This window comes from Copadichromis virginalis, linkage group LG17, assembly GCF_057382275.1.
Source record: "Copadichromis virginalis isolate Kocher_CV1m ecotype Utaka linkage group LG17, C_Virginalis_male_GT1.1, whole genome shotgun sequence".
Lineage (NCBI taxonomy): Eukaryota > Metazoa > Chordata > Actinopteri > Cichliformes > Cichlidae > Copadichromis > Copadichromis virginalis.
The window spans coordinates 35,133,854-35,205,942 of record NC_140634.1 but is presented as its reverse complement, the minus strand read 5'-3'; the positions used below and the strand labels follow the sequence as shown (position 1 = coordinate 35,205,942).

The 72,089-nt window shown below is 40.1% G+C and overlaps 1 protein-coding gene and 1 long non-coding RNA gene across 2 annotated transcripts; one reads left to right on the top strand and one right to left on the bottom strand.

Moving 5' to 3' along the window:
* Nucleotides 1-40,943: 40,943 nt before the first annotated feature.
* On the top strand, nucleotides 40,944-48,511 carry LOC146689822 (uncharacterized). Its single transcript, XR_014915992.1, has 2 exons — nucleotides 40,944-41,297; nucleotides 41,427-48,511. It is a non-coding gene; the product is annotated as an uncharacterized LOC146689822 (long non-coding RNA).
* Nucleotides 48,512-57,433: 8,922 nt separating this feature from the next.
* il17rel (interleukin 17 receptor E-like) lies at nucleotides 57,434-69,813 on the bottom strand. Its single transcript, XM_085436966.1, has 18 exons — nucleotides 69,521-69,813; nucleotides 68,191-68,218; nucleotides 66,450-66,599; nucleotides 64,595-64,701; nucleotides 63,714-63,828; nucleotides 63,338-63,382; nucleotides 62,791-62,930; nucleotides 62,313-62,384; nucleotides 62,164-62,218; nucleotides 61,885-62,048; nucleotides 61,176-61,220; nucleotides 60,052-60,109; nucleotides 59,722-59,867; nucleotides 59,095-59,154; nucleotides 58,948-59,005; nucleotides 58,383-58,490; nucleotides 57,922-57,978; nucleotides 57,434-57,825 (listed from the first exon to the last, which is right to left on the bottom strand). The coding sequence occupies exons 1-18, from the start codon at nucleotides 69,620-69,622 to the stop codon at nucleotides 57,704-57,706; spliced, it is 1,632 nt and encodes a 543-aa protein (XP_085293092.1). The 5' UTR covers nucleotides 69,623-69,813; the 3' UTR covers nucleotides 57,434-57,703.
* Between the last annotated feature and the right edge of the window lie 2,276 nt (nucleotides 69,814-72,089).

Sequence of the window (72,089 nt, the reverse complement as noted above, 5' to 3'; positions counted from 1 at the left end):
AATTTTCCATTGAGCTTAATGTTTGGTTAGCGCAACATGTTAATATAAATTGCTAATCACTCCATGTCAATATAAGATGCTAGATAGATAGCAAACATGTTACATTTTAAATTATTGTTGGTACTGTTGGCTCTATTCATGGTTGAAAAACAGTTCCAAAATGAAACCTGTATGTAAACGTTTTAGCGAGAGAACGTTTGATTTTGTATGGTTTGTATTAATTTAATGTGTTGTGTTTTTCTCTGCTTGTGTTCTATGTAACAGATGTTAAAGCTGAGCACATCTATAATTATTATTAGAATTAAAGTTTATATTCAATTGTGTTCATTTTATATTAAATAAATTTACTTTTCTGCTCTGAGCACATCTTACATCCTGTTCTTTTTCACTTTTACAGAAGTAATAAATTTAAACTAGTAGTTTAAAAACTGGAGGGGGGGAGGGGGGGAGAGATATGGCAGCTTTTACTCACGTTTTTGTCCCATTTTCTACTCTCCTCCTTTAAAAAAAATGGGGAAAGTAGTATTCTTCCAACACAGACCTTGTTTTGTTTTGTTTTTTCTTGCAGTGGAAGAAGATTATGGAAAGAGTGAAATTCAAGAGAAAAAAATTGGGAAACCCCAAACGCTCCAGCATGTGAAAGAGTTGAAGGAAAATTACCAGCAGCAATGCCCCTGGTATATGAGCAGAGCTGTGACAAACATGGTCCTGTTCTTTTTTCTTTTTTTTTGTTTAAATTAAAATACATGTTTATTCTTTGAACACAGCCTAAAACCTTTAATAGCTGGCTAGATGACAACCGAAAGCTGTTTTGCATCTTTAAGCTAAACAGAATGAGTGGTATCCACTTTTTAATGTGGCTTTCCAACTGCAAGAGGGGTGGATAAGCACATTTCCTAAACTACCAAACTAAAACAAAATAAGACATGAATGCTGGGACAGCACAGGTGGTTTAAGCTGCACTGAATGCAGCTGTGACTTGTCTGGTACAAAGAGAACAGCAGGAGAAGAAAAAGGGAACACACACAGAGTGACAGAGTGTACGCACTCACAATTTCCTCGAATGTTGTGTTTTCTTTCCATGTAGAAGTGAAAACACGGTGCAATGATCATGCAAGCATTTGAGAATGTGTGTGCATGTGCGTTTTTAGCTGTGTTTGCTGGCTCTTCTCCTACTGTGTGGTAAATATTTCTTCGGGAGAATCATCCCGGTCTGTTCCCAGAACAACCACCCAGCCTTCAGCCAGAATTATTTATTATTAATTCCACGAGTATGAGCTTCTCATCTTCCATTCGCCTCCCTGCTTACAGTAAGCAGCTGAAGTGCCATAGTGTGCATGAGAGAGGGAGAAATAGAGGCAGAGGGAAAGAGAACAAAAGCAGAGAGAATCAACATGTGACAAGCGAAACTCTGTCCACGCAGAAGAGTCAGGTGATGCCAAGGTCAGATCAAAACAATAACAGGAGTGCAAGCACGTGAATTGTCTCCCCCACACACAAGCTCCCCCCCCTCACGACCTTTTTCTCAAAAATACGCTGTACGCTTGTGCAGCTGTCAAAAGTTGGCTTTTTGCAGCACTCGCTGCTTTTGTTTTCTTACACAACAGTCTCTTTCTCCCTGATCACAAGCCAAAACATCAACTTACGTTGTCAGTATATCAGCAGTCATTTGACGAGTTGGGTAGCCTTTTGGGGGAGTTCGTAACAGCAGATTTTAAAAATGAATCTTACTGTGAGACATTTCCTCCTCAAAAAAAAAAAGGGGGGGGGGGGGGGGTATGAATATATGTTATAAATATATATTGATTAGTGTGTAACTGCATCATCAAACAAATTGAAACATCTTGAATACAGTGGCTGAGATGGACATCACTTTCTAGCCTAGTCGCTTTTTTTTCTGTGGCTTGAGTCCGGCCACATATGTGTCAAACACTAACGTTGGAGGAGAGGAGAAGGTGTTTAATTCACGTCTGCTCGTTCAGTCTCAAGATATAAAGGATCATAGTGTAGTATCATCTGAGAAGGCCTCCCGAAAATGAAAGAAAAGCAACAAAGCCACTAGCATTAGGATAAAACCTTTCCCTCCTCACCTCAACCCTCATCTCCTGAATTTAAATCAGGGCACTAACACATTAAAACGTGTATATGTATTTCCAATATTGTCGGAAGTACTTATTGTCAGCAGTAGGGATGGGTATCGTTTAGGTTTTATCCGATACCGGTGCCAAATCGGTACTTTTGAAACGGTGCCGGTGCTCAAACCGGTGCTTAAAGAATGGAGAAAACACAAAATTGGTCCAAACACCTCTCATGTTCAGCTGGTTTTTGTAAAAAGATAACAATGTTAGCCTTTTCTGCAGCTATAGGGCATATATGGTATCACTCTTGGCTGGAAGCAGTGCTTAAACAATGGAAAAAACACAAACTTTATCCAAAAACCTCTCATGTTTAGCCGTTTCCCTCTTTTTCTTTGGTCATTTTAGCCTTTTTTGGCCAGGGTGAAGGGAGTATCTGCCATCAAACCAGAAGACAGCCGCATGTAGCTATGATGATGTTTGCTAGTTCACCTTACCTGCATTAATGTAATAACGTGGTTAGCCTACTCAACGTAAATTACACACGAACAACATTAAGCTACTCACGCAGAGAAGAACGGCTGCTGCTGCCATCATCATCCGTCATCATTTCTGCTACACTGGCAGGGCTAGGGGCCAGGACTCTATTCTTCGTGTTTTTGGGGATGTTGCTAACTCCGGGTCTGATAACAGGCACCACACCCGCGGTAGATGCGCTCGGTGTGAGGTCTCGCAGCAAGCTATCAAATACAGCGCATTTCTTGGCTTTTAAAAAAAAAACGCTATGCCTCGCCAGGTGTTTCATCGGATTCGAGGTGTTACCTCTTTTGACAGTATCACAGTATCAGCTTAAAGCACTTGTTGCAGGCTGCTGAGTTTGCATATTTTGCTGTGAAGTACAGCCAGACTTTTGACCGCTTCGCCTTGGGCATTTTTAATCTGTAGCTCTGCTCTAAAAGAACGTACGTACCTTGACCCGCCTACTATCCTCAGAAACGTAAAATGATTGGCTAGAAGTGTATCACAGCTCAGGAAAAAAAAGCACCGAAATAAAGCACCGAAATGTGCGCTGCTTTTCGGTCTGGTTACTACCGTTTATGTCAGAACCGGTGCCGGACACTGGTACCCATCCCTAGTCAGCAGATTAGAGATGCAGCCCTCCCATGTCTGGACAGCTTACGAACCAAATGACAACAGCTGGTTATAAGCTAACATTATACCAGCTAACCTTAGGCTCAAATGTTCGAAAAACATTTCACAATTTTACTTATAAGTGTAGACCTTAAAATACAAAATCTTTGCCAGAAGAATAGAAAATTAGAAAAAAAATCACTCCTTTTGTAATACATGATGATCAAACAGGTTTTATCAAGGGTAGACACTCAGCCAATAATACACGCAGACTAATAAATATAAAATTGCTCTATTAAAAAAATGGAAACCACAGTAGTCTCTTTAGATGCAAAGGTTGTGTTAGAAAAAATGAACTTACTTCACAAAGCTTCAACCTACAGATCATTACTGGACAGGGCTGCCCGCTTTCCCCCCTCGCTTTTGGCTATTTTTAATCAAGGCACTAGTGACAGCAACCCGACAAAATATAGAAATATCAAAGGAGTTCAAACAGAAACTAAACACCATAAGATAAGCCTATATGCTGATGATGTATTACCTTTCTTCAGAAACTTAAAAACCTCGCTCATGAAGATGATCACACTTATAGAAAAGTTCTCATCAGCAACAATACATTTCTTGAATATCAGCAACTTACACACTGAAACATATGGGGGTCTTGGGGGCAGTGAGGGGTTGGATGAGGACTACTGCTCAGTAATACTCATTCTGTACACTTTATACGCTCACAGATACCTACCCAACATAGCGCATTCAACACTAAGTAGGAGGAGGGGCATCTTCCTACACCCCTGTTTCACACACCTGGGGGTCTTCCTGTGTCTCTGTGTGTTATTAGCAGTGTTAGGACGCGTTATTAAGTAACGCGTTACAGTAACTACGTTATTATTGTGGTAACAAGCACGGTAACTAGTTATTATGCCAAAATCAGGAACGCGTTACTCGTTACTAGGATTTAGATAGGGTCGTTACTCGTTACTTCGTGTGGTGGCTATCGCGGAGCTTCCACAGATTCAGTAACATTAGCAAGTGGTGGAGGCCAGCATGTGGATGAGGGAAAAGGGACGCAGAAGGAAAAGAGACCCGAGGCGGCCGCTGGTCCAAGTGTGAACTGAACTTCAGGTAAGAAGTTATGACCTGCAGTCTCTCTAGGTCAGATATAAACCAAGTTTAGGTGGAGTTTATTTTCGTTATTCTGACTTTTTCCATACTGCGTGCTAGCTAGCATGACGGAGTTTCTATACAGCTGGGTGGGTGCTATGTTACTGATGTTGAACTTTATTTTGTTCATAAGTTATTAGAGTTGCCAACCGTCCCGTCTGGTATTCAGAGAAAATATTACGCGTTTCTTATTGAGGTGAAAAGGAACAGTTTGTCCCGTAATTCAGCTACAATGAAAAAGGCACAAAGCTCTTTCTTTTTCTCTCTCTCACACTCATACGCACGCACACACACACACACACCATAAGCAGATTGTAGATTTATGTATCTGTGCCTTTTTAAATTTTTGTGTTCCCGGTGTTTGTTTTTCTTACAGGTACGGCAGTTTGCGATATATTATGCATTTCTAGTTGTACACTAGAAAACAACCTCCAACAACTCACCTCAGTATGGCTGTCATTCAGAAGTAAACTTAACTGACTCACTGACTTGTGTTGGGCTCCTTTCACGTGGTTACAGCCTCCTGCAGCGGAATTAAACAGTAGATTCTCAGCCAACACTCACTACAGATGAATGGCAGCCCACAACAATGACAGTTGTTTGTTCTACGGTAGCCAACATTGGTAATATAATGCACTTGAATTGGGACGGGTAAGAAAGCAGAATTCAGTTTACTACAGTGTGCAATCTACTGACATCTATGGGTGAGAATTTACACACGGTAACTTTAACAGCCCAGCCCGAAATCATTAGGACCTGTCATGGTCCTGGGTCATTTTGACTCATCGTTCTTAGTTTTCTTGTTTTTTGTATTTTATCCCATGGTTCCTAGGTTGTTCAGTTTAGTTTTTTAGATTCCCCTCGTGTCCTTACCCCCTGTGTCCCCCTCCGTGTATCTGTGAGTTCCCATGCCTCGTTTCTCCTCCTTGTGTTTAATTCCATGTTTTCCCCTGCCCGTCTGTCTGTGCTCTCCCTGTGTTCTCTCTCCCCTTCCTGTCCGCGTCTCTGTGTACTTCCTGTTTTACTTTGATAGTCTCCCATCAGTGTACGTCACGTTGTGTTTGCTCCTGCCCTGTCTTGTTGCAATTATCAGTATCAGCTGTGTTCCCCGTGTGCTCCCACGTCGCCCGTTATCCTTCTGGGTATTTATGTCTGCGTCTCCCTCAGTTCTGTTTCGCATCCTCCCTTTTAGCTGTGTGACCTTCCTCGTGTCTTCCTTGTGAGTTTAGTATTCCCAGTTTAGCTTCATACTGTTGTTTGTATCGCCTTTTTCCCATTCTGTTAATAAAGCTATATTTCGAGTTAAGCCCCCGTTCTGGTGAGTTTGCATTTGGGTCCTTCTCCTGCCTACACACAGCGTTTCATGACAAGGACCAATCATCTACCTATAAACAAAATATTTTGAATGGGACATGAAAAGAATAAATGACACTAACAGTCTTACAAAAGTGCAAAATGAAAGGCAGTTCTCTCTTTTTCATGAGCTATAGAATTTATGTTGACAGTTGAAATATTGATAAATCAGTTGCAATTCACGCTGTTCTATGAAAATAACATTCCTGCCTGCGTTTCTGAATGTCTAGTAAAATATCAATCTTGTTCACAGTCTCTGATGTGAGAATGAGCTACATCATCAAATTTACAGGTGGCAAAAGCAACTTAATGTGTTGAAAGACATCAAAAGCCTAAACCAAATGGGGCTAAGGGGAGCTATTACAGCCCAGTGTGCTGCTTAAGGTTATTTATTTCTTGTTTCTTTTTTCATGTAGGGATGTGCATATTAACCCCTTTTATTACTTGTCTTGTTGAAATTGTTCTTTTTTTTGAAAACCTCTTCCTGCTCTCACAAACCCCATGTCACCTTTTTGATTATAGATAATTTTTTATTTTGATTTAGTTTTATTTAGTTGTATTATATATATAATGAGCAATTTACTTTATTTAGCTCTGTGTGTTTTGCAAAGGAGCAACTTCAAATAAAAAGGATAGTATATTTCATAGTATTTTAAAATGTTTTTATAGTGTTTTTATTCTGTGTGGATTTGTCATTACACACTACACTGATTTTACTGTAACTTGACCTGTAATTTTTCACCCATTTACTCTCACAGCATCTCAAAGACTTCCCATTTTAAAACACTGGCTGAATAGTGGCAGGTACTGATCTACCTGAAATCAACTGAATGTGGCTTTTGAGTCCTACAGTTCCAGAATGTCTTTGATACAATGAATCCTTAAAAATGTAGTTAAAACTTATAATTCACAACCATCAGCAGTATTCGACAAGGGCCACTTGTTTTCTTGCATCATCTGTCAGATTTTCACAAAAACTAAATATCCTTATCAAGTGAATAGAGTGAAGCTCTCATGTGCTCTTTGTCCAAAAACTTAATTTTATCTGCCTTCCATACCCCTGGTTGGATCTTAAGAAATCACCCACTTCTAATAGGATTATGAAGATGCCAGCCCTACCGCAGATCAGTCCTGAGAGGAATGAAATGGCTTTGGCTTATCCCTGAACTAAGACAAAGGCTACAGATGGCTCCTTTTGCTGCTGGTGAACGGTACTGAAGAGAGAGAATCACTGAATGTATGAACACTCACACTGTGTTCATCCCTTTTCCTTGAGAGCTTGGGGGCATTGGTGGACTTTGCCATTCAAGACTGGAAAACCCCACAATAAAAACTTGGGCCTAATTCAAAGAAAATCTTGATAAACGGAAACCGCAACAACTCTCCAAACACTCAACCAGTAAATCTGCAGACTAACAAAAACACAAGTGGTACAATGACTAAACGCTTAATCTTTAACTGATTTTCAGCCATCACAGCAAACATCTGGGAAGGAACAAAGGGGAAAGCCAACTGACTTGTTTTGCGGTCATCATCTGACACCATAAAAAATGTGAGTTAATGACAGGAAAGATTTTCAGAATGGCACATTTCTACCAAGCTTGAAAGTCAATATTCGCTACTGCCACCTTTATTCTTCAGCTCAGCCTGAACTCTTTTATGCAAACTTTCTTTAAGTCGTTTTTAGGAATAGTTCTCCAGGACGTTCAAAGCTCTTCTTGGATGTTGGCTGTTTTGTGGGCCATTAACTGACAAGGTGATCCCAGACTGCTTTAATAATATCCAGGCTCTGAGGAGGTCGATCCATGACTTATAGTGTTCTGGTATGCTTGTATTGCACTGCCAGTTTGTTTGGGGTCATTGCCATGTTCAAAGATGTGAACTTCAGATGTTACTGCACAGTTGATCCAAATATGATGTTGCCCAACAACACAGCATCCCAAAACCATGGCAGAGCCTCCACCATGTTTTATAGGTGGCTGTAGCAACTCACTCATCTCACCTGACCTCCTCCATGCATTTTTATGACAATCTGAACCAAAAATATTTAAGAGACTTACTTGAACATATATATATGAATATATGTTGTATTTACTGTAGACCTATGCAATTGTTCTTATTGGGAGGATGGTTTTTTCTTCTTCATCATATAGTAATCACACTGGATTATCACCTCTTCTGCAGATGTGAAGGACACAGTGTTCCCTTTCATCGTAGTCTGCCGCTGATGATTTAAATCAAGCATTCCTCTAGTAAGGCTGCAATTAATTGGCAAAAGCGAGAACTTCATCCAAGTGCCAAAGCCAGGTTTTATTAAATGCTAAATTGATGAATCACAGGTTGGTGAAACAAGACTTGAATCAATAACTCCCGCTTTTCGTAGCCTATACTCTCCTCTGTTGGCCGAGAACATGCCTCTGTAGTATAACACTCAGTCCGTGACCTTTTATCTGAGGACAATGTCCCCTGCAGCTGATTTCCATATAATTCCAGACTCCCTTTAGCCTCGTGGGAGGAGGAGGGGGGAGGGTTTTAATTTCACCCTCCTCACCAAAAATCACTGCTCTATTCCTGTTATCTCACCCCCTGGTCAGTGCAGAGAACATAGCCCACTCACATGTACATACACACACCTTCTCGGTCAAATCTCCTCAGATCAGAGTGACATAATGCAACATGAGCAGGAAGACAGATGCAGCTGGAGTGACCTGCAGAAACCTTTTAATAGCTTTTCATTGCTTGACTTTTCTTTTTTATCCTTTAAATCCACTTAGAATGGAACATAGGGCTGCTGTAAATGACTGGCTGTCTCGGCCTGAGTTGGAAAAGGGCAGCCTTTGGAGCCACAGGAGTGTGATTGGAGTGTTTAAGAGAAATCAGTGGAGGAAGGGAAGGAATAATTTGCATTTCCCCTCAAGTGACTCTGGCAGTAACAAGCTGACGAACAGCAAAAAAAAAAAAAAAGAAGAAGAAGAAGAAGATGAAAGGTTTAAACATAGTTATAGGTAAGCTGCACTTACAGGTAACTGCTAGGAAACCTACCAATTTATTTCCATTTATCTCTCCACATGTATTCTGTGTAAGTGCAAACTATCAAAGCTTCTGTGGGAAAAATCACAAGAAAAGTAGTGTACAAGATAAGTGATAGTTTTAGCCGGTCACTACCAGGTGATTTTTTTTTTTTATGACTAAAATGGATAGCAAGTGATGTATGCCATTGTGCTCTTTCACTGCTCACTGATGTGTCAGGCTCATCAAAAAGTGCCTTTTAAATGCAGTGATGTAGAAGCTTTTTTCTAATTGAACATCAATTTGGCTAATTTCATTTACCTTTCATCTACATCCTTCTGCTAATCTACTCAAAAGCATCCTCACTTTATCCTGATTACCTTTGCCGTATTTATTTTGTCTGACGCACACGTGCAGAGACTGCCACGTTACTTCTACCCTCACTTACACAACTGTGTGCTGTGTGGATTTTTTGTTCTATTGTAAACTTTTTCACCAATGTTGCCGTGATAACAGAAACTATTTCTGACAACAGAGAAGCACTCAACTGGAAACGTCTTAATGACAAATGACAGCTTAAGCGATGGCAGTAAATACCTATGAGCATATGCCATGCCATTAGGTCTTGTGCTGCCGCCACTGGATGTCATAAAGCTGCCATAGTGTGACAAAAGGAGCCAGCAGCTGAAAATGGCCATTGTCTGCAAGCATTCAATGGTCATACCACACCCTTTGGAGCATTAAACGCTTTAAACAAGATGGGCAGTCTAGAAGTTTGTTTAACCACTCGCAAACAACAGCAAATCTGAGATGTGTGAATGTATGAATTAATGCACAAGAACACAACCACACATACACGACTCAAAGCATTTAGGCATGTACACATGGTCAGGAGCACTTGCTGAAGTTATGCATTGTATAAATGGTTCAGGTGTCCAGTGGTGGTGTACTGCTTCTAGGACAACACAGCATGCCATAAAGGTCAAATAATCTAAAGCTGGTTTCGCTGTACTTAAATGGCCTCCACAGTCGCCAGATCTCAGTAGAGCACATTTTGGATGTGCTGGAACAGGAGATGGAGACGGAAGGGGACAAATCTCTATGTCAATATGAACCAAAATCTCTTGGGAATGTTTCCAACTTGCTGTTCAATCTATGTCATGAAGAATTAAGGCAGTTGTGAACGCAAAAGGGGGTCCAACCCATTGCTAGCAATATGTACTTAATGTATTTTTTCATTTTTGTCCATGGATTTTATTGATATTGTCATAGCATTCAGATTTTCAGTGTGTATACATGTATTTAAATAGAGGGTGGAATGCTCATTAGCCTCTTATTTTTGTGACTAATTATAAAATAATCTAAAGGAATATAATAGAAAAAAACAGATGAATATTTTGAATTCCTCATTAAGAAAGATGATACTTCACAGATTATTATTCATGTACCCATGCTATCTTTTCTTTCTCAAGTCCTGTTGTATTTCCTGCAACTCTGCCAAATATATACTGTTGGATTTGGGGCTCTAAGCTAGTTACATACAGCTCTAGGAATAGCCCTGAGCTATACATACATTTTTATTAGCAAGAGGAAAAACAATCTATAATACATTTAAAGGATCTAGCCATGTATAGAAGTGTGTGTTACAGTGTGTGTTATACCCCAAATAACTTGGCTGAGAATGCCGAGGCAGCGCCACCTGGATTTGTATGGTAATGCCTTTGGCCCCAAGCCAAAGTGGACCCTACAGTTGAGTTATTCCACAAGAGCACATACACACACACACACACACACACACACACCATACACTCCGAGAAAATAGGGATGCCCTTTTACTTCTTTTGGATGGAAAAAGAAATACATTTCAATTAGTGGCCCAGTCCAAGTACACCACTGTAAACACTGTGCATGCGAGTGTGTACGTGTGTGTGGTGTCTATGTGTGTGTGGAAAGGGGTGGTGGGGGGCTTGTGAATAGGCCCATAGAGTCGCTAACCACAGGCTGGCCATTACACCTAGTTACAGTCACCGCTGGATCGACAAGGAGACAGACAGTCTGCAGCACTGACAGAACTCTACTGTGTGTGTGTGTGTGTGTGTGTGTGTGTGTGTGTGTGTGTGTGTGTGTGTGTCTTATATCAGGTAGGGGATCCCCTGAGTTACCCCTGTCAGAACTACCACACGGTTAATAGAAGACGTAAACTGTCAAACAGGGAACAAGGGAGAAAAAAGAGCTTTTCTCTTCCAGCAGAAAGAGTCCTCTGTAACCTGGAGCTGGTCGGACTGCTCGTCTGTCTCTCTGTCTGCGTCGCCGTCACTGGTGAAAGACGTATTCAGATGATTTACTTGAGAAAAAGCAGCAATACAAGGATGTTACGAATTGAATCAAATGGGTTAAAAAGTGCTAAGGTTCTTGATTAAAACTATGTTCTTCATCTAATTTGTAAATTGGACTGCATTTTCATGTTTACTGTAAAAAAGAAAAAAGAAAAGCTTGTAGTTTTTGACCAGATGTATTGGTAATTTCATGGCTTTTCAGGCTTCTCTCTTTGAGGGTTACCAAGGTAGATCAGCTGCTTCCATCTCACCCTATCCCTAGCATCCTTCTCTGTCACACTCTGCTTGTCCTAAAAATCCAAGTGCCAGCCAGGAGTTGAACCCAGAGTCGTATGATTCGTAGTAAGATGCGTTAACCGTTGTGCCAATGGCCTTGGCTTAATGACAGAATTATAAATTGAAAAACAGACAAAAAAGACCGTGCTATAAACCCTTTCTGAAAACATTTCCTGAAAAGTGCATTTCTCTTTACAGCTCTCTCAGTACTCGGCTTCCTCCCACACCCCACAGACATGCTTGTTAGGTTAATTGGTGATTCTAAACGGTCATATGTGTGAATTTCTCTTTGTGTCAGCTCTGTGACGGACTGGCAACCTGTCCACGGTGCACCCAGCCCCTTGCTAGCATATGGAACCGTCACGGTTGTTCGGTGATTATGCGTAGAGCTTATGCACAGCTTTACTGAATGTTGTAACTGTTTACTCACCAGAGCTCAGGGGCACAAACAACCAGTCTGTAGGCCACTCTTGCTTATCAACCAATCAGTATTCAACCTATGCAAAACGTCATAAACGTGTTTTGTTTTGCTTTTGCAAAAGTCTGTCTTCCTCTGTATAAGCGTGCCTTTTTCTATGTTTACACACTGTGCCATTATACTGGCTTCGCCTTCAGTCTGTCTTACTTTCTGTCTCCCTCTCAGCTGATGCACAGTATTACTATTCTCCATCCTGGCTTTTACACACACCCCTCCCCCCTCTATTTATACACAGTGTTACTGTTCCCTCTCTTGGCTCTTTTTAAGAGTCTCTCACTCTTGGACGCAGCCTTAAATGGAAAGTCTATACATGCTGTCTGTTTGTGTGGCCCAAAGAACTCCATTCAACAGCTGAGCATTTATAATGGTTTGTTTATGTCTTAAAGGGCTTTCCACAGTAACCCCACTGTCATGTGTGGAGTCTGGTTGAAGCAGTAGCCCGGCACACACACTTCACACACACGCTTGTGCTTGAGAGCATCGGGGATATGGATTTAATTAGTCTTATTATTCTAATCATAGGCTGTACATGACAGGCCATGCCACTGGGAGGGGATGAAGGGAGAGATGGAGAGGAGGAGGGAAAGCAAAGTAAGTGTGGAGGGGGGGCAAGGTGGAAAATACTGCTTTTTCCACTGATTGGGAGGACGGTGAGGTTATTACTGGTTGTTTTGAAGCCTTGAAATTCTATGCTAGTTCCATCCTTCCGGGAAAGGCTTAAATTTAATAAACTGCTCGCCCACTGAAGCGCTCCTCATGTGCTTCTGTTTGATCGCTGTCAGAGCGCGGCCGGCTCAGTTAGGTTTTATGTCAGCGTGCGCATGTGAGCGAGTATTTACCAAGGCTTCTTTTTTCCCCAGTTTGGCTCACATCAGTGGCTTATGCAAAGGGTTATGTGAGAGTATTTAAAAACTGAGATGTTGTGATTGATGTCTGTCGAGCCTCTTTGCACCTGTCTCTGGCATCACTGGTGGAGCTGGCAGCTTGATGAAGTGGTGCTCTCTGACACAGACACTTGCATGCACGCTCTTGGATGAGGATGCGTGGGTGTGTAGGGACCTCCTCCTTGCTCTGCTGTTAATTGCCCCCACTCCGTTACCCACTGAGCCGCCATGGAGGGGGTGGGCAGGGAGAACGGGTTGAGGAGAGAAAAAGAGGAGAGGAGTGGCGGCATCACAGTCAGCCATCTGCTCTGACTCCTGACCATGCTCAACCCCACCCCACCCCTAACACCACCACCACACAGAGCCCCACCCTTCTCCCCTCGCTGCACATCACAACCTCTCCCGCCTTTTTCAGGCTTGCTGAGGGTTGATTCCTTTATTCCACAGTGAAAATAAAGCCAGGTGTGTGTGTGTTGCGACTTTCATAGAACAAGGGACCGGCCCCTTTACTGCATCCGCACAGTGTGCAACCACAAATGGTGCACACGTGCCTCTGCATGATTATTGGAGAAACCCAGCTGTGAAATATACCAGTCCACAGTGTGCAAAAAAACAACAAAAAACAGGCAAATACTTAAAACAGTCACATGTTCTTTACACAGCTCGTCTATTTATGTGTGCTGTGTGTGTAAGGTGGGTGGATAAGGGCTGACTCACACAACACTCACACTGAGTTTGAATTGGCGCACCGAGTGAATTAAAGGATGGGAGAAAAAAAATCACTGTTGCCACAAAAGACACAGCAAAGAGGAATGGAGAAAAGGAAAGGAGGCGATAGGGAGAGAAGGCTGGGAAGGGGAGGGGCTGAAAGAAACACAGGCAGGATCCTCGGTGAGAGTGGTAACAAGTGTCTGGCTCTTTGTGTCTTGATGTATTGTTCCTGTAGCAGATGGAGACAGCCTGTCGTGACTTGTGATTGACAACTAGATGAATTGTGGATCTGCTTTAAAATTAGGTAGCTGTGTGTGTGTGTCTCAGTGTGTACATGCACGCATGTATGTTCCATTACAGGGCAGCCATTCATTCATTATTGACATGAGGTTGCCACTGTGAGGTGAGCTGGTTTTCAAACACAGAATTTCAGCTGAATAGGTGATAATGCAATAAAAAAAGTCACTTTTTTACTGTCTTATTGCTTTAAATGTCTAGAGTGAAATATCCCTTTAGATTTGGCCATAAAACCATTCCACCGAGACATCACATCACCACTGAGTTTGGTGATTCCACAGAATTTTTCTCTTGGGCTACTATACAGCATTTTTCCTGCAGCAGGACATTTTGAGTTGTAGGCTTTCAAAAGGGTCTTATGGTCCTGTTACTTCCATACACACACAAAAAAAAAAAAAAAAAGTTGTGGCAAGGACCACAAAGACTCAAGGAATAGAGCTGGCATGAAAATAGACTACTGATTTACTGAGAGTCCTACATAAATGGAGGAGCTGGCATGAAGGTGGGTTGCAAAGTGGCTTGCAGATGAACAGAAACTGTGGGCTGACCACAGCAGTTGAAAATGTTACACCAGGTATGTGATTTTCTGTGGATGCATAGAAGCAGAGCCATCAGCCAACATGCGCTGGCACCAACATGACCTTATTTACCAGGACTACGATTGACCTTGATGTGGTTACACATTTTACTATGTGTAACCACATCATCATCATTTAACCCTGGAGAACCCATGGGGTCAGATCCGACCCCATTGGTTTACTAGGGAACCCATGGGGTCAAATTTGACCCCATGGGTTCTCCAGGGTTAAAAACAGAAATAATGTGCAAAAGAGATGGTTATTTGTGTACACACATATATATATATACACATGCATAAATAAAGAAATAATTTTGTTTCCCCCAAATAGGAAGTTATTAATTAAATGTACAGGATTAGCAGAAAGGCATTCAAATAATATTTATGTGTACAATATGTGCCTAATATCTATATAGAACAGGAATGTCATTATTTTTCATTTTGACAATTTAGGATGGCAAAATTCAAACACAGCATGAGAAAATGTAATCTAAAGCTTAATTTCTAATGTATATGTTCAGCTTTTCCAAAAATGCCACCTCAGCACCTCTCAGCTGAAGTTGTTTGTTTGTGACCTTTGGCTACCCCTCCTCCCAAAGCTCCGCCTCTCCAAAATGGCAATTACCAACCATCCATCAGTGTTCTGGCATTAATGGGCTAGCACCGTGCCCCCCCCCCCCCCTGGGTATTGTAGTATAATTACACAGCATACACCCTCAGGGCCACTCTTATGTCCATGCTGAGAGCTCTCCCCAAGAGGGGCGTCACAGAATGCAGATATGGGACTTTCACATTTCTAATCAAAATTGTTCAAGCTGAACATTCAGGTAACAAAACCCAGCAGTCACAGAAAAATGTTTAAAAACATGTAGAAATATGACAAGAACCACAGGTGCATATGTGTTGGGATTTTACCTACGTGCTCCCAGGGGACACACGCCTCAGTAGGGTCGGGATCCAAGGCCTGGCCCCTAAGGTGACAGTAATAATAAAGGTTTGCAGAGGGTGGTGGGGCGTGTGAGGTGGTGGGATGCGACCGTCTTTATTACAACAGAATTGAAATCCCACAGGGGGCTCTATATATGAGAGGAAACAGGCTAGAATATAGGCCATCCATATGGATATGCCGTGATGATGAAAGACGTTGCTGTGGAGGTACACCGTGTGCATCCCTCAAGCAAAACAATGCTGTGTTGCTTCCTTCTTTCATCAGTTACTGCCAAAAGGCCAATGAGTTCATCTGCCATTCCTCCATCGCTGCAGAGTAGCTGTACTATTAGGTGGCTGCCAGGGCACTCTGCCAGCACCATACTCTATATACTCATATATTGTAAAGGACTGGATTATTGGATGCAGACCAAGCTGAGTCACTACAAGTTTACTTACAAGAGATCATCTGTATTGTTTTAAATCTGTCTTGAAAGAACACTCAGATGCAGATATGTCCACAGCAAAAGTTATTGTTCACTGCAGTGTCACATTGGGCAAGAGCCTAAACACTGAAGTTGCTCTCATGTGTGTATGCTTAGTTCCAATTGGTGCTAGAGTGTGTGGCTTCTACCTGTCTCCGTGAAATTAATTGATTAAGTCCTAGTCTTAAAAGACTCAAGGCTGATCAGCAATAAACTAAAGTTGTACCTTTTGAAACATGCTGCTTTCAGCAGCAAGGCAAGTTTTACTTTTAAGGTGAAACCATTTCTTTTATGCACACATTTTCTTTCTTTCTTTTTCTTTTTTTTATGATTTTTTTTTACATTTATTCATTTTATTTGCACACTTTTTCAAGTTGCCTACGATGGGTAATCACTGAGTGTTTGCAGACAATTTGGCATCCTCAGTGCAAACTACAATCAACTGCAACCCTCTGCTAGCAAACAAAGTAATTTCAAGGATGTTTTTGGTGCAGCATCCTTTTTTGTTCATCCAGTAACACCCATCAACCTCCAGCAACCACTTGCCAACCAGTAGGGGAACACACATTTTTCCCTAGTGGCCACAGGTTGCCAGGAGTTTGCCAACCAGTCTCCAAACATTGTGAATGAATCATCACCAATAAATTTGAACTTAGATATTTAGTCATTAAAATAAAGTGCTTGTCTTTCCTAAACTCAGTAGTAACAAAAGTTGTAACAAAAAAAAAACTTTTTTCTCTTTTAAGAGCCACTTGAAATTTTTTTCTTTGAGTCTTGGTGGTGAATACAATTCAAAAAGTCAGTGCACTGGCTGTTCATCATTCAGCGTCAAAACTGTCCTACCAACTATCGGACCATCTTTTTAGAATTACACAAATAACCATATTTTAAATAGGAATTCTGACTAAGATATGTGCGGTGTAGGATATATCATTGCTTTTCATGGACAAGCTACTGTATCTAATGAAGACACTTTGTCTGAATTTCGCATTTCTAACCAGTTGATTCAAATCCAAAAATCGATATCTGAGATGAGCTATCATCTGACAGTAGCGGCCAATAAGCGTATTTGTTAATAAAATAAATATTTACAAAGGAACCAGTATGGCAGTTTCAGCCCTGCCATTGCCTTGCATTAGAAGGATAGCAGTATATCGGTGTGATGGTAAAGAAGCCAGCTTGCATAACTGGCCAGTGTCTGAACCATATGTGAATACCAGTGCTGAATTCCTCCATGTGATGTATAGTAGGCTGTAAGTGTTTTGAGCGTGTGTTTAAGGCTGCATCTCTGTTTTCCTTTTTCTTTTCATATTGTAACTTTTTTTTCATTCCCTTCTGTTGTCTTACTTTTTCTTTCCCCATGCAGTTCATTAGCTTCTCTTATACTTCCTTTCTTTTTACTCTTCTTTCTCAATTACTCAGTACGAGCAAATGTTCCTCCCTCATCACAGACACTTTCATGTTCTTTGATGGGATCCCGCTATCTTGCACAGAATATGCCTGTGGTCTGGTGCAATGGGCCTGTACCAACAAATGCCATTGTGCATGGGGGGTTGGCAGATCCCTCTGAAGCCATGCCAGTTCTTCTGCCAAGTGTGCACACACGCACATCAGTGATTATCAAGCAAAGCCTGTCAAGTGGGGAGCTTATAGAACTGCAGGAAAGGCCTGGCACTCATCCACCCACGGTCCTCTTACCCCCACCCCCACCCTCTGCTTAGCGCGCAGTGGGGGGTCAGTAAACACATACGCACACACATCCATACACGCCATCCACCCCCTGCAGAAAAAACAGCTTCTGTATTGTGCTTTCGTGTTATTTCAGCCTATCACACAGCTTTTTCAGCGAAGACAGGAAGGCTGATATTCAGCTGAGCTTTCACTCTAACAAAGACATCTCGACCGCATTAAAGCGTTTGACGCTGACACACAAAAAACACGCAACATGCATCAGTCGTGTTGAATCGCCGATCTGTCTTCTTTTCTTCTTTTAATGTTTTTTTAAACACGATTGAGTACACACATGAAACATATCTGTGTAAAATGAGGAATTTAATGGTCATGTCAAATAAATTGCCAAACAAAAGCCATTGGGGGGGGGGGCAGTCCAAGTAAAAAAAATTTCTAGTGTCTGTTTTACGTTTTTGTTCTTTTTGAGTTTATTTATTACAAATTTTCTGGTTGGTTTCATTATGACTTCTCAGATATGGTTATGGTGCATTCCAGATTAACTCAAAAGTTTATTTATGAGTTCCCAGTTGGAATTTTTATCTTTTTTTAAACTTTAAATCTGTGGTGTTTCTGTCTCAAGTTTTACAGCAACAGTTAGTGAACTTTTCTCACTACCTTTGCCTTTGTTTTCTTGTATTTACAGTACTTAAGTGCTGTCTGTACTGGACCTATATGTAACTTGTGTGTGTTACACCTATTCTCTGGATCACTGGACTCTTTTGTGTAAATCACTTCAATATAGAAATTCATAGAACCATGAGGTGTATGTGTTGTGGGTCTGTTAGGTCCGGCTCTCCTCATAAAACAAGAGACCCCATGCCATTAACAAGAGATTTTTTCCACCCACTGCTAGCAACCAGGCTAACTTAGCCTGCTAGCGTTACAGTTATATCCTTGAGATAAAACTCATTAAAAACTTCAGTTAGCAAACTCAGCCGTCTGCAAGACTCACACCGAATGAGTCAGATATTGAACAGAACAAAATACAGCGGTTTGGTCATATTCAAATTACAATTAGTGCCCTAAAGAAACTTTTATTAGTCAAGAGCAATGTGACGGTGACCTACCTCCAGCCATGCTGGAAAGAGCTGACCGGAGCGCCATGCATGAGCCTACGTCATCACACGCTGCACAACCGCACAAAGGCAACCACACACACACAGACTCAGAACACAAGGGCAGGAGATTAAAAGCCAAAATAAAATATTTAATAAAAACAGGTGATCTGGTGAAATTCATAAGCTTTCAGCACGAATGTTTTGTATACCTTTTCTGAACCGCCTGTGTCTCTCACTCTCACACACAGATAAACACACACAGGAGTGTGCAACCTCCACAGCAGGCCAATCGGCACGTGCTTGACCTCTGCTACTGCTATGTCAAGGGTCGCCGGCTGCCTTCCAACAGATGGACCCCTCTGAGTGTGTGTTAGGGGGACTTGATTGTCGGTGTGTTGTCATATTGCTTTAATGCGACAACAAACACAACACAGAGGAGGCATTGGGACTTATGGGAGCAGGCGTGTGCCTGGGTCGTGACATGTTAGGGTTCAACAAAGCTGACAAAAGCTCCTGACTCCACTCAGGTCACAAGGCAATAGCTTTTTATGGCTTTTCATTGCCTTTTATTGCTGCGCTACCAATGACCTGGCATTTAGAGAGCAATCCCCGGATGATCTGACCCTCAAAAACCCCTGTCGAAAAAGATTGTGGTGGCTGCTAATTAAAAAGCTGGAGGTAAACACAAAGGTTAAATTTAAATATCTGTATGGTATATGTGTATGTGCAGGTGTGTGTGCGTGTGTATGTGTGTCAGAGGAAAAGATATCCAGTCACTTCAAATTGAGGCATTTACAGAGAAGGGGACTGATGGAAAAGAAAACATTGCCACCATTTCTTTCCAGTAAAAACACAGAGCAGAAAAGGAGGGAGAAAAGCATGGAAGATGACTGATGAGAATGAGTTGCCAGCGTGAAACAGAAAGGCAGGATTTTGGCTAAATAGCAGAGGGGTGACAGAGAGATAGGAGCCCATGGAAAAGGCCTTGTTTGCCAGCTGCGAGAGGCATGAGATCATTGCCCCGTGCTACTCTGCGCCATTATCCTACTAAACCCTGCACCCCTCCTCTCCCTGCCTCCTATTATCCTCCCCAACACAAACACACACACACACACACACTTTTACACACTCATCTGACTGTTCTGTTTATTGATGACTCAAGCTTGCCGTTTCTTTCCGGATACACAGTCAACACTGGAGCTCCGGCACCTCAGGGCCTAATGGACTGATCTCGACTGTTTACAGCTGTGCCCTTTCTAGAATGACTCACAAAGGAACAAAGAGGCCTCTGTGTTTCGGGAGAGATTTTCCTTTTCTCATCAACAGGACCTACCGACGCGAGCTGCACTTTTCTTCGAACACTCTCCCACCTCTCTCCTCCCTTTGATAAGCTTGTTGTCTTCTCTCTGGGCTCATTCTCCCTCAGACCCAAAAACCTCCTCTTTCATCATTTCATCTGCAGGAGCTTGTTGTCAGATGTCCCCTACTTTGACTCACCTTTATCACACCCTCTTTTGTTTCGTCTGCTTATCTGGTAACCAAATCACATACATTTCCCGTAAACCGGCCTGCAAACACACAACAGCAACAAACTTGCAGGTCTGGCTCTGCAAGGACAATGATTCAACTCTCGTCGTCCCATCCCCCTTTAGGCGTTCTCCTTATTTTATCACCCTTGAACCTTTCACCTTTGTCCCACTTACCCAGCTCTCCTCCTGCTCTATGTGTGCGTTATGTGTTTTCCGGATGTGTGTCTTTCCATACCTACCTGACAGCTTTAACCCCCTCCTGCCTGCTTGACATGAAATTTCCACTCAGTGTGGCTCTAAAAGGCTCATATTTGTTTGTGTTGTGCAAAGCCCTGGTGCGAGCGCTATGTCAGCGCTCACCAGTCGGCCCTCTCGGGAACAACACCCCATCGGAATGTCTGGAATTCTACACAACAAGGATTAGCTCATCCCTGTCTGTTGTCTATGGTCTCCGTGTTTGTCATTCTTCCCCTGCATTGGCTTAGAGGCCGAGATGGACAGACAGTGATAGAAGAATCAAGGGGTGTGACAGAGGTAACGTTTCATCTGAAGGCCCTCCTTTTTATCTTGAATGCCAACACAAGCTGTGTATATTTTCAGGACTCTTTTTCTCCCTCGATGGCTTTTTTAATCATTACAAAGGAACAGTTCACTAAAAACAGCTGCTGGCACCAGACCTGGCCTTTTTCTTTCTTTTTTCCCCCCTCTATCTGGGTATATATCTTGCCAAGCCCAGACAGCATGACATCATTTTTGGATCATTTCAGCATTGCTACAACATGCTGTGATTTTAGGAAATGTTTCAACTAAAACATCAAAGCAAGAAACTCAAGAAAAAAAACAGATATGACCTTCTTTGTACAACCCCAGATTAGCATGAAGTGGGACAGTGTGTACAATGAAAATAAAAACAGGATACAAGGATTTGCAAATCTCATTAACCATCAATAGAACATAGAAAAAATATCAAATGTTTAAAATGGGGAAATGTATCATTTTAAGAAGAATTTTGGCTTATTTTAAAAACTTAATGGCAGCGACACATCTCAAAAAAGTTCAAATGTGGGATCACAAACTACACCTACACATTGTGGAGCATCTATCCATTCTCTTCTGCTTATACTTGTCAGAGTTGCGGGGGGGCTGGAGCCTATCCCAGCAACCATAGGGCAAGAGGCGGAGTACACCCTGGACAGGTCGCCAATCTGATGCAGCATTATGGAAGAGTTTCAGAATATTGTTCCTCAGTGTGAAACTTCATCATCTACAGCACATAATGCCATTAAAACGATTCTATTTGGAGAAATCTCTGTGGGCAAGAGAAAAAGCCAAAAATCGGTATTAGATGCCTGTGATCTTCTGGCCTTCAGATAGCACTGCAGGAAAAAGAGGCATGATTCTGTCATGGAAATCACTGCGTGGGCTGCATCTCTGATGGTATGGGGGTACGCCTTGGGATTTGGCTTCTTGCACATTTGGTAAAGTTCCATCAAACCTAAAAGGTATATACAGGTTTTAAAGCAATATACGCTCCCATCCAGGTGACATCTTTTTATAGGGAAGGCCTCTCATATTTCAGTAAAACAATATTATACTGAATACTGCAACAGCATGACTTGGTAAAACAGAGAAGGTGCTGAAGTGGTCTTCTTGCAGTCCAGACCTTTCATCAACTGAAAACATTTGGCACATTAATGAAACAGAAAATACGACAAAGAAGACTGTTAAGAAGCTAGAATGTTATTAGACAACAATAGGAAAACATTCTTCTCCCAAAAGTCATATGGTCTCCTCAGTTCAGCAAGTGTGGTAAACATGGCCTTGTACCAACTTTCTTGAAGACGTGTTGCTGTCATTATATTTAAATTGTGTTTGTTCTGTTGTGAACACTATTTTTGCAAACCACTTGCATACACCTTATCCCAACTTATTTGGAATTGTAAAACTTTATTTAATTAACATAATTTTACCACTTTTTACCACTTTTACCACTTACCCACTCAGAGTTTTTCTGATTCAGCTCGATATAAAAGCCAAAGCAACTACAAGCCATCTTGTCATGGAATTATTCCAGTGGTAAAACCACTGAAATCTTGGATCATGCCCAGTTGAGTTGAAAGTTGAATGAGATGCTACAGTAACTATCTGCAAACAGAGATATGGACCTCTACCAAAGTTCCCAGAACCACATTTAAAAGGCCTCAATGACATCATGCATACATACAAAATGAATACAAAAGCTTCTACAGTGCTAAATATTTCAATTCTTTCATCTTATGTTTTGTGTCTCTTAAAGCATGACTTATGCCCCTTGCCATTTCTTTCATGCAACATAAATATGAACAGGAAAATGTGAAAAGCAACGGAGTGGAGTGTGGAGTGAACAGAATCGTTTGTTTGTTTGTTTACATTCAAGTGAACATGTTAACTCATTTTTTTTCTCATCTGTTTATTAGATGCTTTCTTTTAATTGGCTAACAACTATTGCTCGCCTGCAATGGGGTCACCAACAGTAGCTGCATAGCCAGTGACTTCTTGTACCTCATCCATTGATTTGTGACAAAATCTTGCACATTAGTGACTCTACCGCAATGATAAACATTTTCATTCTGTAGAGGCTTCATTCCTTTAATTTGCCCCTTTAGTAGCAGCGCCACTTCACCTGATGCTTGAAGTCCCTCAGTTACACTTTTTAAAACTGTTTTCTCTAAATCAGCTGTTCTCTTACTCTATTTGGGGGAGGGGAAGAATTTTTATTTTTTTATTGTAATTTCAGTCAGAGTGGCGGCAATATTTTCCAGTGTCTCACACTGCAGATGGAAACCCATCCAACTGAGGTGTCTTGAAGTCAAGCATTGGTGAACAGCGCCATCTTGTGGGTGTTTTTTGTGAAACTTCATGCAAATAGTGACTTCTGACGTGACTGTAAGTTTCTCTCTATATATTCAAGTCTCATTCTATGTACTCAAATTTCATTCTGTATAGTCGAGTTTCATTCTATATATTCAAATTTCATTTTATATATTCAAGTTTCATTGTGTATATTCAAAATTCATTTTGTATATTTGTGATGGAAGGAAACTTAGGCACAGGTTACAGTTTTTCTCAGTCGCTTTGGTGCGTTTCTCAGATCAGAATTGAAATTCTCATAACTATTAGTTCAACCTCCACAACACTCAGTCATTTGTGCACATCATAGTAGCAATTTCTCCTCTCTCTGAACAAACTGCAAATGATTTTGGACATGAATCAGTTGCTTCCATACATTTCCCTGCTGCTTTCTGACATTTCCATTTGCTTATGTCATGTCAGTCAAAAGTAATCATACCTATGGATGCTGAATAGTCGTTCCCAATAAAATTAATAGTCATACATCCATTGCTTGAGTCATCACACACAAAATTGTTGAACTAGTTATCACATGCCAAATATTGGCCATCTGTCAAGCAAATCCTATACCTTTCTGTATCATTGTTCCTGGAAATGTCTCCGAAATTGAACAATTGATCTCAGGTGAATTACAGCTGTCACTCATGAGGAGGCGTGTGAAAGTTTAGTTGTAACCAATGACAAACAACTTGTTCACTGTCAATTATGGATGAATCCTGTGAATCCCCAATTGGCAAGCATATATAAACTGCGCAGGAGCTAGTGTGTACCATTTCTACACTTCTGTGACACAAAATGGAAGGTCAGCACCGTGGAAGAGGGGTGAGGATGCGGGGAGGAAGGGGAAGGGGAAGAGGGAGAAGAGGCAGATATAGGCGGATTCCTAATGAAATAAGGGCTACAATTGTGGACCATGTTGTCAATCACGGCCTCACCATGGAGGAGGCTGGTCGAAGGGTGCAACCCAATATTGGAAGAACTACTGTCAGTTCAATCATTCAAACATTCCGTAGGGAAAACAGGTATGCAAACAGTAATACACTGTATTGTACTGTGCCATCTCAGACACATCACATGTTACTGTACTGTATTTGCAATTTCACAAAAAGTTTACTCTGCACCACATAGGATTGTAAGACAACCTCGCGGAGGCGGAAGAGGGCCCCTTTTTACCCCACAGCAAGAAGAAGCCATTTGTGCAATGGTCATTGCAAACAATGCAATAAAGCTGAGAGAAATACAAAGCGCTGTCATAGAGAATTACACGGTATTTGGCAATATTGAATCTGTTTCAATTTCAACAATTGACAGAGTACTCAAGAAAAATGAAATCCACATGAGCAAATGGCCCTGCTAGCAGCCATGGATGCAGCATGTGACGACATCACAGCAGGGTCCTGCAGAGGATGGATTCGCCACTCCAGGAGATACTTTCCTCGCTGCATTGCGAGGGATAACATCTGTTGTGATGTAGATGAAAATATGTGGCCAGACAGACAGGAACGTCTGGATGTGCCAGAATGATTTACTGTACTGTTACATGTGCTGTTTATTGTTCACATTAGTGCACAGCTCTACCAAATGGGTGATTTTATGTTTACATGTATTCTACAGTGCACAAGTGACTGTAGCATATTTTTCTTTTGCACAATTCTGTAGGATTACAAACACTTCTACACAATGGAAATGTGAAACGTACGTATTCAGTGTCTCAGTTACTCCCAAGACTCCCATAACATCTACAGTGACTTTACTGCACATTTCAGATGGCTGTACAGGTAGGCCATAGTGCTGTCGTCAGCATTTTCAGGTGTCACCAATTGTTTTTGCAATGGGAAACACTGAAATTATAAACTGTCATAGTGGAAACATGACAATGCCATTTGACTATCTTGTTCATAAAGATGGTGTCAAGACTTTTCATTTTGATGGCACCGACAGTTTCATTGACATGGATACTTGCTTTTGAGGTATGGATAATCAATTCTGTGCATGTGACGTGCTTTTGCAGGCTATCCACTAGGTTTTGCAGTTTGCACTAATTGTTTTGGGAAATGCACTAACTGCTGTGCAAATGTTAATGGTGTTCTGAGAAACGCACCAAAGCGACTGAGAAAAACTGTAAAGTCCAAACATAAAAGAGGACAAAATAACAGAACTCTACTCAAAGTTGACAACACTACTGATAACTCAAACAAACTGACCTAACTTAACGAGACAAAGGGGAAACTTAAATAGTGGCTGATCAGCCCACAAAAAACACGAGAAGGGGTAAAACACACAAAACCTTACTACAGTTTTTTTTTTTTTTTTTTTTGGTTTGGCGCAGTTTTCACAAGCAATTGGTACATTTTCAAAACTCTTAGTACTTATATCACAACAGATCATCAAAAGTGCACCTTTTTCAAACATTTCAGCATATTTTCAATTGTGTTAGTACAATACGCATAATGACAAAATATCCTTTTCACTAAAATAAGTGTTTCGTTCACAGTTACTGAATATATAGAATGAAACTTGAATATACGGAATGAAACTTGAATATACAGAATGAAACTTGAATACACGGAATGAAACTTGAATATACAGAATGAAACATGAATATACAGAATGAAACTTGAATATACAGAATGAAACTTGAATACACGGAATGAAACTTGAATATACAGAATGAAACATGAATACACAGAATGAAACTTGAATATACAGAATGAAACATGAATATACGGAATGAAACTTGAATATACAGAATGAAACATGAATACACAGAATGAAACTTGAATATACAGACTGAAACATGAATATACGGAATGAAACTTGAATATACAGAATGAAACTTGAATACACAGAATGAAACTTGAATATACAGAATGAAACATGAATATACGGAATGAAACTTGAATATACAGAATGAAACTTGAATACACAGAATGAAACTTGAATATACAGAATGAAACTTGAATATATAAAATGAAACTAGTATATACAGAATGAAACTTGAATATATAGAATGAAACTTGAATATACAGAATGAAACTTGAATACACAGAATGAAACTTGAATATATAGAATGAAACTTGAATACACAGAATGAAACTTGAATACACAGAATGAAACTTGAATATACAGAATGAAACTTGAATACACAGAATGAAACTTGAATATACAGAATGAAACTTGAATATATAGAATGAAACTTGAATACACAGAATGAAACTTGAATACACAGAATGAAACTTGAATATATAGAATGAAACTTGAATACACAGAATGAAACTTGAATACACAGAATGAAACTTGAATATACAGAATGAAACTTGAATATACAGAATGAAACTTGAATATATAGAATGAAACTTGAATACACAGAATGAAACTTGAATATACAGAATGAAACTTGAATATACAGAATGAAACTTGAATATACAGAATGAAACTTGAATACACAGAATGAAACTTGAATATACAGAATGAAACATGAATATACGGAATGAAACTTGAATATACAGAATGAAACTTGAATACACAGAATGAAACTTGAATATACAGAATGAAACTTGAATATATAGAATGAAACTTGAATATACAGAATTAAACTTGAAAATATAGAATGAAACTTGAATATACAGAATGAAACATAGATGTTTAAAAGCTCTTTGATATAAAGTCCTAATCTCTTATCCTATGAGTCTTATCCAACTGGTAATGCAGAATTCAGATGGAGCCAATGTGATTGAGGGGACTTGCCCGATACCATCTCGAAATCCTTCCCTGCTAACACTGATAAGATAAGCACAGCTGAGTAGCCTTTAGGTCAAGTCCTATCAGTCCCACCTGTAGCTCCCCTGATGAAGAGGTCATTTTATGTACAGTGGTCCCTCGTTTATCGCGGGAGTTACGTTCTAAAAATAACCCGCGATAGGTGAAATCCGCGAAGTAGCCAACTTTATTTTTTGCAATTATTATAGATGTTTTAAGGCTGTAAAACCCGTCACTACACGCTTTATACACTTTTCTCAGACAGAAATTAACATTTTCAAGCTTTTCTCTCTTGTTTAAACACTCTCAAAGTTCAAACCTTCGTAGAAAAATAAGTCCAGTATTATAGAATGAAACCAAAGCTACCCGCTGGTGCCTTTGATGGTGCAAATATTTCATTGACATCTTGTTTTGAGTTTTTGTATCATTATTGAACTTTGATTTTGTCATTGTTTATCTTTTCTAGTCTTTTGGTTTCTGTTTATGTGTTCCATGGTTGCTGTCCCCCCCTAGTCAATTCTGCATCTGTTATGTTTCCTGTTTAATTTGAAAGTCTGTGTCCTATATCAATATATTGAGTTTTGCTTCCCTTGTCTCATCTTGTCAATTACTCCCAACTGTGTTCTCCTTCTGTGTCTGCCCCGCGGCCTGTGACACATACAGTACAGCACTTCAGAGTCACACTGCTAGCGATCGAAGATTTGTGTAAATTTGACAAGCTGAACGCATTCTGTACTGTACAGGAGACATGGCACAAGATTGATTGACAATGGTCTACAGCCAATCAGGATGCAGAACACAATGTGCAGTATCAAAGAAAAAAACAAAACATGCAAAATTGCACCCAAAAAAATCCGCGAAACAGCGAGACCGTGAAAGGTGAACCATTTTTTAGTGCGATTAGAGCATGCTGTAGGTATTACAGTACTGCGCTGCAGTGGTTTGTATCATATCTATCTAATAGACTCCAATTTGTGCATGTAAATGGAGAGTCCTCTTCACACACTAAGGTCAATTATCGTGTTCCACAGGGTTCAGTGCTAGGACCAATTCTGTTTACATTATACATGCTTCCCTTAGGCAGTATCATTAGAAGACATAGTATACATTTTCACTGCTACGCTGATGACACCCAACTCTATCTGTCCATGAAGCCAGATAACACACACCAATTAGTTAAACTGCAGGAATGTCTTAAAGACATAAAGACCTGGATGGCCGCTAACTTTCTGCTTCTTAATTCAGATCAAACTGAGGTTATTGTACTCGGCCCTGAAAAGCCTAGAAATATGGTATCTAACCAGATTCTTACTCTGGATGGCATTACCTTGGCCTCCAGTAACACTTTGGAGTCATTTTTGACCAAGACATGTCCTTCAATGCACATATTAAACAAATATGTAAGACTGCTTTCTTCCATTTGTGCAACATCTCTAAAATTAGAAATATCCTGTCTAAGGATGGGTATCGTTTAGGTTTTATCCGATACCAGTACCAAACCGGTACTTTTGAAACAGTGCCGGTGCTTAAATGGTGCTCAAACCAGTGCTTAAAGAATAGAGAACACAAAATTTGTCCAAAAACCTCTCATGTTCAGCTGTTTTTTTGTAAAAAGATAACAATGTTAGCCTTTTCTGCAGCTATAGGGCATATATGGTATCACTCTTGGCTGGAAGCAGTGCTTAAACAATGGGAAAAAAAAAAAACTTTGTCCAAAAACCTCTCATGTTTAGCTGTTTCTCACTTTTCAGGTCATTTTAGCCTTTTTGGCCAGGGTGAAGGGAGTATCTGCCATCAAACAAGACAGCCTCATGTAACTATTACGGTGTTTGCTAGTTCACCTTACATGCATTAATTTAATAACGTGGTTAGCCTTCTCAACGTAAATTACACACGAACAACATTAAGCTACTCACGCAGAGAAGAACGGCTGCTGCTGCATCATCATCCGTCATCATTTCTGCTACACTGGCAGGGCTAGGGGCCAGGACTCTCCTCTTCGGGTTTTGGGGGGATGTTGCTAACTCCGGGTCGATAACAGGCACCACACTCGCAGTAGATGTGCTCGGTCTGAGGTCTCGCAGCAAGCTATCAAATACGGTCCATTTCTCGGCTTTTAAAAAAACGCTATGCGTTGCCAGGTGTTTCATCAGATTTGAGGTGTTACCTCCTTTGCACAGTATCACCTTAAAACACTTGAGTTTGCATTTTTTGCTGTGAAGTACAGCCAGACTTTTGACCGCTTCGCCTTGGGCATTTTTAATCTGAAGGTCTGCTCTAAAAGAACGTACGTACCTGGGCCCGCCTACTGTCCTCAGAAATGTAAAATGATTGGCTAGAATCTAAAGTGTATCACCTCTCAGGGAAAAAAAAAGCACCGAAATGAAGCACCGAAATGTGCGCTGCTTTTCGGTCTGGTTACTACCGTTTATGTCAGAACCGGTGCCATCATGGCACCGGATACCGGTACCCATCCCTAATCCTGTCTCAGACTGATGCTGAAAAACTAGTTCATGCATTTATTACTTCCAGGCTGGACTAATGTAATTCATTATTATCAGGAAGTCCTAAAACCTCCCTGAAAAGCCTTCAGTTGATCCAAAATGCTGCAGTAAGAGTACTGACAGGGACTAGAAAGAGAGAGCAGATTTCTCCAGTATTGGCTTCCCTTCATTGGCTTCCTGTTAAATCCATAATTGAATTCAAAATCCTGCTCCTCACATACAAGGTCTTAAATAATCAGGCCCCATCTTATCTTAATGACCTTGTAGTACCATATCACCCTATTAGAGCACTTCGCTCTCGCTCAGCAGGCCTACTTGTTGTTCCTAGAGTATTTAAAAGTAGAATGGGAGGGAGAGCCTTCAGTTTTCAGGCCCATCTTCTGTGGAACCAACTTCCAGTTTGGATTCGGGAGACAGACACTATCTCTACTTTTTTGCTAAAGCATAAAGTTAGGTATGGACCAGGTGACCCAGAATCCTCCCTTAGTTGTGCTGCAATAGACATAGGCTGCCGGGGGAATTCCCATGATGCATTGCATTGGGTTTTTCCTTTCCAGTCACCTTTCTCACTCACTATGTGTTAATAGACCTCTCTGCATTGAATCATACCTGTTATTAATCTCTGTCTCTCTTCCACAGCATGTCTTTATCCTGTCTTCCTTCTCTCACCCCAACCGGTTGCAGCAGATGGCCCCGCCCCTCCCTGAGCCTGGTGCTGCCGAAGGTTTCTTCCTGTTAAAAGGGAGTTTTTCCTTCCCACTGTCGCCAAAGTGCTTGCTCATAGGGGGTCATATGATTGTTGGGTTTTTCTCTGTATCTATTATTGTACGATCTACTGTGCAATATAAAGCGCCTTGAGGCGACTGCTGTTGTGATTTGGCGCTATATAAATAAAATTGAATTGAATTATAACGAGGGACCACTGTAGAGAGCGATTCAACACACACTCTACCTGAAATACAGCAAAAATGCACATTGTTCTGATAATTCAGGGGAAATGATTGTGACTTAAAAAGTGTGTGGTTACTTTTATCTATTCTCTAAATAGCATCAAAAAGCTAATCCTAATTCTTTAGTGATTTAACAAATGTAGACTAAATCACTACAGATTATTAGCTATCTTGAGCTTTTAATCATTAGACTACTGGTATATTGCTAGTTCCCAGCCAAAAAACTTGTTTTTATTGTGGTTGAATTGGGTTTCAGTGCTTGTTTACAGTACATTTCCAGATACTCACAAGTCAAAAGGATGTTACCTGCCAAAGTCCAACAGCAGCCTATATTCAACCATGCACATTTTATGCCTTTTTCTAGGTGGTAAATTTCATTTCACTGGTACATTAAACTATTGAGTGAGAGCACAAAGACTGACAGAGGGAAAGAGAAAGACCAAAAGAACTCTGTTTTACTGATATCAAATGCAGATCAACAATCTGCTCTCATAATAATCACTATAAGACTGTGTTTTTATGTTATGTTATTATTTTATGTTATTTTCTAGTTGAATGTATAATGTTTGTGTGTGACTACTAGAACAAAGCTTTGTGTGATCTCCAGTAGCACACTTGAACAAAGAATATTAATATTAAGAGTAGCATTTTACATGATTCACTCCCAACGTGGTTTGAACAGGACAGCTGCCACGACATTGGTGTGAGACTACAAATCTGTTTTCCAGTCTTAGGGGGTACATGATGCACAGATATTCATTATGTACAATAAAGAGAGGTTTTGCAGCTTGCATCTTGTCCAGGTGTGTGGATTTGCAGGGTAATTTCTTTAACGTCTGTATTGAATAATGCTACTTTAACTGCTTGATTAGTTGGTGGACTGCCTCTAATGTGGTTTAGAGACTGAAACAATGCTCTGCATGTTTTTCCTTTTACTTGTTTCACTACAAACTGTTCTTTAACTTTCTTTGGAAAATTTCGTTGAACCTTTTCCTCAAGCTTGACAACTAAAGGGAAGCTCCTAAAACTCTTGTATTATGATGAAATCTGTGATTATTCATTCTGAAATAGGTCATCAGAAAATAATACTGCAGCATCTAATTTCAAAAGAAAGATTTTAATGTGTATGCAGTAAAAATGTGTATGCAGATTTGCAAATGTGAAAATATTTGACTACATTTGCAAAGAGCATATTCCATAAATATCAATTGCAGGGCACTCTATGCATGATATTATGATGCATACTGTAGGGTATGATATTAGCCCTAAAGGGTTGAACCGAGAATCATACTTGAGTGTCGGTATAAAATAATATTGTATCACATAGAGCTGATAATGACCCTGATCTCTGACATCACTGCAAACAAAACATATTCATGCAATTGTTTAAACATTATTTATTTGAACATTTTATTTGAACATTTTATTTGAACATTTTTTGTAACTTCTGTCGGTGCTGTGCTTTTTTGGAAATCGAATTTCCCAGAGGAACCCACCCGAGGGATTAATAAAGTTCTATCTAATCTAATCTAATCTAATTTTAGACAGTTCATGAGAAAGAAAACCATCTGAAGGTGGCAGTGTTCACCATGTTTTTAAGAGTGCACTGCATGTAAGAGGGGCCTGAACGCTTAAGGCTCTGCCGCTCCTTCTACTTATAAAGAAATATGATCGGGTGAAACAGTACCATGTGATTTTTAAAATAAGATGGGGCCTGATTATTCAAGACCTTATATGTGACGAGAAGGATTTTAAATTTGGTTCTGGAGTTGACCCAAGTGAAGAGAAACCAGTGTTGGAGAACTATGCTCTCTCTTTCTAGTCCCTGTCTTTACTCTCGCTTCAGCATTTTGGATCACCTGAGGGCTTTTCAGGGACTTTTTCGAATGCCTGATAGTACAATTATTAGGCTGTTCTATAAACATCCTGTTTTTAAGCTGTCTTAAAAACAGGGAAGGAAGACAACTAAACAGGATCTGTCAAGACAGATAAACTGCAGCTGACAGTTGCAGTTCATCTGATTGCCATGTCAATCGCATAGCGTTTTTCCCCAACGCCGACGAAAGGTGATATGTTGGTACCTGCAGGCATAAAAGGTGATGTCACTTATTTCCTCCAGAACAAAACTTGGCTCAGGTGATCTCAAAAAGTCACACAATAGAGTAGGGAAAGATGTCTCACTCAGTGTGTTAACCACCACCTCCAAGTGAAGAAGCCTCTTGGATGAGAAGTCAAACGTCTTTAAAGACTTAAAGAAGTTTTTTTTAAGCTCTCAAGACATATCTGCACAGTTGTAGAGTTTTTGGAGGAAGCCAATGAAATCACTTCTTATACCCGCAGGTACCAACATTACCCTGATGTCAGCGTTGGAAAACAAAAAAAATGATGCTGTGTGTTTGACATAACACCATGACAATCAGATAAACCTTAAGATAAAACTGGAGTTTTGATCTCCTCCACACCTGCTTCACGCCCTGGAGGACGGGGCTGTGGCCCCCCCACACCCTCTAGCAGATTATTACATGAAGGAACCTTTTAAAAAAACAAAAAACAAGCGCGTCCATGCTCACAGGTGTACACACGGGTGATCACACCCACAAACTACACCCTTTTTGGCTCCTACCTCAAAGCACACTGTGTTCTGTTGATCTTATGTGCTGCACAATAATGTTTAACATTTAGTATTTACTGTCATATTCCCATATATCATTGTGATGCTGTTTATTCTATTACTCTTGTTCTCTTCTGCTTGCTTTCTTTTTTCTTTCTCAGCAGGTGATCCAGGTGATTGATATATGCATTTTTTTTTTCTCTGCCCGTTCTGTTGGTTTTTGTCTTTTGCCCTTCTCCCCCGTCCCTCTTCTCAGCTGTTTCTCTTTCCCTCTTTCTTTCTCCCCTTCTTTCCCCCAGTCAAGTCTGTCCCGTATTCAGTAAGTGAAAATAAAATAAACAATAAAAGGTGAATCAAATGGACCATTACGGCAAGGCTGGGATGGTCAGTTTGGTAAAGTAAATCCGTTGGGCATCTTTCTTTGCCTTTAGACAACAATTCTGATGGCAAAAGAGCCAAACGGGACAGGCAAAAAAAAAAAAAAAAAAAAAAAAAAAAAAGATAAAACTCAACGTTCCACTGCAGTGTATCTGTCTAGACTTTTGCCTAAATCTCATTTAGGTGTGTTTATACAGTGGGGCAAAAAAGTATTTAGTCAGCCACCGATTGTGCAAGTTCCCCCACCTAAAATGATGACAGAGGTCAGTAATTTGCACCAGAGGTACACTTCAACTGTGAGAGACAGAATGTGAAAAAAAAAATCCATGAATCCACATGGTAGGATTTGTAAAGAATTTATTCGTAAATCAGGGTGGAAAATAAGTATTTGGTCAATAACAAAAATACAACTCAATACTTTGTAACATAACCTTTGTTGGCAATAACAGAGGTCAAACGTTTACTATAGGTCTTTACCAGGTTTGCACACACAGTAGCTGGTATTTTGGCCCATTCCTCCATGCAGATCTTCTCGAGAGCAGTGATGTTTTGGGGCTGTCGCCGAGCAACACGGACTTTCAACTCCCGCCACAGATTTTCTATGGGGTTGAGGTCTGGAGACTGGCTAGGCCACTCCAGGACTTTCAAATGCTTCTTACGGAGCCACTCCTTTGTTGCCCGGGCGGTGTGTTTTGGATCATTGTCATGTTGGAAGACCCAGCCTCGTTTCATCTTCAAAGTTCTCACTGATGGAAGGAGGTTTTGGCTCAAAATCTCACGATACATGGCCCCATTCATTCTGTCCTTAACACAGATCAGTCGTCCTGTCCCCTTGGCAGAAAAACAGCCCCATAGCATGATGTTTCCACCCCCATGCTTCACAGTAGGTATGGTGTTCTTGGGATGCAACTCAGTATTCTTCTTCCTCCAAACAGGACGAGTTGAGTTTATACCAAAAAGTTCTACTTTGGTTTCATCTGACCACATGACATTCTCCCAATCCTCTGCTGTATCATCCATGTGCTCTCTGGCAAACTTCAGACGGGCCTGGACATGCACTGGCTTCAGCAGCGGAACACGTCTGGCACTGCGGGATTTGATTCCCTGCCGTTGTAGTGTGTTACTGATGGTGACCTTTGTTACTTTGGTCCCAGCTCTCTGCAGGTCATTCACCAGGTCCCCCCGTGTGGTTCTGGGATCTTTGCTCACCGTTCTCATGATCATTTTGACCCCACGGGATGAGATCTTGCGTGGAGCCCCAGATCGAGGGAGATTATCAGTGGTCTTGTATGTCTTCCATTTTCTGATGATTGCTCCCACAGTTGATTTTTTCACACCAAGCTGCTTGCCTATTGTAGATTCACTCTTCCCAGTCTGGTGCAGGTCTACAATACTCTTCCTGGTGTCCTTCGAAAGCTCTTTGGTCTTGGCCATGGCGGAGTTTGGAGTCTGACTGTTTGAGGCTGTGGACAGGTGTCTTTTATACAGATGATGAGTTCAAACAGGTGCCATTCATACAGGTAACGAGTGGGGGACAGAAAAGTTTCTTACAGAAGACGTTACAGGTCTGTGAGAGCCAGAGATTTTCCTTGTTTGAGGTGACCAAATACTTATTTTCCACCCTGATTTACGAATAAATTCTTTACAAATCCTACCATGTGGATTCATGGATTTTTTTTTCACATTCTGTCTCTCACAGTTGAAGTGTACCTCTGGTGCAAATTACTGACCTCTGTCATCATTTTAAGTGGGGGAACTTGCACAATCGGTGGCTGACTAAATACTTTTTTGCCCCACTGTATAAGGGCAGAAAAAAAACAACATAATGATTCCTTATTTACTTTAAATGCTAGCTTCTTGAATCATTTTCTGCCTTTGTCTGGTTTCCTTGACCTCCCAGTGAGCATGCAGTTCATTTAAGTTTTACAGTCTATCAAAGTTGTAGACAAACTAGAATTATTCGATTATTAGATACTGGCTTTCCATGTAGAGGAAAGCCAGTATCATATGACAATAAAAGCAAAGGAAAGTCTTTGAACAACTTGAGGTTCATGTCAATATTCTTAAATTGTAAGTGGTTATATGAATTGCATTCACATCTTTTGACATTGTGAGCAACAGTGTTGGTCAAATTACTTGAAAAAAGTAATCAGTAACTAATTACTGATTACTTCCCCAAAAAAGTAATCCCGTTACTTTACTGATTACTTATTTTCAAAAGTAATTAATTACTTAGTTACTTAGTCTCTTTTTTTAACTTGTTTTATCAGTTTTAATCTTTTAACTTTATGCATCAAGCAAAAATTAAATTATATGCAACATTCTCTGACTTGAATAAATTAGTTTAACATTTAAACCTATTTTCTACACATTCCAGCACATAAAATAAAATATTTTTTGTGTTTACACTCACTCTTTCAAATAGATGCAAGTAAAACACAGCAGAAAATAAATAAAGTCAAAGACTCAGCGGTCCTGTTGCTCTATTTTCACCTGTAAAGCAGGAGCAGGGTAGGCGGAGGTTTACCCTGGTGCAGGTGTGCCGCGGTCAGTTAAAGAATCCGCGAGTTTCTCTGTGAGTTTCCCATTACGTCGTTGTGCACTCGGTGCTTGCTTGGAAGTTTAGGGGGTTTTTTCGCTGTAAAAAGAAGTTTTCTTCCCACGCACGATGGACGCTAATGTTTTTGTCACTTTTTATGGAATCAAACTCAAAGTAAGGTCAGTACTTCCACGCTTTAAACGCTGCACGCTCATACTCTCTCCCACAATCGATATGTGATGCACTGTTGATCCACACACAGCTGTTGTCACTAACGGCGCCCTCGCTTACGTCACTGTTGTGAGACATTCTCGCAAAAAATCACGGTTTTAGTAACGCAGTAACGCAGCATTCCTACGGGAAAGTAACGGTAATCTAATTACCGTTTTTGCAATAGTAATCCCTTACTTTACTCGTTACTTGAAAAAAGTAATCAGATTACAGTAACGCGTTACAAGTACTGTTCAAACTACCATCGTTGTCACGTAAAAGAGGAAACTTACGAGGGAAGACATAGGGTAGGGGTTAGTCGAAATATCTGCAGTACAAGTAACGCGTTACTGCCCATCTCTGGTGAGCAAAACAAAAATACATAAATGTGTTTTTAAAAAGACTGACATTTTTCTCAGTTAGCTATAAAGCTGTACAAATGTGGAAGTTTCGACTTATTGCTGTTAATATTAGGAAAATCCTGGCATAAACCCCAGAGCCTAACAAAGTGTTTTTGTTGTCCCTCCCCTGTAGCCAGGCACACTGAATGTACAACTAAACACTGTCGTACTTTCAGCTGCTCCTTCACTTCCCAAGGGGTCACCACGGCAGATGGGTCCACATGTTTGATTTGATTTTAAGCTAGATGGTCTTCACATATCCTGCCATTTATCCAGTCTTCAAACTCCTAGTGCTCCTAATGCACTATACTGTTAAAAAAAAAATCCTAAAAAAACAGTATTATTCTGGCAGCTGGGACGCCAAAATAATACCGTAAAATAACAGAAAATAACTTTCTCATAAAAATATGGTTATTTTCAGTAATGAAAATAGAGTTTGTTGCCCTAATTTTACATGTGATTTTGCCTTTTTCAAGTGCTTTTAAACATTAAATTAGGAACATTTTAATGTGATTAAACAATGAAATTATCTATAAATAGGGGGGAAAAACAAATCCTAAAAAAACAGTAATATTCCGGCAGCTGGGGCGCCAAAATACTACCGTAAAATAACAGAAAATAACTTTCTCATAAAAATACAGTTATTTTCAGTAATGAAAATAGAGTTTGTTGCTCTAATTTTACATGGGGTTTTACATTTTCCAAGTGCTTTTAAACATTAAATTAGGAACATTTTAATGTGATTAAACAATGATATTACCTATAAACAAGGTCAATGAATGTGGCAATATGAATAATGCTTAAATTTACAGAAATATACAGTTAACAGTTGGGTTAAATAGCATTATTTGATGTAAAAAAGTTGTATATTCAATTATATTTGATGTAATACAACATTATACAGCACAAAATAATTTGATTTATCTTTCAACACATGTCAAAAAACTAGATATTGGCTTTAAAATTACAATTCACTTAATTTTACATAATATCACATGTAAATTTAGATTTTAAGTGTAATTTAACATAAATTTCCTGAATATTTACTGGACTTTCAATTTGAATTAAGTGTGCTCCCTGTAAGATTGTGGGTTTTATCTGTCACAAAACACCCAAAGAACCCTTATTAAACAAAACCCCTGATTATAATTACATGAAGATTATGTTAATTCTTGATCATATGTTGTGTATGAGCAGTTTGTACATGTTTATTTTACTTATACGACATGAGACATTGTTTCAATCATTAACATGGATTTTACTGACAAAAAGAAAACCCTTCCTGGAACAATCCAAGAACAACTAACAATTATGCATAAACAAAGGCCCGTAGAAAAAAGAATCTAATGCAAACGCACATTTTAGCACAAAAGACGGGGACGATGCCGCCTCAAACGTTCATCTGCATCCCCACATCTGGAGCAACGAAAAGGGGTACATTTGAGGCACATAACCTGCAGGTTTAGAAGTAGCTCTAGCTTTCTGAAATTCTCACATTTAGGGCTGCTGCTGGCCATTTGGGTTCCCTTGGAGAAATTTGCAAAGATGTTTGGTTAACCTGTCTATTGCAAATGCTGTTTCAGGGTAGTGAAACATCTATGAACATCTACTACTCAAAGGTCTCTTTCTATAACTTGACATGAGCATGAATCAAGGATATTTCAGAGACAGCCATCTGAAACGCAAATATTAGTTATTTGGTGATTTGTCAATCTACAAATCATCTCAGCACTCAAGCATTGCTCATTCCTATGTGTTTTAGCTGCAAATGAAAGGAGATCTGATTATTTGGATTGCATAACTTTAGATTTCACTGTCTCATCATTCTTATGTCTCAATGCATAAAATTGACTGGTGCCGCCTTACCATTGCAAGATTTCCAAGGTTGCTGCCTGGGCTACTGGATAAGAAATGTTCGTGCAGTAGTAAGAGCCAAACATCAGGATAAAGTGATGTAGCCATTCACAATTGCGTGGTCCACAGATAACATGAAGTGCTCGCCTGCCAAAGTAGAGTTTCCTGTTGTGTACATGAACAAGAGACAAGGGGACAAAAAACAGTCCACACATGACTCAAACAACTTACTGCAATGTCACAACTGATGTATATGATGTTCAGAAGCAGAGACAGGGACTGCTACAGATAGGCCAAGTACAGGTTCACTAAAGAAGTGGACATTGCTAAACATCAGCACTCTGAGAAGATGCAGCAGCAGCAGATCTCAGAGAATGACTCGGCCTCTGTGTGGAAAGGTTTTAGGAATATCACCAACTACAAGCCTAAAACCCCCCACTCCACTGATGACTTGCTCTTGGCCAACACCCTTAAAGACTTTTACTGCCGTTTTGACGAGCCATCAGGCAGCCTTCACACCTCCAATGGCCCCAACAAAAGAGACACTTTGGACACTCATTCCCCCACCTCTCCCCCCTCCATAGAGCCATCACCACCATCAAACACTTCACCTACAACACCCCCCTCCTCACCCCACACAAAGGAGGATTTCACACCACCTCCTCCCACCACTACTCTGCATACACTATTGGGCTCAGAGCCACAAATCGACCACGCCCAAAAAAGTGCTATAAAAAATTTATATATTAATATTTTATTCCACTTTAAATTAGCCAATCTTTTAGACCTACTTCTCCTTAAAATATTCATGTCAAGTTTTAATTACATTTCGCGGATTTTAACCCTTTATATCCCGGTTTCGTCACATGAGCGCACTGCTTTTTTTGCCCCAAAAAACATAAAACTTGAATATTTTCCAAAAAAAACATTTGAGGTAATATTCAATTGTTATTATAATTAGGCCTTTAGATGGACTAAAGATTGGCACCAACATTCATTTCGATCGCCTTTTTTTTTTTTTTTTCAGGACCAGAAAATGGTCTCCAGGCGGCAAATGCTCCTCCTCTAGGGCGGAATAAGTGCATCTTCCCGGGGTAAGTCGCGACGATTACCGGGGCACGATCACCGGGGACTCCTTTTTCCAGCACACACGTCCGATACCACGTGACAACAAATACGTAATTTCCTGTTGACTAAAAAAAAAAAAATGCACCCTCTCACGGCCCTAGGGACCGAAAATGGTCCCGCCCGATCAGCGGGCGAAGCCGCTGCTGCACGCCGGAAATGAGGCTTCATTTCCCACAGGTCTGTCTAAGCAGCCCGCTGTTTTCCAGCCCGGGGTCAAATGTGGAGCAAGGGCGCCACCCGGTGGAAAAATAAAAAAATTACAACTCTAAGGCCCGTACTGCAAAATGAAAATTAAACATCGACGATCCCTTTGACCGTAATTAATTTGCAGTGAAAAATAGCGTTTATAATGGGTTTCAATGGGGCACAAATCGACCACTAAGCCCAATAGTGTAAGTTTATTTGTAGCTTAGCCACTGAAGCTAATTGAAGGAAGTCAGACTTGAATTTTGAAATAAAATCATATCAAACTTTTTTTTTTGGAGAATTTGGCTATAGTCCATTCAACACTGTGCAAATGGCATGCAATCAAAATTTGAAAAAAGCCACAAATCGACTTAAGACCCTCCAGGGGTTTTAAGAGTCTGAATGCTCGAAAAGCTCCTGGCCCAGATGGTGTGTCTCCTGCCACCCTCAGACACTGGCCCCAGTGTTTTCTGGCATTTTCAACTTCTCACTGCAGACATGTCATGCGCCTGCCTGCTTCAAGTCCTCTACCATAATCCCTGTCCCCAAGAAACCTAGGATCACTGGACTAAATGACTACAGACCTGTGGCTCTGACATCTATGGTCATGAAGTCATTTGAGCGCCTGGTTCTCTCCTACCTCAAGACCCTCACAGCCCCCCTCCTGGACCCCCTGCAGTTTGCATACAGAGCCAACAGGTCTGTAGATGACGCCATCAACATGGCTCTACACTTCATCCTGCAGCATCTGGACTCCCCAGGAACCTACGCCAGGATCCTGTTTGTGGACTTCAGCTCTGCCTTCAACACCATCCTTCCAGACCATCTCCAAGGCAAGCTTTCCCAGATGAATGTGCCTGATCCCATCTGCCGGTGGATCACTGACTTCCTGACGGACAGGAAGCAGCATGTGAGGCTGGGAAAGAATGTCTCGGACTCCCGGACCATCAGCACCGGCTCCCCTCAGGGCTGTGTTCTTTCTCCTCTGCTCTTCTCCCTGTACACCAGCTGCTGCACCTCCACCCACCAGTCTGTCAAGCTAATCAAGTTTCTAGATGACACCACCGTTATTGGACTCATCTCGGACGGGGATGAGTCTGCCTACAGGAGGGAGGTTGAACGTCTGGTGTCCTGGTGCAGCCACAACAACCTGGTGCTGAATGCCCAGAAGATAGTGGAGATTATTGTGGACTTCAGGAAGCACACAGTCCATACTTTTGCTGTGGGCCTTTTCCTTTTCTGTTTAAAAAAATATGAAAATTATTTTATTTAAAATTAAATGTCATCTATAACTAAGCTATTTGGAGATTATTTCATCTTCTACTTGCTTAACTGTTCACATGAACTGAAATTTGGACCATGGGTGCCCAAACATTTACATTCAAGGCAAGGCAAGGCAAGTTTATTTGTATAGCACAATTCAACAACAAGGTGATTCAAAGTGCTTTACAGAGACATTAGAAACAAAAACAAATAAAAAGCATGATTTAAAATTGATTAAAACAAGTGAAGAAAATATAATCTGAATCAAACATTATTCAGCTTTAAATATTGTTCAGCTTTAAAGTTACTGTGCAACTGTGTAATAAAAATGTGTGCTCACGACTTTGGCCTTGAGAGCGATAAGAAGCGAGGAGACTAGAACACCCAAGGCCGCTTTCCTTTTATGGAGTTGTTTTTCTGCTAATGCAGCACTTTCCTCACAACCCCCTCCTGTAAGTTTTAGAGAATATATACCCATCCTCACAGCAAATATTTGGAATCTCTTGATGTGAGCTGCGTTGAGAGTTTGTCTCTGTCTCAATAAAAGTTCACTGATTCCCCATCTGCAGCAGGTGTCCGGTTGTCTTCATTCTCCGCCAGCCTGGTTAAGTCAATTCCTCCTTAACATCTAAAAGAACCTATTTAATGAAGGAAGACGGGTTCACTTTGTGTTTAATATTATTCTATTGCTGTTGTTGTTTTTTTTATATCCTTCAATTGGCGTCACGAACAGGATCCGCTCCAGGTCAAACTGGAACGGGAGGGAGGACATCGGCCGTGGTCTGAGTGAACGGAGTTTGGACAAAAGCTGTGTACACACAAAAAACAAGGTAAGCAGACCTTTTATTTCTGCTATATTGAACATTATAAAAATACTTAGTGTCCAAACTCCTAGTAATTCATAACCAAAATTGTCTGGCTTACTTAAGGCTTGTTGAGAATCAGACAAGTGAATAAGAGATAAGTGAATAAGAAATAAGTGAATAAGTGAATAAAGATAAGAGTGAACTGAGGTCTGACCACGGTTGCAGCCGACGGGTTTGCTCTCCGGTGTCGGATACATACCTCAGCAGGTCTGGGACCTTGAAAGGGTTTATTAGTAACGCCTTTCTAAACAAATTAAAAGGTTAAAGGCCTTGAGAATATTTTTTAGTAATATTCTCTAAACTACAGAAGGGTTAGGAAGGCCCAGAGGACTTTATTAGAAAAGATCCTCTAAAACTTAAAAAAGAGAAGTACTGGTTGGAGTCCAAAGGACGGGTCCCTTTGATCAATAGGAGAAAACGGATCTCTTCTTAAAACCCCGATGATTTTAGTGTTTTAAATGTTTTGATGTTCTGTTTGATATTGGACACACATAAATACACGCTGAATGCTTGCTGTGGAACACTGGGCAGGACAGTTTGGTTCTCCGTTGTTCACAGATTACACAATTAAAGGAACTAGGTTCCTCTTTTGGTTAAAATAATACACCACACATAGAATTTTTTTACACATTTATTACATACATAAGGAGGGTAATGAGTGACTGCAGGTAATGTATGAAGTGTGAATGAGACGTGTGAACAAGGTGACAACCAACTAGCACCCCTATCAGGAAGCTCTAGGCAAGGTTACCCGCCAGACTCCGGTTTGGTAGAAGCCTGGTAACACCTGAAGGGATATTTCAGTGCTGACTCACCTTTAAAGCAGCGCCCCAGCTGATTAGTGCCTAACAGAGGCAGAAACCCAGCTGGCCCAAATTCTCCTTTAAAAGCAATAAAAGAACACTCCTCCATTGACAGTAAAATGGATGGAGAATTAGATCGAGAAACTAATGATGATGGTTGGGGTCCCGGTGTTATTCTTAGCACATTGGGAGAACAATTAACATGTGTTGAGACAGTCATCAACTCCACACACCAGCCTAAAGAAGCAAAACAGCTGAAAGATGCTTTTAAATTAGTCAAAAAGTTAGGGGTAACCTCTTCTGGCATATGTCTATGCGGGCCCGTGTGTAAATAGAACATAAATTACCGGTGTGTGTAAATAAAGTGTAAAATAGTGGTATAAACTGTCTGTTGAATTTCTCCTGAGTGTTGAAAAAAAGGAAAAACTCTTTTCTGCTCTCTCTGAGAGAGGGGCTGTGTGTGTGAGACAGGAAGTGTGCATGCCCATAGAAGGAAAGAGATGAGGTAAACTCTGTGCAGATAGACCGAAGTAAAAAAAAAGGAAAAGGGTCTCTCTCTCTCTGTCTCTGTGAGAGAAAAAAGGTGGGGGCCGAGTGAGCCCGCGGGGCCGAGCGGGTCCGCGGGAGCGAGCGTGTATGCTGTATGAGGAAGAAGGGAGTGAGAGGGAGCGAGTGAAAAGAGTAATCGAGTATTTGGTGATTTTTTTTATTATTTCAGAGGCACTGGGTAAGAGTTTTGACTTTAGCTGTGAGAGTTGTGAAAAGAGCAGGTTTTTCTTTTGTTGTAGACTGTGAGTAATCGGTGTTTTTCTGCCTATTGTGCTGCGTGGAAGACACAGAAGTGTAGAAATGTTTGTGGTTTATCTTTGTTTGACGTTTTATATAGAGTTGGTTGATTCAGGGTGATTTCTCCCGTTTAAGGGAGGAGTTGCATTGTGGTTATGTTAAAGCTTTGCTGTAGGGGTATGTGTGTGATTTTGTGCTGGCTTCGCATGTTTAAATGGATGCATAGAAGTTTGTCAGTGAGAAATTGTTATGGTGGGGTTTTAAAGTTAGTAAAGAGTCAAACAACGCCCACTGTTTTAAAAAGGCCCAAAACATCATAAAAGACACCTCACATCCTGGCCACTCCCTGTTCGAACTGTTGCCCTAAGGCAGACGGTACAGGGCAATCAGAGCAAGGACTAATAGACTCAAACACAGCTGTTATCCAACTGCAATAACACATCTGAATACTACAAAAATGTCCACCATGCCACTCTTGTGTTAATCTATGCACGGTCTGAAGCATGACGGTGGGAATACTTAGTATTTTAAGTATTCTATCTATTTTATTGATTGAATTTTATTGTTTTTTATATTTGATATTACTAGGGATGATGCAATGATCGGGGACCATTCTTAATGTCGTCGGTCTCATGACAATGACAATAAAGTTTTTGATTTTGATTCTGATTCTGAAATACACCCTCCTCAAGAGTTCAATGATTTAGGCAGTTATGTTTATACAAATACTAAATGTATGTTTAGTGTCTTCATACAGGTGTTTTTTCTTAACCTGGAAGCCTGAGTACGGCAGCAGAAGACAGGCCAAGCTTTGGCTAAAATTCACGGCTGGACACCAGAGTTGTCCTCACCCCTCCCGGTAAAACAAAAAGAGAGAATGTAGTTTGAGGCGGGTTTTTTCTCGCTGAACTGCTCTGGGTGCTGTGTCCCTGAATCTCACCAGTGTTAACCTCTGGCGGAAGACATGGAGAAAAGGAAAAGATGTTCCTGGTAAATCACTGAAACAAATAAAACCACACACAACCAGAGAAAGATATGAGAAGGGTGAGGAACAGACACATGTGCGTGTTAGAGAAATGCCTCGTTTGAGAAAAAGTTAAAGTAACCCATATACAGACGCACCCATACATGCAATGAAGAAACAGCTTACATACATGTGCACGTACATGCAAGGTTAAAGTAGCGACACTTAACATACACCTGTTTTTAAATGATATAGTTTATACATTACTGACAATTAAACGCTTTGGGTTGCAGGACAACAACGTATCGTCAAAAGACAAAGACACTGGTCTGAGGATTAAGTGAGGACACGACAAATTTAGTGGTTAAAAGGGTCGACTTGGGACATGTTTTTGTTGATTGTTTAAGACAAATGACTACTGAATGATAGGAAATTCCTTTTTAGGTTTCTAAACAGGATCTTAAGAATTTTAACACGTACCTGTGTTGTCCTGTCAACTTGAGGGGTTATGAGTTGATTATATGGTGAAGAAAAAAAAAAAAAAAAAAAAAAAAAAAAACAAAAACAAAAAAGGGGGGAGACGAGATCTCGTTGTTTCTCCCCTCTCGGGATAACACAGCCAACACAGCACAGCCAACACAACATCATTTTCCTGTTCGCCTGTTTTGTTTTGTTTTTGTTTTTTCTGAGAGCCGAAGCTGACCTGGACTCCTACCCTCCCCTCTACCATCGTTGCCCTTTCCGCGACCATCTTTGACCCTTTGACCCCTGAAGGCCACAGCAGCTGGACTCACAACAACAACTTGAGGATGTCAACAGTGCTGCAAAAGAGTGATCTCATGCAGCAGAGACGGAGAGCACTAAACCTAAAGCCCGTTTCACTACACGGGGGAAATTCCCAGGCTGCGTCAGCTGACAGAGCTGTGACGAGACGCGCATTAAGCCCGGAGGAAAAGGGACGGTGAGCAGAAGGATGCTGACCTCTGAGAAGAGCCGAACAGCAGAGCTGCAGAAGGCAGAAGCAAAAGGGTCAAGGTACAAGGAGAAGATGCAGGCAGCTGCAACAACGGATGAAAACAGACCCAAAGAGGAGGGGAGGACCCTAGGCCATGCGTCAGGCCGCTGGTTTACCTAAACTACAGAACAGGAAGGTGATGAACACAAACATATACCAACACACGAACACACACTTCTGCATGCGCCTACTTAGAATGAAGGGAAACACACACATGAACACTTATGCACTTGTTGAGGGAGTAAAAACTGATACATACCCATGCACTAAAATCAAAATGTTGATTTAATTTACTAAGAAGTGACACACAATGCTCCAGCTGCTGCAATGAAGAATGCTTTACTGACAAAGGCTCAATGCTGCACACAACAAAGTCAAATACAGAATTTGCTATAATAATAAGCCCAGAGGGCATTTGTGTGGTCTGGGGAGCAGAGTCCGGAGCGGTTTGGTTATGAAAATGATGCCCGTGCGAGATATCTGGGGCTTAAGGCCTCGACTTAATTGTTTACTCTACACTAAAAAGAAAAGAAAACACTCTGAGCAGTGGTGCAGAGTGAAAACGAGGAATTAACAGTGTGAGTTTTATTTCAGAGCGCCACGTCAGTGTGATGGAGATTTAATAAAGGAGGAACACACGGACAAAGAAGAAGAGAAGGGGGGGCAGCCCTTGAACGCGATTGCCTGAGGCATTAAAGTTCTGTACTAAATTCTGGTTTCCAGTGTGAGAAAAGTCACGCAGTGCCAGTAGTAGAGCTAGGTTGAGTGATGATTCTAAATTACTGTAAGTAAATCATCGTACACCGTTCAAGTTTCATGAAAACGGGGATCTAGACTTTGTTGAACCCTAGGCAATTTGAACAGGTAAAAGTCGAGTGACCAAGTAGCAGTTGAATAAAAGTCATTGAATAAGTGTTGAAATAAACTGGCAGAATTAAGAGAATTAAAACATTTCAAGAGCTCAACTTACTTAATGGTTCAATTTTGTTTCACGAACGCAAAACATATAGGTTTATGAATATGAAAAGGTTGAGGTGGTGTTGATTTGACTCTGTGTAGGTTTAGGTTGGTATTTTTATTGATGGGAAGAATATTCAGTGACAAGTCCTAAGACCCGGGCGTCTGCATTTTGTTTTTGTTATTTTTCATTTTATTTTGTTTTATATTTACTGATTTTTGTTTGTGAATCTTTTCTTTAAGCAGATCTGCACATCGGAAATTACAAGCATTACACGTCGGCGAGAAAATTGTTGTAAGTGAGTTTCTCCGCATTGAAATGGGTTCTGGAGGAAACACTTGTGGGGACAATTAGAAACGAGAGTCCCTGTTTAAAAAAGGATTCAGCGAGGTAATCCAAACTCAAGTTCTTGTTTCTTTTTGAGATGACGTCATTTTGCTGAGTGTGGAAACTAGATGCGACGACAGGTTTCACTATCAGCAAAGAACGGATGAATGGATGAAAGACTGGGAATAAAAACAAACGGACTGACTGGTAAAAGATGACAAGACTTGACCATGACTCAAGGTTAACCACCTCCACCTAGATAGGATAAAAGGGTGGATGAATTTATGTGGGTTTCTTTTACAGGAGTAGAAGGATGACAAAATATTCGAGGATGAGTGAACCTGTAAATGCCATTTTTCTGTCTTGTGTTGCTTACAGAGGTAACTGCGCAGCGTTACCATTTACATTTTCTTCCCTACAGGGTTACAGTTTTAATGTTTTTCTATTACAGGATTTCTGGGCGGATGTGTGAAGAAACGGTGTTTATGGGTTAGGAGTTGGGGATGCTATTACACTGTATTCTGGTGAGAGTGTTGGGGGAGACACACCCTGTCTTGAAAACTGTGATTCTTTTACAGGAAATGTTTTATAGCACCTATGGAATGAGGATGCCTGACTACGGTCAATGTGCTGCTAATGTTTGCTTTGCTTTGGTGAGTGGGGTGCAGTAGAAAACAGACAAGTGACATGAAAACAAGTAATAATAACAAATAACAAATTTGGGGACAGTTTGACCTAGAGCCCACTAACTGGCCATTAGGGGCTCTCGCTCTCTCTCTCTCTCTCTCTCTCTCTCTCTTTCTCTCTCTCTCTCTCTCTCTCTCTCTCTCTCTCTCTCTCTTGGAATAACATTGCCCAAAGGGTGAATAAAGCAAATTGTGGCAATAATAGTGATTTAATGATTGGAGAAACCTGAACATGATACTTGTCTGTTGAGCTGAATCGTTTATTACTCTTATGATTTTCCGGTGGGACTATGAAGATTTTTTGGTACAGATTGCAGGTTGTTGCTCTTTAACTCCTAGAACACGCCCTTGGCGAGGTGGGGGGAACTGGACCACCTTTCTGTGCCCCATCATCCTCTATTAGACGACATCCAAGCTAAGTAAACATGTCTTGGCCCTTTCCCCCTGAAATGACAGGCAGGCAAAGATGTTGCGTCTTTGTTTGCTTCCTGGCCCTGGGTCTCATTCCCATTGGCATAATCCTGATCTGTGAAGGGCCCCCGACACTTCTGACACCTTCAAGTTCAAAAGCTTCGCCCCCTTCTGACAGTCCCAATCTGACAAATGTAGCCCCTAGGGTCTTGCCCACCACTTCCTCTCCAGTTTTACCATATTCACTTTTGAATGTCCTTAGCAGTTACCGTTCTGAGTTTATTTTACGGTTGATTTATTCTTTCACATTTTCACGTTTATATCTCTCATTATTATAGTATACTCTGTACTCTCCACATTTTTATCATTACTTATGCTTTTTCGTTGCTGAGTTACAGGAACTGTTAATTTTGTGTCACTACCCTGGTTGCACTAACTCGTTGTATCCGTGTGTGCAGGACAGCTGTTACTGCTTTCATCGGGAACCGAGACTGCTTGCAGCCGACCCCTGGGCAGGGTGGTGCCTGGACTCTTTTCTCCTCATCTGCAATGACAGATAAAGACAAATGATAAGACCCGAGGAGTTTTTCGAGCCAGGCTTCGACACGTCTCTGTGTTCCTTTGAATGTTACTTATTTTTGTGTGTTGACCCATTTAAGATGGGTCAAAAGGGGGATTTGAAGAAAATATAATCTGAATCAAACATTATTCAGCTTTAAATATTGTTCAGCTTTAAAGTTACTGTGCAACTGTGTAATAAAAATGTGTGCTCACGACTTTGGCCTTGAGAGCGATAAGAAGCGAGGAGACTAGAACACCCAAGGCCGCTTTCCTTTTATGGAGTTGTTTTTCTGCTAATGCAGCACTTTCCTCACAACCCCCTCCTGTAAGTTTTAGAGAATATATACCCATCCTCACAGCAAATATTTGGAATCTCTTGATGTGAGCTGCGTTGAGAGTTTGTCTCTGTCTCAATAAAAGTTCACTGATTCCCCATCTGCAGCAGGTGTCCGGTTGTCTTCATTCTCCGCCAGCCTGGTTAAGTCAATTCCTCCTTAACATCTAAAAGAACCTATTTAATGAAGGAAGACGGGTTCACTTTGTGTTTAATATTATTCTATTGCTGTTGTTGTTTTTTTTATATCCTTCACAAGCAAACAAACAAACTAATTAACAAACAAACAAAACAGTATATAAAATCAAAACAGATAAAATCAGAACAATAGATAAAATCAGTAGTTAAATGTAAGTTTTGAAATTTAAGCTTAAAAGTGTGGATTTGGTGCTTTATTCAAAAAGCACTACAACTGTGACAGGTGTAATCTTTTGACATTCTTAAATGCAGCACAAAACTCACCTTTACAGCTTACTGAACAAATTTGAGAACTCACGCTACTAATTTGCAGGGGAAGAAAAAAAAACCTTATGAATCATGAAACCTGCCAAAATCCAAATACATGTATGGAATGTACGTTTAAATGTAGTCAAATAATTCGCCTCACCTGCTTTAGCCCTACTTCCTTTCCACAAAATAGAAGGAAATACTTGGCTTACATGTCCATTACATTTTACAGGACAAAGCTAGCACAGTGGGCTACTTCTATTTCCTATTTCTCTCACTTCATCACGCAGCACATCTTGGCAGGCACTAGCTCTCTACAAGAGTGCAGGTGTGTTGCTAGAATGGAACAGGTCGCCTATTGGCTCTTAAGTTGCATACTTAATTTCACATTAAGACAAATGCATCAGTGGCAGCTGTCGTCGCGGGCCCCCTAACAGGTATTAGCGGTGTAGAAACTAGTGATGCGCCTGATAGCGTAAACGAATCACTCAGGACTCACTCACCCCCTCCCTCCTGGCTCACAGCTTCTTCTTCTTCTTGGTTGGCAACCAATGTTAAGGCGCATTACCTCCCCCTGGCTCACAGCTCAGTGGACATTTAGATGAGAAAATATATATTTGACACATTTGAGGGAAATACTAATAAAATAAGATAAAAATAAATAAAATAAATGTATTTTTGCTCTTTTTTTTTGCTCTTTTCTGCTCCATAAAATTAGTTGTTTTTCTTTTTCAATCACTCATCTTAGCAGTAGGATATACATGGCAAGAGAAACAAATTAAGTTTGAGTGAAAATGTACATTTTTTGCACTCTGGTCAACTGACTCAGTGACTCAAATGACTCAAAAACCCCGATTCACTTTGGTGAGTGACTCATTCAAACTCGATTCAGTAAAAAGAATCAAATTTACCATCACTACTTTCCACAGCCATACCTTGTGGTTGTTAGTTCACATTCATTGGTCGATGCTTAGAGTCATGTGTCCCAACATCCAATGGCATGTCACATTGTTTTCATGGCCACCCCAGGTGCAGAGGCCTATTTCTGTTCAGGAATGTTGTGAATACTTTGAGATTTATATTAATTGCAATTCCTACCTCTACATTTATTTTTTTAAATATATAATTAGCACAGCGTGGCCGTGCAATGTTTTATATGGGGGTTTTTTGTTTTTATTCCTATTAATTATATTTTCACTTGTTACTAATTATTGAAACAGACCTAGATGACATAAAAATTTTTTATTACATTTGAATTTAACAGATCAATCTCTCAAATAACAGACAAATATTTGTGAAATTATGATACATTTCTGAATGTATTTTTACAATCTAAATATGCATATGTACAAAAAATATATTTAAAGAACAAGAAAATTGCATTTTATTACATTTACAGTGATGTTATGTTATTTTACATTTGACATGTAAAATCACAGTCTATTTATGTAAATTTAATGATATTCTAGAAAAACTGTACAAAACTGTAAAATATACAGTAAGATACTTTTATATTAGTTTTTTTTTACAGTGTACACTAGAACCCCAACCATATCCCTAATCTTAAATGGGTTATAGGCAAGTGGTAGAATAAGAAATTTGCATTCAAATTAAGGTTACTGTGGACATAAATAATGATGTTGTTTGTTTAGGAAGAATTTGAGTGGACCATTTAATGTAACTACAACTTGACTTGTTGAGACTTCAGTTTTCCTCATTTTCCATCACAACGATGATTCAGTGGTGGATGCTCATATAAAATATCACTAAAGTCACATATGTATAATTAATCTCTAGTAATATGTCCCTTCTTCCCAAATCTGGGGTCTGCATAATGGAAATGAGCTGAGATATACTATATTCAAATCAAGCAGGCATGCAAACTGCTTATAAAAATATTTCTGAAATAATGGCTTGCTTCCAGGAGCTCACTGGATTCCAGCATGGTACCGTGATAGGATCCCACCCACACCTGTGCAACAAGTCGAGTCATGAAATTTCCTCCCTGCTAAATATTCCACAGCCAACTGTTAGTGGCATCATAACAAAGTGGAAGCAAATATGAACGACAGCAACTTAACCACAAAGCGGTAGGCCGTATAAAGTACCAGGGCGGGTTCAGTGGATGCTGATGTGCATAGTGCGCAGAGGTCATTAACTTACTTCACAGACAATCGCTACAGATGTACAAAATTCGACTTTAGATTAACTCAAGAACAGTGTGCAGAGAACCTCAATGAATGGGTGTCCATGGCAAAGCAGCTGCATCCGAGCATTACATCACCAAGTACAATGCAAAGTGTTGGATGCGGTGGTGTTAAGCACGTCTACACTGGACTCTAGACCATGAATCACATTTCTTTTTCTGGTAAAAAGAAATGTGATGGATGTGATGGATAAGTCTGGGTTTGGTGGTTTCCAGGACAACAGTATTTATCTGACTGCATTGTGACAAGTGTAAAGTTTGGTGTAGGAGTGATTATGGTGTGAGGTCATTGGGTTTGGCCCCTTAGTTCCAGTAGGAGGAACTATTAATGCTTTAGCATTTCAAGACAATTTGGATATCTTCATGCTCCCAACTTTTTCATCCATCCTTTTCCATCATGACTGCTCACCAGTGCACGAAGCAAGGTCCATAAAGACATGGATGAGCATGTTTTGGTGTTGAGGAAATTGACTCACCTCACATCTGTGATGACTTGCAGCGAGCCAGGACAGCCCAGCAGCCGTCTGACCTCGTGCTTCTGGAACAATGTTCAAAACTTTCCAGAAACATTCCTGAACGTTAAAGATAACCTTCCCAGAAGAGTTGAAACTGTGAAAGCTGCAAAGTGTGGACCGACATTATATTGAACCCTATGGATTAAGAACAACATATCACTCAAGTTCATATGTGTGTGAAGGCAATATAGTGTATCTTTAAAATGACCACCTTGGGCACATAGCTGTGGTATTGAGTACCTACATCTTCTTTTAAACTATTTATTAATAAGGAACCAGACAGAGAAAGGTTGGCCTAAAGGGAGGGTGAACTGAGGGGTAAGACACACATAAGGATTGTTTTGAAATGGACAGAATGCACATACAAAGCTACTCGGGACTGTCGCATGGTAATCCACACAGGATCATGATGCTAAAAACTTTTTTAAAAAACTCAGAAAAAAAACTGGCACATGTCATAGTAAGGTTTGTGGATTGTTTCAGCTTTGGGGAGCTTCCTTTTCTGTTGATTAACTAATTTGCAAAAGTCTCATTGTCAGTTTTCTCAAAATTAAATAAAAATTACATCCACGTCAGGAAGAACCTCAGCCTTTAAGGAAGAGCACGCACTAACTCCATCAAAAACACTGATGACAATTTGTTTTGTCATTATGGAAAGTAATGATTCAACATGCATTCACTCAGTGTTATGTTTCCTCATTGTAGCTCCTGATGATAAACAGAAATTGCACTAGATAAAGGTCACGCACATCACAATGTAGCACGTTTACACCAAAAAAGGAAGCGTTCCTTGTATATGCAGGGTGTGGAGACAAACATGGCTTTGCTATTTATTTTTTAAAATATATTTTTAGTTTTCCAGCCATCACGCAAAAAAGGATAAAAATATCTTTTCAATTTCCCCCTGCTAAGTAATTTCCAAACAATTTTCGTGTTGTACGACCAGCCGAATATTTTGCATGCTTACATACTGCCTGATATTAATCTAACAGGAAAATGTGCCCCAGTATATCTGAATGAAAACACTAGTGCATGTAGCCTTTTAATGTAACCAAGTTCCTTGTGTGTCTAATCATTTCCACAGGATGGATATATGACTATCGTATATGACTTTCGGTGTAAGTATTGCACAGAGAGGGCTCTGTTCTGTTACTGGTACTGTTTTGAGCAATGTCATTTGCGTATGTAAATCACAAGGAAGTTCGAGAAACATTTGGGTAGTACAGACAAGTGTCACTACAACAGAAACTTTTTTATTATCATAGCTGTCCAGGATGTTTGGCTGCTTTCCAGACAATCTTTAAGAATCAGAAGTCAAGCCTGTTCAAACAAAAGCCAAAGTGCTCCTAGAAGAGTTTTGCCATGGCTTTATAAATATGGGATGGAACCACAGCTTTTCTTTAAATGGTTTCTGGTACATACAAAAAAAATTTTTGAAGAATGTCCCTAGTTAACAGATTCAATAATATTTATCACAATTGCTGACATGAGCAATGTGTCTGTGTCATCCTACAAGTGAATACCATCCTAATTCATTTCATGTTACCTTCATTTCAATTTTATTTTGATACCCCCAAATCACAACCGCAACAGTTGCCTTTAGGCGCTTTATACTGCAAGGTGAAGACCCTGCAGTATTAGATGGAAAATCCCAACTATCGGATCATCCCCTATGAGCAAGCACTAGGCAATAGTGGGAAGGAAAAACTCCCTTTTGACAGGAATAAGGCTGCAACAGAGCCAGGCTGAGGCAGCTGGGAAAGTCTTAACTAGCTGAATGAGCACATTCCTTATACTTTTTCTTCCGTCTGCCTTCTAACTCTTACCACACTATTTGAGTCAGATATGCGTAGCTCGCAGCACTGGGAGAGATCAGGAGTGCTGATGAATCGCCGTGTGAGTTTACGTCACTGTCAGATAACATTACAGATGTGTTCTGGGTTACTGTCCAGCTGAAAAACTAAGGAAGATCCCACTAACACAAATCTGAACGGATGATGTGTCACCACCTAAACTTGTGGTTGCTTCGCATGTGAAATAAATCAGCAGTGAAGTTTACCCACACTACGGCACCTCCCCCAGGTTTCACTTCAGTAATCACACAAGACGAATTTGTTCACTTTTTCTCAGACATTAGCAGGGAGACAGGAAATTTCCAAGATTTAGACAAACAGGTAATGCTGACCTACGTCTTCTACTTAAAATCTAAGAAGCCTTATACAGGCTGAATGAGAGCTAATGTTAATGTTCTTTGTTAATGCTTTATTAATGCTTGTTGCCATTCGTATATACACACCATTAATACTATAGAAGCCTGTACTATGAACAACTATAGCAGTCAAGTTTGGGTGTTTTCTGACAAAAACAAGCCACGGCCTCAGACTTGTTAAGTAAACAAAACATTCAGTTGGCTAACTTTTACCAAGGCTCACATGTTAACAGAAGCACATTCTGGTCCTTGTGACACAAGAATGCGAGGCTGTGGCTAAAAGGACTATCATATCGTTTATACTGATTCCAGTATAAATTAAAAGTGTAGTATGACAATAACATTGCTAGGAAATCCAGGCATATCTGAGAGAAAGAGCTACATAGTGGTTAGCACTGGCCAATGCAGTTAACGGAGTTAGGTTAATGAATGGTTCTAAATTGCCCGTGAGCGTGAATGGTTGTCTGTCCAGGGTGTATCCTGCCTTTCACCCTTTGACAGCTGGGATAGGCTCCAGCCTCCCCTGCCCCCATGACCCTGATAAGGAGACAAGTTTTATGTTAACCAGACTCTAGACCAGAACTGCCCAATCCCAGTCTTCGAGAGCTACTATCCTGCAGCTTTTAGATGCATCCCTACTCCAACACAGCTGAATCAAATGGTTTGATTACCTCTTCAGCATGCCATCATGTTTGGCAAAGGCCTGATAACAAGCCATTCATTTGATTCGGGTGTGTGGGAACAAGGATGCATCTAAAAGCTGCAGGACGGTAGCTCTCGAGGACCGGGATTGGGCACCCCTGCTCTAGACTATGTTGAACACTATAGAGAATAACTCTATTGAACTTAAAATAATCATGGACAGGATTTCCACCTTGATAAATTACTTTCTGTTAGCATTAAGTATTTTTGCAGGACTAATGTAATTTGGATATGTTGGATCAACTCAATTAAATTAAGTTGGACTCAACTGCAGTAAATACGTAGATTAACTAAGTTGGAATAACAGGATTGCATAATGCTAAAATAAAGGAATTTAATCAAAAGGAAATCCTTTCCATTATGTTTTTATGTTCATTTAGGTAGAGATTTTGGGAAGGGGGTGTTTGATAGGTCTGTTAAATCTACTATAGTACTGTACAAAATTCGTGACCCACCAATCTTTTCTTTGTATTTTGTTTCCAACCATAAGCCAAGAAAGTGTTAGGTTTAAATTGTGAATTGTCATTTATACTTAGAAATATATACTCATATATTCTTAGAGTTTTATAATCCATTGCATAATGATAGAGGTCTGATCCTTAGCAGTCTGCAAAGACTGTGTGCCTCCCAGAGCACTCTGGGATACACACACATCTTAAGCTCATGAGAGAGGTCGTACCTTCTCTTACTGATTTATACGATGAGAGGACACCTACTCTGTATCTGTGTAAGTATAAGAGCCCTTTGTTTAGGTGGACCGGACTCCTCGTACCAGCAGGTCACAGTTCTCTCCCTCGTGCACGAGATCAAACAAAGAGCTCTGCTTGGTGTCCAATGCTTTGTGCCGTTGTAGTAGAATTGTCTCGTTCCAGCGGTGGGTCTGTGCCAGACAGACCCAACAGAAAGAAACTTGAAAAATGATATTGAGCAATGGTTTTCTGAAGGTCTTGCAACTTTTTTTTCTTGTTACATTGGCTGCTTGTCACTTCCTTGTATCTTCCTTTTCAATGGAATGTGTTTTTTGTTTTTTTTAAGCCACTTAACTTTGACCTATGAATGACTGGAGGAAAAAAACAGCATCTAACTCGATCAATGTTGCGCCTACGCATGAACAACAACAAAGGACTAATTTTAAATTGGATCCTTTGAGTATTTTGTTACTAGCATCCTGTTACAAAACCATATCACCTGTTTCCATTCACTTAGTTGAATCTTCAATGGAAAAAAGCCAACCATAACAGGTTTGACAGGTTAAAATAAAAATTTTCCAAACAGCGATTTTCCTATTAGTTGAAAACTTGGCATATCTCAGCATTATTTGTCCTTAAAAATGCTGAGGAAAATGGACAGAAGAAAGTAATGTCCTTAAGAACATAATAGTATCATTAAGCTCATGCTTAACTCCTAATGACTCCAGTTTCACTTAAATATATACAAAGCCAGTGTTTTGGGTGTATGAGAGGCCATTAGCATTTTCTGGCTGTTCTTCAACAGGAATCTGATGGGAGACGAACATGCCAGACAAGCTGACACTGGCTCTGATTTCTGCGCTGAGAGTGAAAGCGTATGGAAACAAAGTTAGCATTAGCCGGTAAAAAAGCCTTGGCATTATTTTAGGGTATTTACTAGCCAATTTTGTTGCAATTTAGTGTCATAAATAAAATTGAATTGAACTGATTATTATATAACAGATATGTTTCCTTTTGCTTATCTTAGCCAATATATATAATGTGGAAGAGTTAGGGCGTAGTGTGAAAACATTTCCTCTTCTTTAGCACATTATCAAATAAAGCCCTAGAGAGGAAGCATTAGCTCCTATAATGTCCAGTTTAGCAAAACAGGCAGGTTGAATAGGTGAAAAAGTTGCGGCACTCACCAGACAACCACAATACAAACATATGACTTTATATAATGTGATCGATTACCGGAGATTAAATAAACAACGGTAACAGTAACATTGACCCATATACACTGATGAGGAACATTTATCTATAGAATAAGTTCTGTTACCTTTGATACTTTATGTTCAGGCTGCCATAGCATGTAAAAGAATAAAAGTGCAGAGTCACAGTGGTATTTTTTAATCTATTTGGTTGGGAGTGAGAGGATGTCTATACTTGCCTTTCTGCAACATGCTATCTAGATATGAAAAATAATGAGCGCATGTCGTTAAAATGTCAGAAACAGTGCTTTTCCATTACCATGTAGAAACATCACTCGGCCTTTTTGTTTATTTGTGTTTTTAACCACAGCCAAGATTCATTGATGTGGAAATATTAATTACCTTACTTACAATTCAAGATGACATGGTGCAACAGCCTGCATGTTTTGACAGACTGAAAAAGTACCTGGAGCTAAAAATGTAATTGATGAACCAGTTTTTGGCTGTAGAGCAACAAAATGTGGGCTGCCATAAAAAGTGATGCATTTCAAAAGTTGCATTGGTGTTTTATCTATGGTTTTTATATACATGGCAATTATAGTACATCTAATAAGAAAGTAATTGACATGCTCATCATCAGGTAATGTGTTGATGATTTGTGTTTTTACTCCAAGTGAATCAAAATATATTTTCTAGGTGAATGGAAATTTTCCTCGCTGAAGGAAGTTGGATTAAAGTTAAAAGGAAACACAGCTATCAGCAGCTCTGGCTCATGTGAGCAGGTGCACAAGCAGTGACATGGAAACTTTCACTGAAAACTGGGAAACAGCTGCTGAACATAGAGAGCAAAGTGTTTATAAAACTGTAAGGACATAAATAGATATGGAGCAGCAAAATAAAGTATAAGGCTTGTAAGTTTTTGGTGTTGAGGTGAAGTCGGTGTTAATGATTGCAAGTGTTTTAATGCAAATGTATTGCGATTATATTAGATTTGACGAAAACAATGTTGTGAAAAAATAGGGTTAAATGATATAATAATGGTGCATTTAAACAATAATTAAAACAGCATTTTGTATTTTGCCTTTTTTATTGAAAATAAACATTTTGAAACAAAAACCTTTGTAGCTGCAAGATTAAATGAAATTTTACCTTTAAAACAACTTTCTCCCAAACAAACACAACCACACAAAATACATTAGCCAGTAACTAGAACAAGCATACAAACCAGCACCTCTGCAGAAAGCTACATACCGTTTGAAATGTCAGTGCCTACAATATATACTGAATTCAACAGAGAACTTAGTTGCTTTTGTAACATCTTTATGCCTCACACTTTGGTCATTCAGAGAGTAAGTTGGCCTTCTCGTTGTTTCCGCACTGCGGTGAATCAGGTATGAAGACCCCACCGTGGACAACCGGCTGAGTTTGTAACACAGACACCAGACAGGTGGGAGGGGGATCTGCAACAAAACAGGAAATATGCTAAGATATGCGCACGGGTAAAAGAAAAGAAAATCTGTATCGTATGGGTTAAGCAAATGAAGTCATAATCGTACCTATTTGCTTTTCACCGTTACGGACTCCGGTTATTTTCTGCTTCCTTCTCCGATGCACTACAATAGAAGACGGGGGAAATGTGATGAGGAAGCAAATCAATAAAATGACAAACTCCGTGGCTGCTTTTCATTCAAATGTCGGCCGATTGCAATTGGGTGCTACTGTCTATCCATCCATAAAGAGAGGAAGGCAAATTTGAATAATCAAACATCTAAGATGGAAAGGAAAAGCTAGAAATGAGTGTTAACATTAGGACATTATTAACCAGCCTAGTTTACTGAGGCAAACTCAGCATTTACTCCCTTGCAAAGAGTCAAACACGAAGCCTGCATATACCAGAGCACGCTGCAAAATCTTTGAGTTTGATGGGCAGGGACTGGAAAAGGGCCTACATCACAGTATGTCCCCAAATAAAATAAAATGGTAGCCTGACACCTAGCCAAATAACTTTTCAACCTACCTGTTAATAGGACATGAAGCACCAGAGTGACACATATTACTCCAAAGAGGCAAACACCAGTCAGCACAAATACCCAGGTCAAGTCTGAACAAAGAGGTGATGAGTCACCTGCAAAGAAAATTTACAGTTTGTTAGATGATCCATTTGGTTTGCATCTTGCTCTCTGCACTTTCTCAAATGACTGAATCCCCAATTATATGTAAAGGAAAAACTGGTACTTCTTATTTTCCACAGAACCTTTCATCTTGAACATAATAGTATCATTAAGCATTGCACGCACAACAAAGCATCCTTTTATTTTTCAAAATGATGCCAAGACACCAAACTTCAGATGCACATGCATTTGCAATTATACCACCTCAGAATTCCCATGGCAATAAACGCAAGCTGTGTTACTGTACTGGAAACTATTTACATTTCAAAACTGGTGCATCGCCTAAGGTTTACAAAATTTTATGAGAAAAATAGTAAAGGAAAAGTTTGGTTAGACTACACAGGACTGAAGCAGAAATGAAGAGCAGAACGTATTTTAATGGGAAGCAGCTCTAGCAGAAATCATACTTACTGCACAGCTTCAGACAGTGGATGGCTGTGGCAGCATACTCCACATCAAGCCTTTTTACCTGTGCAAATAAAAAGGATATATTAAAGCAACAGTCTTTTTTTAAATAGGAAGTGCAAAGAAGTCAAAGGATCTACTACACAAACATACCTGAAGACATGAGTTGCAGGACGCCCCTTTCAGATTTAAATCAACAGCTTTTTGTTTCTCCTGAGAAAAAAGACAAAAGATATGAAATTTTTCCTGCAGGCGATATGGAAGTTGTCATGGTTTCTGTTTTTTCCTGTTTCTTTGATGTGATAATAACCATGATGCGTTCAGGAGAAAGATATCTTGTTGCACACTAGGTCTTGCTAATCTGTTGACAGATCCCTTTTGATTGCTGGAAAGCGTATTGTAAAAGATGTAATTACTACCTTTTTTGTTCTGTTGATAGCAAATAACTTTTAAAAGTCACGACACCTTCAAGAAAATGTGAAGTTTCCTAGCAACGAAAAAGGCAACATGCAATAAACAGGGATCATGTACGACAAAAAGTTGGAACACAATCTGTGTAAGCGTGCTGTGGCAGGCTGCTTCAAAAAAAACTGCACACATAGGATGTTTTAGGGCAAAAGTTTATTGCATGCAGGGAGCGAACAGACATTTGTTCTGCCACTCTTACTTAGACTCATCAGATCTAATGATGAGCTAGAACTCTGTCGAAGAAATCTGCAACAAGATATTTTTCTATTTTTCTAAAAAGTGCCGTCTGCGCTGGGAATGTGTTGCACCTACCACCTGCACGTTGTGTGTTTCAATGGTCTGACACTCAGGGGATCCCTCGGACTTCACGCACAACTCCACAGAAAAGTTTGCAGAGATCTGTGACAGCATCTTCACTTCTTCACGCCCCTCTGTTCTTGTTGTAACCAACTCCCATGCTGAATTTTTAAAGATATCATCATACAGCACCACCATGCATAAAGATTATTATCATCATTACAGACATCCATTATAGAACATGTGAACACAGTAGGGTCAATACATTGCCATAGACCATCAGAGCATCGCAAAAAATACTCATGATGTAATTAGCAAAAATTTGAAGAAAATAATAAGTCACACCTTGGAGTCTCCCATCAGCAAAGGGGCACCTGGTCCAGGACTGAGAGCCTGCAGTAAACTGATGAAGACAGAATAACATTTTTGAGCATTCTTCATCGAGCTGTTGTATCAAACACATTACTCTTAGTTTTAAGAGCGCTTACTAAAATCATTGTTGCACACCCATAGAAAATAGTTCAACAGTCTAATAATGATACTTCTGCTTTGCGTTTAGGACTCAACTCTCACTTCTGAAATGCAGATTTGATCACAACTTCCTGTTATTGGCTCAATAACAGGAAGCTGATATAATAATAACAAGAACTCTAGTATTAAATAAATACATGTTGTTTATTACTGAGTTAGTGCAAATGCAAAAACTTGCATGTGTAAGAATTGCAACCCAGCAGCATTGCTTCTTGTAGGCAGTTTCCTGCTTTTGTAATGAAGGGTATGGATAATTAGAGCCTCCTTGTCTGAGTGTTTGTGACCTGGATTGTCGCTAGCTTTCTGAGCCGGAGAATGTCAGTGGGCATATTGGTTTTGTTTTTTAAAAATGATAGCAAAAATGACAAACTCATGGCATCAGAAGAGTAAACGATGATATCATAGTATCATGGCTTTTTAAGCCTATTTGGTTGTTAGTTCTATACGTGCAGTCTTTAACTACCAGGGACCATCAGAATATATGTTAGTTTAGGTAATGGCTCAAAATAACTACGCATTTCAAGATGACTTCCAAGTGACAAGAAAGAACTTGATAAAATCCTGATAAAATTAAAACATAACATGGCACATAGCATGCTATTAGGATAGCCATAGAGTTTTTCCATAATGAGTCAGCTAGCTTAATAAGCCAACTTACAGCAGTAATGTCACACACTGACCAAGAAATTAAATATATCTTCTCAATCTTAGCATTTTTAAAGATGTCACACTATACCAAGATGATCTCAGTCATCTGAACTGTCAGGTCAGTTCTGATATTTGCGTTGCATTATGCTAATGTTGTGCAAAGGTCATTTTGTAATCAAATACAGAAAGCAAAAAAAAACGGTTTTGTTTGTTTCACTGTTGCTAGCGTATCAAGTTGACATGCCCTAGTGAAATTTGTGGAATGAAAAGAGCGAAAGAAAGATTGTTACCTTGACGCACAGTCGATCATGGGGATCCACCTTAGAGAATGCTATCTGAAAAAGCATTAAAGAAGTATTTGTGAATGAATCACAAGTTCTTATAAATAAAGAATTGCAGTTACACAAGTGATGACCTAAATCATTAGCCTGGGTGACTCATATTGTGTTTAGATTCAAAGAGCTATATTTGTCTTTCAAGTGAAGCATCTGCCTAAGTCTTCCCAAGTATCCCTTCAGCCTAAATGTCTTGTGTCAAAATAAGGACTCCTTTAGGGTTTCCCTTCATTCTCCCGATATACTTTATATGTAGGTCTGGCTTGACTTATATAAACAAGAAACACAGCTCAACATTTATGTTGTACTTTTATGTACTTTTATGTGATCGTTTGAGGCTTCCACCTTTTAAAGAGGTTACAACTGCAACTACAAGCTACATCTGAAATCAGATCAGTCATGATTTTCCACTTCAAGCTGACGTGTCCGCATTTTTACTGCATTTTCTGTGACTCATCTCTCAGATACAACCAGGCACATGACTTTCAGGTTGTTCAAACCTCTGTCAAGCCTCTTCGTAAACTGAGTGAGAGTTCTGGCTTGTATGTGTGTGCTCATGTGCAATGTTGCCTAACAAGGGCATCGGCTTAATTACACTTAAGCGATTTGTAAGGATAACCAAGCTTAAGAAAGCTCCCTTTATAAATATCCAAAAGGTGTGTACCTTTTCTCTGGTAACATTCTGGGAGGAATGTGGCAAATCCACACAGATGCCATCATCTCTCATCTGACACAATGCAGCCGTAGCTGTAATTGGGCAAGCAGGCTCCCATAACAGAGTCTCCTCCAGTGGATCAAAGGTGATTCCAAACCACAGTTCCTCAACACCTGCAGGCGAATGAAGTCATAGGATTTTGGATGGTTATGATACATTGTCAGCTTTCAAATGCTACAGCACACGCTGGCAATTTTGTCATCTGTTTGAATGAACAATGGGACTCACGGTCTTTGAACGGGCAGACCTGGACTCTTGGGGCGTCCATCACCGCTGACCAGCCCTGTGATGAATTTATCAGTGATTATTGAAGGTCTTTTGTGGAATTTATGGCAGAAACTCAAACCGTGATTAAAGACCGGGAGTCATAGCATTACCTCAATGCAGAGGCAAGGCAAAGGTCGAGAGTATGGGAAGGTGCCACTCTTTATGGGTTGCTCCTTCTTTATCTAGAAAATGAGAACAGCCTTTGATTATTTGTGGAATGACTGTCTGGGTGGCAGTTAATGATGGTTCTTGTGTTCACTGTGCACATTTTGACTTTTGATCCTTACTGTTTCAGTTGCCCCTTTGTTCAGGGAATACTGCGCTGTCCTGATTGTCAGTTATATGATCGTTAAGCAGTTTATTGAGTGAGTACATTTAAATTTAGAATCACACAGGGAATAACCCAATGACTCACTTGAGGAGGAAAGTCCACAAGTGTGGCTTAGACCTGTTACGCTTTTCTTGAACTGTCACATAATGGAACATTACCCCATCTCTCACAGATCTCACTTTATATATATTCATATTATTGAAGAACACAAATAATTGCACTGATTCCATTCATATTTATTCCAATAAGAGTCTCACCAGCATATAAGCCCCTGTGCCAGAGCAGATGAAATCCTTTCGGCAGAGTCGGAGGTGATAGTTGTGATCGTTGAGCATGTCTGAAACATTTACGCTCAGCTCCTTCTTGTCTGGGTTTACTTTGTACGACAGTCTGCCAGCTGAAAGAGACGTGAAACAGTCCGACAATTAAAACAAAAAGGTCCAGTTGAATAATTCAGTTACATTTTATTTATATAGATATTACATATATATTTATATACATATCACAACAGCATTCACCTCAAGATGCTTTGTAATGTAAGGTAAAGACTCTACAATAACACAGAGAAAACCCCAACAATCAAACAACTCTCTATGAGGCAACAGCAGGAAGGAAAATCTCCCTTTTAACAGGAAGAAATCTCCAGAAGAACTAGGCTCAGAGAAGGGCAACCGGTTTGGGGTGAGGAGAAGAGGACAAGCCCTAAAAATGCATATATACTGCATATTTGATATTTTATTTCACTCCACTGCATTAACTAAAACATGTAAGGAGAAAGCAGATCCCGAGCATATTTACACTTACTGATGCACTCCGGAACATGTCTTCTAAAATCTTCATGACTGCATCCTGTTGAGAAAAGTGAAGCACTTAAAAAAGAAACAACTCATGCGTAAATAAATTCCTGTCATTCACGTGTCATCACGCATGTGGGAGTAGTTTTTACACAGTACTCACTTAAGATGTTTACACTCTTTGAATCACTGACATTCATCATTGCAGAGCAGTGGAACACACTATGAGGTTTCCTGTTTGTTTTTTTCTACCAGTTACAAGGAAATACTTGGCAGGGCTGGTTGTGTAACACTGTTTATTAGTTACCCATGGTTACAGTCATATGCCCTTCAGTCTGTGTTTGCATAATTATGCAAACACATGGACAAAGTGCATGTAATCCTACCTGGAGTATGATAGGTGCTGGTCCAGGTCATTCCACAGTAACTTGGGACTGTTGACACTGTTACTTGCACTTGTTGGTTTGGAGAAACTTCAGTGCAGTTGTTCTCAATTTCAACCTGCAGGAAAGAGGCAGGTAAAAGCACACAAGCTGTCACATGTCTGTTAAACGCTGCGCCGTATAGAAATATGCTGAAATGTCCACATCCATTTCAGAAGCAGTTGGAAAGCCAGTTAGCCTGGCCGGACCACTGTTGTGTCTTCCTGAGAGACCTGAAGACGCCAGCTAGACTATGGAAATATTCATAGGCACGGTGATGCTAACCACATTGAACTGTTTATTTCCTCTGTCACTGTTTTCATTTTACAAAATCATCTACAAAGTGGGGTGTGGCTCTAAACGCGAAAAGAGGACACGCCACAAACCCGGCAGCAATCAAAATTTTGGTATGTCGCAAAACATTATCATGCTTGATGATCTTTCTGTTTACAGTTTATGTGACACACCGATTCCACCATCGTGGGCATCAGCTGGGGAAGGCTTTTGAGCTCCGTAACCTTTGTGAAGGTTACGATGGCATATGAGTCAGTTTTCCAGTGACCTTTAAGAGCAAATGGGATCTCCCAGATGTGTGGAAAAAGGTCATGTATTTTTCCTGACCACAAGACGAGAGGAACCGGAAGGACATCGAGAGTTGCCTCATCAGCAAACTCCCCGATTTGCGGGAAGGGAAAGACAAAAGAGGGCAGGAAGGCACTACTGGGTTGGCAACATTTGAGTGCTACACACAGCACATTTAACAGAAAAGCTACTCTAGCATAACACTCTGGATTAATTAATGTCCCACAAACACCCAGCGATGCCAGTTGTGCTAGGGATTTTACCTGCAGTCCAGACATCCTTTCTCTTGATGCCCTTGTGAAGCTAAAGGTTCTGCACCCCGTCATCCTCCCTGCGGTTGTGATACAAAAGGACACGCCGTGGATGGAGTCTGTGGAAACATAAACCAGAATATGTTTTGAAGTTGCTGTAGCAGTAACCAGCACCAGCCAGTTAGCCATTCAAACGGTTTTTAAATGGTTGATTTTGGTGCAGGTTGGCACTGTTTTAGGTGCCATAAAGGAAGAAGTTATTTAGGCACTTTTTTTTCTGAGCAAAGGGTTTCCTCAATTCCAAGACGGATAGTCTGGAAATCTACCAGGTTTACTGTATTACGCTGTGCACACGGATGGATGTGTCTGACAATGTGTCTTCCTGTGTAAACCTTATCAGACTGTATGGGTTGTCAGCATTATCAGGAACATGAAGTGTCAATTGGCATGTTTACCATGCAAAAGCAGAAGTTTTTTTCATGGAAGCTCGTAGCATTTTATAAAATGTGACTTCCTTCAGCAAATGCCTTTAAGGTGTGTCATCTGTGATTATCATCTCTAACATCATTAGTTTTCAGGTTGAGTTGACTACACCCTAAGAGTTCCATTTGGCGCTTCCTTGTTAAGGACGTTTTGAATAAGGAGAAAAGAAAACAACTGAATAATGACCTTGGTCAGATGGAGGAAATTAAACAATATCACGTGCCATGTATCTGTTGGCATGAGTGTGTTAGGACAGAGGCATGGGCTCTGTTTAGTTAATGATTGTCCTCCAAAACTAAAAAGTCCTTCTATGTATAACTTGATTAATTACATGCGATAACTTCAGTCACTCAGCACCTCTTTGTCAAAGTTTCCCTTAAGATATACTGATTCACCACACCTATGTCTTCTGTGAAAACAGAAAGAAGATTTTGTGGTTTAACAAACAGTTTGGCTTTATTCTGAAAGCAATTAATTAACAATGCCGAATCCTCCCAATTACTTCCAAGTATCAAAAGAAATTCCGGTGTAGTGTTTTAACAGCAGTCACATCTGAAATGTACAGCCCATACCAGGAAGTAGGCTGCTTTAAGTGAAGAAGACAAAGACACCACACTGAACATGTAGAGATTAGTGTGACATCGGCCGTCCACTGACTCCTCGCAAGACATCAAACAAGCAGGTACGCTAAAAGCATCAAAGCGGTACTGGGATTAGAGTAATGTGATTTCTGGGCATGTTTACATGTGAACTTAGATAAATCACTTTGGAAACCCACTTAAGCTGACTGCCTCTGGCGCCAAAGCATCGTGCTCCAGCGCAGAAAAAGACCACACACAGTGTGCACACACAGGGTGATACACTGAGACAATGAAATGTTATAGTTGAAATGCCAGCATTAGTCACTTTGATTGAAAGTGAGATTATCTTTTGAAAGTAAGAAATCCAGAAAACTGTCTAAAAAATAGTACAATAGCATAAGTGGATAACAGGGGCTTTGGGAGGTGGGACATAAAGGAAGAAAAAGTGGGAAAAGCAACCTGGATGGTAAACTGTGCATGGAAAATGATTTGGTGCCAAACTAAACACTGCAACATGGAGCTCAAGTGTAAGTGGATTTTAATACTATAATAGCTGCTTTTAATAAGCGGCTAAACTAAATAATCTAATAGGGTGACACACTGAGTCAGTGGTTCAGTAATTTCGCATTGCTATAAGACTGAGAGAAGTCAAAGACTAGACCCTGTGCCAAAGCAAACCTCTGTTCACCCAAACAGATTTTCATTCATTGCTTGAACTGTAAAAACTGTTGCCATTTTTGAGCACATGCATTTTATACAAACAGATATGGGACCATCTATTTTAAGCCATCACACTTACGCACCAGCGATTTGCACCACTGCTTTGATTCCGAGCCACAGCGAGCACTTCTGCATCCTCTCACACTTCATGACCGTGGAAAGGCTGACGTTGTGGAACACGGTGGAGGTGTTGAGACTCTCGGCGGGGTTCTCGCATGGACGTGGAAATGAATCTGCACAGCAACGGGGACAGAGAAATATTTTTAAAAAAACGAAAAAGTTACACTGTGGGATTTGTGAGGAAAATGAAGGCGTGGATTTTGTGTACCAAATGTGGGTAAAAGGATCTTTGAAGTATGCTGTTACTTACTTATAGAGAGCCAGTGTTGGGGAGTAACGGAATACATGTACTGGCGTTACGTATTTAAGATACAAAATATGAGTAACTGTATTCCGTTACAGTTACCGTTTAAAAGGTGGTATTCAGTACGGTTACTTTTTGAAATAAATGGATTACATGGCGTTCTTTTCCTATTTCATATGTTAGACTGTCCCCTCTCTATTTTTGGTAATTCCACGCAGGCGGAAACCCAAACAAGAGACGCATTAAGACGCTCTACTGCCTGTGTCTCAATCTCGCGGCCCGTGACACCCCTACTTGCGGCCCGCATAATGACGTGAAGAACTTTTTTTTTTAAATGTTATTCAAAAAATTATGTAATATGAAAGCAATAGGCAGAGTGTTACAGACATAACCCTAAAGAATGTAGGCTCATGGGCAGGGTAGTCCAGTTGTAAGTAAATAATTAAGACTCGACTGAACACTGTGTTCGTGTTTCAGGAAAACACGAACACAGCCTGAAGCAGCCTGAAGCAGCCTTTCAACGCCTCTCTCTGTCTCTCGCAAAGTTGACCCAGGCAACAAAGTAAAGATAGTTTTCGGCTACGAGCCCGACATGAACCTGATGTATTTGCCAGAGGTCCCTTTACTACGGTTCAGAGCCGCGGACCTGTTTTATATACGCGCGGAATAGTTTACTATACGAGATCGCTGCAAAAACTGCAGCCTGACCTAATGTCCACCCTACTGTTACTCATTTTATATTAAGATTTAAAAATCTGGTCGGTATTGGTATGGCGAGTAACCTTCAGTAATAGTAATAAATCACATTCATGTAGTTGTAAAAAGCTTGTTAATATATTAAGTAATCCAGAGTATTCAGAATACGTTACTGTCATTGAGTATTGTAACGGAATACATTACAAAATACATTTTGGGGCATGTATTCTGTAATCTGTAGTGGAATACATTTAAACGTAACCTTCCCAACACTGTAGAGAACAAACTACAGCAGCGTTCCCACCTTTGCCGTCTGCTATACAAAGCATTTGAATTTCTCTTTAGCATTTTACACTTACACTCAGTATTTTGTGCAGAGATTACAGATAGCAGCAGTGCACTGCTTCTCAAGCTTATCGGGATTTTATCAGGTCTTATTTAGCATGTGAGGGAGGAAAAAATCGTTTTAATGCTATGGGTGGGGTTCATTTAAAGATCTTTGAATGTGGTTACTGTTTCTCACTTTAGTTCAGAGGCATGGTCTTTGTGTTGTTTTACAGACCTTTTGAACCCAGCCTTGAATTCTATGTTAAATGCTGAATGCAGTTGCTTTGGCAACATTGCAGTAAAATATAAAGGCAACAAATGCAGGCGTTATCAGTTTTTCCTGTTCGTCGGCTAATATTAGCTGAGTTATTGTGCAAGTAAACACCCAATGGGGATGCATGACTGCTGGTGTAACGTGGCAATAAGTCTATACTCACAGCCTCCTTTGGTCTTGCAGTGAAGTCCCTGCAAAAAGAAAGAAAAGGAGAAAACACAGAGTGATTCATGGCAGGCTCTTTTCTGTGAATTCTGTGTAGGAGTTTCATCAATAAAGTTACTCTTAACAGAACAAAGGTAGCAGCTCTGCAGGACAGGGGATTCCCAGACAACAATGAGTTTTTACATCCTCATTGCTCCTTTCAGGTAAGACTCTGCCTGTGTGTGTGTGTGTGTGTGTGTGTGTGTGTGTGCGTGCGTGCGTGCGTGCGTGCGTGTGTGTGTTTAACCCCACAGCTGGAGCACTGTAACACAGTTGTCTTTGGTTAATATAAATAGTAATAATAATAATAATAATAATAATAATAATGAAGGAATGTGATTCACTGTGGTCTTGAAGGAATGCATCCTCGTTCACCAGTCAAGTATATGAAACATATTTCATAAATCCTTGTGCCAGAATAAACAGTGCCTTCATTTTTATGTTGTGGGGAATGTGATTTGTAACCATCAATAGTTCCAAGAATTTTTTGTTGGATTGTTTTTTTAAGAAATGAAATCTTTTAATTCCATTGATCTACCACCCGTGAGATACCTCACAGAACCTGATGATGTTTTGACTGTAAACACATCTCGAATTCATCTTTCAGAATTTTAACCGACTGTCACCGATTGTTTTCTTGCTACAGCGAGGTGCTGAGTTACACTATTAAGCGCTTACACATGTAGAAACCTGCAAATGATAAAGAGCTTTATCTTAACTGTACGCATGCAAGACAAGGGAGGAGAAAGAAGGAAAATGAAGCTTGTAAAGTTCAGGTCGCTGAAAAAGAGTAAACATGTTGTGTTGACTATTCACCCTCCACCCAGATACATTTGCAGTTGTTTCCTCCTTGGGCTCCAGTAAATGATTAGATATATTTACCAAAGCATGTATCACTACCTCCTTTAACAAAAGCTCAGCAGAAGAGGCTTTGCAGGATGTAGCTTTGTAAAACTGTCTCCCAGTAGGTGAATCAGAGTGTCATTAACTGGCTGTCGTGTGTTTTCATTCTATGTGAACTGAAGAGCCTTTGAGATTAGAATTGGATCATCACAAATCAGATTTAAGTTTGATCACAGCCCCAGTAATGACCACAGCTGTAAGAGTACAGGACTCATTATAAACATCTGTATATTTCTGTTATTTTCACTCACTAAAAACAGCCAAATTGGCATATTAAGAAGTATTATTACACAAGTTCATCAGCAGCAGTGACTAATATCAGAAGTTAATATAGAACACAATAATATAAGCTGATAATGTGATTTTATCCTTGTTGATTCTTTTACCTGAGAGCACCTCATACATGTCTCCAGTCCTGGGCTTTCTCCTCCAGCTCCAGTCAGACACAAGCAGCAGTGGACCAGGAGCAAGCCAACCCACAGGATCATTTTACTGGCCAGGTGTGGACACTTTCTTCTTTCTGCTGTCCCTGTAATCTGTGCCTCTTCTTGTACTCTCTAATCTTTTCCCTTTTTTTTTCTTTTCCAGGTGGGGCTAAGTGATAAACTCAGATGTGGGCTTGATGTAGCTGAATGTTGAGGTTCTCTGGTTTGATGTGTCCTGGAAGTGATGATATCCAACATGTAGCGCGAACTAAAGGGCTCCAGCTGTTTTGTGTGGGAGGCGGGGCTCTCTGAATGAGAGTCAGTAGTGGTTTTCCCTCTTCAGCAGCACTTTCCAAGATGTGATTTTTTTTTTGAAACAGTCCATGTCCTCACTGTACAAAACTTCTTTGGGACCTTTCTACTTACCTGTCACACTATAGTGAGCTGGAATTATGTGGAAATGGTACTGAAACCCAGTCACCAATCCTCTCACCCACACGCCAAAGTCCACATGCTGTGACAGGATTTACTGGAAAGGTGCAAAATTTCACATCCCTTTTTTTTTTTTGCATAATTTCTTCAATTCCTATTGTGTATTTCTGAAAAAAGAAGTTTCTAGAGGAAACCCCTTTACTGTGGTTGCAGCAGTCCCCTTTTACTGACTGGGTATTAATATTAGAAAAGGTAAAGCAGTTTGAGGACTATGGGAAGAGCTTGTTCTTAACATCTGACTGACCTCTTAAATACTTTCACTATATTTATGCTTTGTAATAATAACTCCTCATATTTCACTCCTGAGTGCGTGAAATAGGCTTCCTCTTGGGTCAGCGTTGCTTTCCCTTATTTGGGCACAGTTCTCAGAATAAAAATGAACTTGGAAGCTCCACTCACGTACACTGCCATTTTTATCTTAGTCATTTATTTATCTTCCAGTTGTCTGAAAGGATGTGCTGGCATATTAAATCATTTACACATTGCACATTATTCTAGTCCTGTGACAAATGGATGTCTGCTTATCTGCTATTGAGTCCTCAAATTAGCTGAATTTCTGTATTGCTGAGGGCAACTACTATGATGTTGTCACTACACGCCTTACCGCAATCACTGTCTTTGCATTTTAATTTTGATCATCTGTTAAATTTTATTTTAACACTTTTCAGGCCTCAAAACTCCTATAATGCTCTAACTCGGTGCAGTGAATCAAAAGTGACATGATAGCTTTTTCCCCTGAGGATGTACTCACCTTCTAGTTCTTACAGAGTTTCATAACAACTCAGTTAGATCAGAACATGCATGTTTCACAGAGGAGTCAGAGCTAGAGAATAAAGAAAGAGACTTGTTGAGGCAAACTTCCTGCTAACTGGGAAGGAGAAGAAATTACAGCTTTTCCAGCATATGCACGTTAATTCCTTGTTATCTGATAGCTCTAAGTGCAGTGAATCATAGTCCAGCTAAATATGGGTCAAGACAAGAGTTATACCTAATGTCTGGGAGAACAGCAGATCCTTTCTTTGTATTTTTACTGTAAGGTGTTGTCTTTCTTTTAAGTGCTGTGTTATAAAATAACTTCAAAGATTAAGGTCATCAAAATGTTGACATGGTGAGACAATTAAAGCTGACTATACCTGACTTTTTTCAGTTTTAACTTCTCTGACTCATGACTCAGTGGGCTTAAAAACAAGCACTTTTATGGCACGAAGGCAAGACAACACGCTTTCCCCTTGGGGATAAAAACAATGAGTCCAGTCACACGTGACTCTAATAATAGATTATCAAGTATTGCGTTAAACTGGCCTGAGATGCGTAGGCGATCACCATCCAACACACCAAACTGAATGAAGTCAAATGAAGATACAAACAAGATTTGCTTGCAAATGGTGTAAAGCGGCTTTAAATGAGGGACAAAACAAAAGACAAAAAGTTAGTTTGCATACATCGTTTGAGCTTCCTCGATGAAAGTGTTGGTACCGTAATGCAAATCTGATGAAAGAAGAATGACAGAGCTGCGTTTAAGATCCATTTATTGGGAAATATGTCTTTACAACTCTCGTCATTGTTTGACAGGAGAGCCATAAAAGACTGAAGTGTTTCCTGACACTGCGAAAAAGCCATTCGGACTTCCATGGCTATCCATAAACTGGCCCATCTACTTTTGAGTAACAGCTCTATCTGCTGGGGTTTGGTGTGTATTACACCTGCAGTACCTCCTGCTGGGCCACGGAGGTACTGCAGGTGAGCCATTACTTACAGTTACATATTTATATACATGTTTGTATTTATTTATATGAAAAGTGAATTAAAACTGGTCATAGGAGGTGCTTAATTTGTGATATGACTCATTACATACTTTTTCCAGCCCTTCCATTTCTTCTTTTGTCCTCCACTTTGATGCTTGCAATGTTTGCATAAAGATTTGTTGTTGTTGTTGTTTTAATTTATTAATTGTCTCATTATAGTGGTTCATCCCTTGAGTTACAGGCCTTTTTGAGTGGTTTTACAAAAAAAAGAAAAGAAAGGGTCAAGTACAAAG

Coding starts and splice junctions, on each gene's coding strand:
- il17rel (XM_085436966.1), bottom strand. CDS start 69,622: ATGATCCTGTGGGTTGGCTTGCTCCTGGTCCACTGCTGCTTGTGTCTG. Junction 62,049..62,163: donor GGTCTGCCCGTTCAAAGACC/GTGAGTCCCATT, acceptor ATTCGCCTGCAG/GTGTTGAGGAACTGTGGTTT. Junction 59,006..59,094: donor CCTGCAACTCATGTCTTCAG/GTATGTTTGTGT, acceptor TTATTTGCACAG/GTAAAAAGGCTTGATGTGGA.